At 39.6% G+C, this 72,089-nt stretch overlaps 2 protein-coding genes across 7 annotated transcripts; one reads left to right on the top strand and one right to left on the bottom strand.

The window, feature by feature from the left end:
- Positions 1 to 19,584: 19,584 nt before the first annotated feature.
- On the top strand, positions 19,585 to 32,978 carry LOC135674050 (pentatricopeptide repeat-containing protein At4g20740-like). Of its 6 annotated transcripts, none has more exons than XR_010513488.1 (3): positions 19,585 to 21,829; positions 29,304 to 29,595; positions 32,471 to 32,978. XR_010513488.1 is itself a non-coding variant. In XM_065183476.1 (2 exons), the coding sequence occupies exon 1, from the start codon at positions 19,608 to 19,610 to the stop codon at positions 21,798 to 21,800; it is 2,193 nt and encodes a 730-aa protein (XP_065039548.1). In that variant the 5' UTR covers positions 19,585 to 19,607; the 3' UTR covers positions 21,801 to 21,829; positions 32,347 to 32,978. The 6 variants fall into 6 exon arrangements, 2 of the variants coding, with proteins under 2 accessions (XP_065039548.1, XP_065039547.1); XR_010513487.1 differs by having other exon boundaries at positions 32,459 to 32,978; XR_010513486.1 differs by having other exon boundaries at positions 32,381 to 32,978.
- A 1,553-nt stretch (positions 32,979 to 34,531) lies between these two features.
- On the bottom strand, positions 34,532 to 65,244 carry LOC135674049 (monodehydroascorbate reductase 5, chlorplastic-like). The gene is made up of 17 exons (XM_065183474.1): positions 64,976 to 65,244; positions 64,731 to 64,887; positions 64,542 to 64,641; positions 63,441 to 63,518; positions 63,016 to 63,087; positions 61,248 to 61,366; positions 56,743 to 56,827; positions 53,467 to 53,556; positions 52,804 to 52,905; positions 52,449 to 52,538; positions 52,013 to 52,093; positions 48,087 to 48,158; positions 47,923 to 48,017; positions 47,740 to 47,828; positions 47,591 to 47,653; positions 47,410 to 47,453; positions 34,532 to 35,065 (listed from the first exon to the last, which is right to left on the bottom strand). Exons 1-17 carry the CDS (start codon positions 64,983 to 64,985, stop codon positions 34,952 to 34,954), a joined length of 1,461 nt encoding a protein of 486 aa, XP_065039546.1. The 5' UTR covers positions 64,986 to 65,244; the 3' UTR covers positions 34,532 to 34,951.
- Positions 65,245 to 72,089: the final 6,845 nt, after the last annotated feature.

Below are 72,089 nucleotides of genomic sequence, written 5' to 3'. Positions count from 1 at the left end.
CACCTCGCCTTTGTTGATTTTCTCCTCGTCTTCGAAGGAGCTCGATTCATCCTAATTTGTGTTCTTCTTCTTGTGTTCAAAGCAAGTAGTTCCGTTCTTTAATTTTTATTTCATGAACTTTTTAAATTTCATGAGGAGTTTAAGTTCACCATCACTTGAGCTTATGCTCGAGTGGTCTTCAATTGTTCTATGTCTCAAATCCTTCCTGTTCTTTAGAAGGTAGTTCTCAAGTTCTTCACGTGCGTTGCACGTCATTTCATACGTGATCAATGAACCAATTAGTTCTTCAATCGAAAAATTGTTCAAGTTCTTTGATTCTTGTATTGCTATTATTTTTGAATCCCAATTTTTAGAAAGTGATCGTAAAATCTTGTTAATGAGTTTAAAGTCCGAAGAACTTCTACCAAGTGTTTTTAAACTATTGACGATATCCGTAAAACGGGTGTACATGTCTCCAATGGTTTAGTTTGGTTTTATATGAAATAGTTCAAAATCATGCATTAAAAGATTGATCTTAGAATCTTTAACTCTATTCGTACCTTCGTGTGTGATTTTGAGAATATGCCAAATATCGAAGGTCGTTTCGCACATAGAAACCTGATTAAACTCGTTTTTGTCTAAGCCGTAAAATAAGGCATTCATAAACTTTACATTTAGAGAAAAAGTCTTCTTCTCCAAATCATTTCAATGGTTCATTGGAAGAGAAAACCTTTTAAAATAGGATTCGACTATGTGTCATAAATCGAGATTCAATAAAAGCAAGAAAACTATCATTCGAGTTTTTCAATAAGCGTAGTCCGTCCCATTGAAAAAGGGAGGACGAATGAGAGAGTGACCCTCTTGAAAGCTAAAAAGAGCCATTTCAATTTAGGTGTTAAACCAAATATGAAAAACAAGACTATGATACCAATTGTTAGGATCAAGAGGTCGGCACTAAGAGGGGTGGTGAATTAGTACAACGGTAAAATGATATCTTCAAAAACTTTCATATGATTAAAATTGTTTCCAACGTAATACCATTTCGTAAAGGTATTGTTAGGATCAAGAGCACTAAGAGGGGGGTGAATTAGTGCAGTGAAAATCTTTCTACGATTTAAAACTGCGTTCGTACGATAAAAGCGATTTCGGTGTGAAAGCCGATTCTAAGATTACTTTAACTTAAGATCAAGCGAGATGACGTTAAAGTAAATCTATGAAGGCAGTTTGCAGTTATGATGGAAATCTGAATATAAGCGCAAACTGAAATACAACGTTCGTACGATAAAAGCGATTTCGGTATGAAAGCCGATTCGTAAACCACTTTAACTTGAGATGAAGCGAGAAGCAGTTAAAGCAAAGATATAAAGGCAGTTTGCAGTTATGATGGAAATCAGAACGTAAGCGCAAACTGAAATATGATGTTAGTACGATAAAACTGATTTGCGTCTAAACGCCGATTCGGAAAGCACTGAACTTTGAAACACGTTCGTAAAAGCACAGAAGGCAGTAAGCTATTGAGGAGGTTTGCAGTAAAGATAAGATGCTCAAAGTAAATGCAAACTGAGATTTAGAGTGGTTCGGTCAATCTTGACCTACTCCACTTTTGGCTTCCTCCACCGACGAGGTCACCGATGTCAATTAGAGGCCTTCCTTCAATAGGCGAAGGCCAACCACCCTTTTATAATTTCACTCCTTTTGACGGGCTTAGGAGACAACCCTTACAGAATTTCCTTTCCTCTCTTAACAGATTAGAACTTGGAAGAAAAGAGGAAGAAGAACTTTCAACTCATACAACACTTTTGAGCTCTAAAAATCACAAAGTAAAATCAGAATTTCGGTGGTTTCTGGGTGCCCTTTCAGTGCTGAAAGGGTGAGGTATTTATAGGCCCCAACCTAGTTTGAATTTGGAGCTCAAAACTGTCAATTCCCGGAATTTCGGGATCTGGCGGTTGCACCGCCTGATTGGGGCGGTTGCACTGCTTGGCAGAGCTCGAAGACTGAGCCTCTGGGCGGTGCCACCTCCTGTTAGGGGAGGTTGCACCTCCTGCCAGAGCTCGAAGACCGAGCTCAGGCGGTTGCACCGCTCAGCCAGAGCTCAGAGACCGAGCCCAGGCGATGCCACCTTTGTCAGGGGCGGTTGCACCTCCTGCCAGAGCTCGAAGACTGAGCTCAGGCAGTGCCACCGCCTGACTGAGGCAATTGAACCACCTGGCAGAAATCATGGTCCGAATGGGTTGATCCATTCGGTCCAATTTGGGTTTTTCAAGGGCCCAATTGCCCCGAGATTAAGTTAATGGGATCACCTCCCATTTCCAACTTAATCATTGTGCTAACTACGATATTTCCTAAGATATTTACTGCAACTTGCTCCGGTGCGTCAATCGCTTCTTCCGGCGAGCTTCCGACGAACTTCCGTCGATCATCCGATGAACCCTCGGTGATGCTCCTGCGGACTTCCGGTAAACTCCTGGACTTGCGACGATCCACTTGGCGAGTTCCAACGAGTTTCTTTGGCAAACTCATAGACTTCTCGGATTTGTTCCCGTAGAACCTCCGACGACTGTCCGAACTTCCGTCGAACTCTCGAACTCCCAACGTGATCATTGTCTTGACTCCGGTGCAACTCCTACTGCATATCTTACTTTCATCGTAGTTAATCCTGCACACTTAAAACAAAACTTCGATTGAGACAATTAATCCTAAGCAATTAACCAAGTTGTCCGGCATGTCATTGGTCCCTCAACGCTTCGTCCGATTCTTCGGCGCATCATCCTTTCCTGCAGCCTATTGCCCAATCAGCCAGTTGACTCCGCAACTCCGATATCCTTGGCATAATACCCGCTCTTCTTGGCCCGATGCCCGAGTCCATGGCCCGAAGCCTTCTGTCGATACGTCGACCGATCCACCGGCCCGACATCCAATCTTCTGACATGTTCCTCCGGCACAACATGATTTTCCTGCTTTAATTGTCTCATCCTGATCAAAGCATCCTGCGTCACTCAAAACACAGATTAAATCATAAACATATATCAAGTAGTTTCATCATCAAAATACGAGATTCAACAATACTCCCGGAGTTTAAACAAACTCCCCCTATCAATATGCCATATTGATAGAATCTTGAATTCAAACTAAATTCAAGTCATTGCAATATTCATCATGAATACTTGCGACACGTCATCATGAACTTATGCATAACATCATACTTCTCCCCCTTTGTCATCAACAAAAAGGAGAAGTCTAACTATTCTTGTGTTTGGAATATTAGTTTAACTTATTGTATGAAAAACATAATATCAAGTTTTATCATCATGCATTTTTGAAGCCAGAAAATTTAGCAAATGTTACATCATGCTTAGAACATTCAAGCTATCAAGTTTTAGATATGCAAGTTTTACAGCATACAAGATAGCACTTTTAGAACATGCAAGCTAGCAATTGTACAACATTTTAGAACTTGCAAGCTAGCAATTTAGAGATATTCAAGAAGGCAACTCTTGCTTCTTTAAATATGCAAATTGCAAGCTTGCAAATTTTTGCTTCCTTTGCAATGTTTGAGCTCGCAATTTTGCTTCCATTGCAAGGTGTAAGTTTAGCATGTTTAATTTTCTTGAGATAGCAACTATTTGCTTCTCTTTATACTACAAGCTATCAATTTTTACGATATACTAGTTTTACTACATACAAGCTAGCAAAAATTTCGAAAGCAAATGCAAGATAGCTTTCTTGTGTAAGCTTATGATTCTTGCTTCTTATTGCAATGTGCAAGTTGCAAGTTTTGCTTCTTGAGATAGGCAAGATAGCACTTTTGCAATTTTTGTTTGGCAAGCTTGTGATGTTCAAGATAACAAACTCTTTCTTCTCTTTGAGAAGTGTCATTTTTGCTTTTTTTTGCAAAGTGTAAGCTAGCAAAATGCCAAACTAGCAAGAGATAATGTTTTACATGAGGTAAGCAAACAATTTGGCAAGTGTTACATTTGTATCTTCTCTTTAGAGGAGTGTAATTTTTGCTTTCATCTTGAATTGTATAAGCTAGCTAGTTTGCCTATTTTCATGATGTCCACGCTAGAAATTCTTGCTCCCCTTTTGCCATTGTCAAAAAGAAGGGAAGACCTTTTTTTTTCAATTTTCAGATTATGACAAAGGTAAGTATCAATTTTATTTGTGCATCATTATATATTCAAATTAAAACATACACAATTTCAAAAACCTTATTTTTCATGCACGATACCGAAAAATAAATCAATCATCATTAATGGGTATATCATACATGATACTCAAACATTAAAATTTTTAAGCATTTATCAACATGTTGATCATGATACCAAACATTCATCATTTAAAGTATTCATGATACATATCATATGCAATACATTATGTACAACATTGTTATAAGTATTGCATACATCATTTCAAATTCATGAATATTTCATCATTGCATGCATCATGCCAAATCATAAAATATACAATCATCATTAATGCATGATTCCCAATCATCATTTATTTTGTAACATGATGGTACCAAATTTGTCAAATTACATTCTACCATACATGATCGAAACTTCTTATTTGTCTACATCAAAACAAATTAATGAGTATTTCATGTATTCTTATCATCACATAAGGAATATCAAGAAGAATTATTAGGTGATGAGATAAACATTTCATGAATACAAGGAATTGCATAAAAATCATATCATGAAAGATTAGAACATGTGAATACAAAAAGACATGATTTCTTTTTGAAAAACCTACTCCATAATTAATCAAAAGAAAATCTTAGGAGAACGATTAATGAAAAAATCTTGATTCATAATAAATCTTAATTTGTAAATATCATTGAACCAAGATCATGATTTTGGATAAAACTCATTCAAATTCAAATAACCAAAAATCATTTTTATGGTTCACAAAATTCGTAACATAGGTAGATTCATGATTTTATTGATAATATATTTTCCTCTTTTTTAAGTATTTCATTTTAAGTGGTTGATTTCATGTTAACATGCTTTTTCATTTATGTTAAACATGCATCAACGTTTAGGATCGAAACATGAATTTCATCATAAAACCATCAAGATCAATAGATTCTCAAAAATGAACTATTATGATCAAGAAAATCTGAAAATGAAATTTAATACTTTCATGCATTCGGACAAGGTTTTGCTATAGATTTTCAAGTTCAATCATGAAGATAAAACATGCTCATGATCATAAAAATTTTTGTATCCAAAACACATAATTTCCAACATATTATTAAGGCATGTAATAGTGTAAAATCATCATGGCAATTAAGTGATTTGAACATTGAATCAAGAAAGTCCGAAAAATAATCTTAACAAGTTCATGCATTCGAGCACATTTTTGCCATAGTTTTTCAAATACACTCATGAAAATAACACATGCTTATCATCATGTATAGCTTAAAATCTCAAGCATAAAATTGTTAATCAAAATATTTAATATTACATCATTATGCATTTCTTCAAATCAAACATGATTTTTTTAATTAAAATGGAAATCAACGTAATACACATTATTACTTCTTAACCATGATTTCATATTTTCAATCAAAATCATTTTATTTGTTTATCATAAAATATGTAATATTATCATTTTTGAAATTACTTAGCATGATCATAATTTTTTTTTTAAACATGTAATTTTTAAGAAAATTAATTCTAAACTAAAAAAGAAAATACATCATGAGAGCATCAAGTAATTTCAAAATAAATTAGGGGGATTTCGATTACCTCATCAGTGAAAGCGGTTAAGGCGTAGTTTGCCACCTCGCCTTTCTTGATTTTCTCGTTGTCTTCGGAGGAGCTCGATTCATCCCACTTTGTGTTCTTCTTCTTTGGCCTCTTCCTTCGTTCAAGTTTATTATTTATTTTAGATTTTTGTTTAATAAACTTATTAGGATTTAGTGTTCAAAGTTCAAGTTCATCATTGTCCTCATCACTTGAGTCATCGCTCAAGTGGTATTCATTTTTCCGGAGTTCCAAATCCTTCCTGTTCTTTGGAAGGTGATTTTGTTCATCATGTGCATTGTGCACCATTTCATATGTCATCAACGAACCAATTAGTTCTTCAAGTGGTAAGTTGTTTAGGTTTTTAGCTTCTTGTATTGTCGTTACTTTTGAATCCCACTTCTTAGAAAGAGAACGCAAAATCTTGTTTACGAGTTCAAAATCTGAAAAACATTTTCCAAGAGCTCTTAAACTATTGACGACATCGGTGAAACGGGTGTACATGTTGCCTATAGTCTCGCTTGGTTGCATTCGAAAAAGCTCAAAATCATGCAATAAAATGTTAACTTTCGAGTCTTTGACTATACTAGTTCCCTCGTGCGTGATTTCAAGTGTTCGCCAAATGTCAAAAGTCGTTTCGCACGTAGAAATCCGATTGAACTCATTTTTGTCCAAAGCACAAAATAAGGCATTCATAGCCTTTGCGTTTAAGAAAAATACTTCTTCTCCAAATCCGACCATTCGTTCATCGGTTTGGAGGGAAGTTGAAAACCGTTCTCAACGATATTCCATAAATCCAAATTCATAGAAATCAAGAAAACTCTCATTCGAGTTTTCCAATAAGTGTAGTCCAATCCGTTAAACAACGGTGGACGAACAACCGATAAGCCCTCTTGAAAGCCATGAAGAGCCATTTCTCTCGGGTGTAAATCCGAAATGAGAAATACCGGGCTCTGATACCAATTGTTAGGATCAAGAGCACTAAGAGGGGAGTGAATTAGTGCAGCGAAAATCTTTCTACGATTTAAAACTGCGTTCGTACGATAAAAGCGATTTCGGTGTGAAAGCCGATTCTAAGATTACTTTAACTTAAGATCAAGCGAGATGACGTTAAAGTAAATCTATGAAGGCAGTTTGTAGTTATGATGGAAATCTGAATATAAGCGCAAACTGAAATACGACATTCGTACGATAAAAGCAATTTCGGTATGAAAGCCGATTCGTAAACCACTTTAACTTGAGATGAAGCGAGATGCAGTTAAATTAAAGATATAAAGGCAGTTTGCAGTTATGATGGAAATCAGAATGTAAGCGCAAACTGAAATATGATGTTAGTACGATAAAACTGATTTACGTCTAAACGCCGATTCGGAAAGCACTGAACTTTGAAACACGTTCGTAAAAGCACAGAAGGCAGTAAGCTATTGAGGAGGTTTGCAGTAAAGATAAGATGCTCAAAGTAAATGCAAACCGAGATTTAGAGTGGTTCGGTCAATCTTGACCTACTCCACTTTTGGCTTCCTCCACCGACGAGGTCACCGACGTCAACTAGAGGCCTTCCTACAATAAGCGAAGGCCAACCACCCTTTTATAATTTCACTCCTTTTGACAGGCTTAGGAGACAACCCTTACAGAATTTCCTTTCCTCTCTTAACAGATTAGAACTTGGAAGAAAAGAGGAAGAAGAACTTTCAACTCATACAACACTTTTGAGCTCTAAAAATCACAAAGTAAAATCAGAATTTCGGTGGTTTCTGGGTGCCCTTTCAGTGCTGAAAGGGTGAGGTATTTATAGGCCCCAACCTAGTTTGAATTTGGAGCTCAAAACTGTCAATTCCCAGAATTTCGGGATCTAGCGGTTGCACCGCCTGATTGGGGCGGTTGCACTGCTTGGCAGAGCTCGAAGACTGAGCCTCTGGGCGGTGCCACCTCCTGTCAGGGGAGGTTGCACCTCCTGCTAGAGCTCGAAGACCGAGCTCAAGCGGTGCCACCTCCTAACTAAGGCGGTTGCACCGCTCAGCCAGAGCTCAAAGACCGAGCCCAAGCGGTGCCACCTTTGTCAGGGGCGGTTGCACCTCCTGCCAGAGCTCGAAGACTGAGCTCAGGCAGTGCCACCGCCTGACTGAGGCGATTGAACCACCTAGCAGAAATCAGGGTCCGAATGGGTGGATCCATTCGGTCCAATTTGGGTTTTTCAGGGGCCCAATTGCCCCGAGATTAAGTTAATGGGATCACCTCCCATTTCCAACTTAATCATTGTGCTAACTACGATATTTCCTAAGATATTTACTACAACTTGCTCCGGTGCGTCAATCGCTTCTTCCGGCGAGCTTCCGACGAACTTCCGTCGATCATCCGATGAACCCTCGGTGATGCTCCTGCGGACTTCCGGCAAACTCCTGGACTTGCGACGATCCACTTGGCGAGTTCCGACGAGCTTCTTTGGCAAGCTCATAGACTTCTCGGACTTGTTCCCACAGAACCTCCGACGACTGTCCGAACTTCCGTCGAACTCTCGAACTCCCAACGTGATCATTGTCTTGACTCCAGCGCAACTCCTACTGCATATCTTACTTTCAACATAGTTAATCCTGCACACTTAAAATAAAATTTCGATTTAGACAATTAATCCTAAGCAATTAACCAAGTTGTCCGACATGTCATTGGTCCCTCGACGCTTCGTTTGATTCTTCGGCGCATCGTCCTTTCCTGCAGCCTATTGCCCAATCGGTCAGTTGACTCCGCAACTCCGATATTCGTGGCACAATACCCGCTCTTCTTGGCCCGATGCCCAAGTCCACGGCCCGAAGCCTTCTGTCGATACGTCGACCGATCCACCGGCCTGACGTCCAATCTTCTGACATGTTCATCCGGCACAACATGATTTTCCTGCTTTAATTGTCTCATCCTGATCGAAGCATCCTGCGTCACTCAAAACGTAGATTAAATCATAAACATATATCAAGTAGTTTCATCATCAAAATACAAGATTCAACGAGTAATACTTTGAAAGCATACGTAAGAGAGTAGTGGATGTAAAGAGCAAGTAAGGAGGTTTGCAATTAAAGTAAATTGCTTAAAGAAATACAAATCAGATTTTAGAATGGTTCGGCCATCGTGACCTACATCCACTTTGCCAATTCCTCTTATGTCAAGGCTGTTGGGAAATCATAGGGGGGCGACATCATATGCGCAGCGGAAGAACAAGAAAACAAAAATCCCCGATTCCCAAAAAAGATGTTCATCGTCGTGCGAAGATTGGTGCGCAAAATCCGCAAATACACAAAACTGCGTATAGAGATTGTGTTACCTAGGGAGATCGTATATCCCTGTTTCCTTGCAGATCCTTAGGAGAGGGTGAAGGAGGTCAAGCGTCCTCCTCTCTAGCGGTGATCCACACAGTAGGGTTGCGACGACGCTCCTCAAAACTCCAGGCCTACTCTGAGGGGGAGAGGGAGAGGAGAATAGGAAGGGCAAGCAAAGACTCTAGCCTATGAGGCTGTGAATCCCTCCTATTTATAGAGATCCCGTGTCAAAACCCTAATGGGTCCTTTCCCTAGTGGGTATTGGATCTGCATCCAATAAGACAAGGGCTCCGTCGGATATCTCATATCCGAACCTCTACTCATCGCAATGCCTACCATATGTGTGTGACCCTCTAGGCCCAATATCGAGCTGGCCGTGAGTCATACCTGTCAGAACTCCTTCTAACTCAGTGAATTATTATCTCTGTAATAATTCACTCGACTCATCGACTACGGAAGTACTAGGCCACTACGCCGTAGTCCCCAGACGATACAGGGGAATCCAATCCATTGGACCTGTCTGTCCTCAGTTACCATGTACCTATAGTCCCTCATCCATCTAATATCCCAGAGACCGTATATCGAGCATGGTGCTGTCAGACCCATACGGTTTCTACTCGAGTCTCGCTCTAATCGGATTCTCCCAGAGAACTCTTTCTCTCTCAACCCGAATGACCCTGGCCAGGGATTTGTCTGAGCAAGAACACATGGGATATTCCTCTCATGATACCGAGAGTGGATGATCCTCTATCGACACTCAATAGCCCTCGTAAGGTCGACTACCACTCCCAATGACCAGCTGTACTAGATCTGGGAACAGCCAAACCTATAAGTCTGGTATCAAAGAGTGGAGCACTCATACAGGACATCCTTGGTGTCTCAAGTCTAAGAACCAGATACACCACTAGGACTACGGAATCGTTGTCTGACAATAAGGCATCATCAACCATCCAGCATTCCGTAAGCGGATCAATCAGTGAACTCATTCTCCAATGAGCACCTGTACTGTATCCCTAGTGTCCCTACACGAGCAGCTATGAGACCAGCTGCATCCATCATATGGACGGGTATACAGCACACCAGTCTATCCGGTTATCACGATGTCCCTCTCGAGTAACCTATGACCGGGATTATTTAGGATATGTGTTTAAAGGTGAATCGATCTCATTATCGTGATCTCATCACGATCCGATTCCCATTGCACAAATCCAAGGACATCACAATATATATGCATTTATGCAATAGTTATAAAGTGATATACGCCAAAATATAATAAGCAAAAAGATTCTGTATCAAGTCACACGTGCCATCACTCACGTGATTGGCTTGCTGGGCACCTATGACTAGCAATCTCCCACTTGACCTAAAGCCAATCACCTATGTGTCTGATCCCCATCAGACTCCTGTGACGCTCAAAGACAATCTGAGACAACGGCTTTATCAGTGGATCTGCAATGTTATCTTCGGATGGAACAATTCCACTACTACATCTCCTCGGGTTACGATTTCTCTTATAAGCTGGAACCTCCTCAGAACACTTCTGATAAGACCCGGGTTCCCTTATTTGAGTAATCACCCCATAGTTGTCGCAATATAAGGAAGTCGACTTGTCGCTATCTGTATCGACTCCCAAATCTGTGATGAACTTCTTCACCCAGACTCCCTCCTTTGCTGCATCTGATGCAGCAATGTACTCCGCCTCTGTGGTCGAGTCAGCAGTGGTATCTTGCTTGGAACTCTTCCTGCACACTGCTCCTCCATTCAAGATGTACACATACCCTGAATTCGACTTGCTATCATCGACATCAGACTGAAAACTTGAGTCAGTGTAGCCTTCAACCTTAAGGCTATTACCTCCATATACTAGTAAAAGATCCTTAGTCCTTCTTAAGTACTTAAGGATACACTTTACTGCTTTCCAGTGCTCCAAGCCTGGATTCGCCTGATACCTGCTCGTGACACTCAGAGCATGCGCTATATCAGGCCTAGTACATAGCATGACATACATGATAGACCCTATTGCTGAGGCATAAGGTATCATATTCATGTTTGCCCTTTGGAATTTTCATTGCCAAACCTTTTGACAATGGTTTTTATGTACCTGGACTGGGACAAGCCAAGCATCCTCTTGGATCTATCTCTATAGATTCTAATCCCCAAGATATAGGATGCTTCCCCTAAGTCCTTAATGGAGAAGTGTCTAGATAACCAAGTCTTTACTGTGGATAGCATTCCTATGTCATTCCCAATGATGAGGATGTCATCCACATATAACACCAAAAAGCTAATAGCGCTCCCACTTACCTTTCTGTATACACAAGGCTCATCTTCGTTCTTAACGAAGTCATAAGATCTGATTGCCTCATCCAATCTTATGTTCCAACTTCGGGAAGCTTGCTTTAGTCCATAAATGGATCTAAGCAACCTACACACCTTATCTGGGCAGTTCTTGGACACGAATCCCTCAGGTTGCATCATATACACCTCCTCCTCCAGGTTCCCGTTGAGGAATGCGGTTTTCACATCCATCTGCCAGATCTCATAATCATAGTGTGCTGCAATAGCCAATAGAATTCTGATGGATTTTAGCATTGCTACGGGTGAGAAAGTTTCGTCGTAGTCAACACCTTGCCTTTGACGATACCCCTTAGCCACTAGCCTTGCTTTATAGGTCTCTACCTTTCCATCTACTCCGATCTTTTTCTTAAAGATCCACTTGCAACCGATGGGTACAATACCTTCGGGTGCATCAACTAGGTTCCAAACCTTATTGGAGTACATAGAATCCATCTCAGAATTCATGGCTTCTTTCCACTTCCCGGAGTCTATACTCATAATAGCCTCCTCGTAGGTCTGAGGATCAATATCCTCTACATCCTCTGCTCTAATATGTCCCACATATCTCTCAGGAGGATGGGATACTCTATCAGACCTGCGTAAAGTTGAAACTTGTGTATTAGATACCTGAACAGACTCGGGCTGTAGAGTGGTGCTTGAGCTTGGTTCTCCAACCTCGCTCAATTCTATCATTCTCCCACTGTCTCCGTCAAGAATGTGTTCCTTCTCAAGGAACACTGCTCTCTTAGCTACAAAGACCTTTTGGTCCTCGAGATGATAGAAGTAATACCCACAAGTTTCCTTGGGGTATCCCACAAATTTACATCGCCCTGTCCTTGATTCTAACTTATCGGGGTTGTGTCTTTTAACATGGGCAGAGCAGCCCCAAATCTTAACTACTTTAAGATCAGGCTTCTTCCCTTTCCATATCTCATATGGTGTAGACACCACCGACTTAGTTGGAACTCTGTTCAGAAGGTAAGCTGCGGTTTCTAGGGCATATCCCCAGAATGAGATGGGTAGGTCAGCGAAACTCATCATGGACCGTACCATATCTAATAATGTACGATTTCTCCTTTCAGAGACACCATTGAGCTGAGGTGTATAAGGAGGTGTCCATTGGGATAATATCCCATGGTCCTTGAGGAAGTGAGTAAACTCTGTACTTAAGTACTCACCTCCTCGATCTGATCGAAGAGTTTTGATACTCTTTCCAGTCTGGTTCTCCACCTCATTCTTATACTCTCTGAATTTCTCAAAGGCCTCAGACTTGTACTTCATTAAGTACACATATCCATACCTTGAGAAATCATCAGTAAATGTAATGAAGTAGGAGTAACCTCCAATGGCATGAGTTGACATGGGTCCACATACATCACTATGTATGAGTTCCAACAACTCAGTGGCTCTCTCTCCAATTCCACTAAATGGAGAGTTGATCAGTTTTCCACGAATACAAGGCTCACAAGTTACATATGACACATAGTCGAATGGATCTAGATATCCATTATTTAGTAACTTTTGAATCATTCTTTCATGGATGTGACCTAGCCTACAATGCCATAGGTATGCATTGTTCACCTCATCTCGTTTCCTCTTAGACACTTACATTCATGATATGTGGAGTAGTGTCTTGCATAAACAAACCTTTATGCAATATTCCTCTCGTCAATCTCCCCTCGGCTTTGCTAGAATTTATAATAAATTGTAGATGTAATAAGCAATACTGGTATCCAATACCAATGCACTATCACAAAAATCTGCCAATTGGAGATTGATCATGAATGTACCTGAAGCTTCACCAAGCTTCTATTTCGCCCTTTCTGCAAGGTACTCTTTGCAGTTTCTCTTCCAATGCCCATCTTTACCATAGTGGAAGCACTGGCCTTTGTCCTTTGCTGGGTCTTTCTTAGCAACCTTTGCTTTACCTTGTTTGCCCTTGCCCTTTCCCTTCTTAATGGACCTTTCTGCTTTCCTTTTCTTTCTGGTCTCACCAGTGTAGAGAACTGGCTTCTCTTTCTTAATAGTACTCTCTGCCTCCCTCAACATATTGAGGAGCTCTGGGAGAGTCACCTCAAGCTTGTTCATATTAAAATTCATTATGAACTGTGAAAAGGAATCTGGTAGGGACTGAAGCACAATGTCCACACACAAGTTATCCTCTAGGACCATTCCTAGACCTGTGAGTTTCTCTATCCACTCAATCATCTTTAGGACATGGTTCTGAACCGGTGTCCCCTCAGTCATCCTAGCGCGGAAAAGGCTCTTGGATATCTCATATCGTTGAGTCCTTCCCTGTTCCTCAAACAATTTACGGACATGTAGGAGAATGGATCTGGCATCCATCTTTTCATGTTGTCTCTGTAACTCTGGAGTCATAGAGCCCAACATATAGCACTGAGCAAGAGTGGAGTCATCAATGTACTTCACGTAGCGAGCGATCTCATCCTCGCTTGCCCCTTCTTCGGGCGTAGGCATCACTGTATCAAGGACGTACACGATTTTCTCCGCTGTGAGAACAATTCTCAAGTTACGGAGCCAATCCGTATAATTTGGACCAGTGAGGCGGTTGACATCAAGTATGCCACGTAAGGGATTTGAAAGCGACATTTTCTGAAAATAAAGATGTAGCAAAAATGAATAACATGCAGATTTTACAAGAAATAAACTATCAAGATATGGACTTCTATCTTAATATGCTCCCACTATTTTACTAACGAGTCACGCGACACCCTCAGCACGTGAAACGGAAGTCTCCGGCAGACTTCTAGTGGGGATCAGGATCCAATCAGCGTCTTAGTGTAACCTCGAGGGACTCGACCAATCACACTAAGCCTAAAAGGTAGACAACTCTTGCCGATCACAACTCCTTGTGATTCCCGTCCTGTTCGGCCTCCGAATCACCATGGCCTCGAGGGACTCGACCAACCATGATGCTCGGTTAAGTCAACACCTTCGTTACAAGATGAGTCTGATTTGATGATATACCCTCGAGGGACTCGACCAAGCATATCATGCCCTCAGGTCACCGGTGACATCTCTATGTCGTAAGCAAGATAGCGAATCGCGATATAGGTGAGTCTCGAGGGACTCGACCAACTCAACCTACACCGGGATTCGGTTCCTACTCATAACGATGGAAGGCCACGTGGGTCAATCTAATTGCCTCACGTTTACCGACTTAATTTTATCGAGAGATGTTTCTATGATTTGGTCTCCTAATATGACATGTCACACATATACATATTTAATATATATCTACATCGCATGCAAATATATATACATATCTAGTATGTGTATAAGCAATCACACCAGATGATCATGGACCACAACCTAATATGATTAGGCCCGAGCCAGTAGGCCTAATCACTCACATCAAGATCTATGTGTGCAACGTTGCATCTCCATGCCTTGTGATCGTCCATCTCGTCCTCGTCCTCGTCGGTTCCGTCGACATCTTGATGCATCTCCATGCATCACGATCGTCCGTCTCGTGGGTCCCGCTATGGCTTCCACGCTCCCGCTGCGCCTCCTCATGTGATTACAACTTAATCATAGGCACGCAGGCCAGACAATAAACGAGAAATATAATGGAGGTTCGCAGACCTCAATAATAATAATCACAAGTACACACATCACACGGTCCATGATCATCCGTCCACTCATCATACATCACATGTATAAATAATCATCATCATGTAGGACTACTAGATAATAATAAAAATAATAATCAACTAAACCTTTTAATTAATTAATATTTTCTGAAATCAGGGATATATAGGGAATTTCTTAATTCCTAAGGGTATTTTCGTAATTTGGACAAAAGACAGAAACTGGAATTTCTCAAATTCCGAGGGGGCAAAACTGTCTTTTTGCCCAGAAAACCCTAATGCCCTTTCCCCATTTCGCAGCTGCCGCCGCCGCCACCCTGCCGGCGGCGGCCTGTGCGGCGGGGCGAGGGCACTGCCCTCGCCTGCAGGCGGCACGCCCGCTGGCGGCGATGCCGCTGCGGGTGGGCTCCCCCGCGGGCGCCGCCGCCTCCGCGGGCGGTTCTGCCCGCGAGTCAGCGCCCGCAGGTGGTGCTGTCTCGCTGGCGGCCGCCCCTGCGGGGTTTTTGCCCGTGGGAGCAGCGGCCACAGGCGCCGCTGCCCTGCGGTGCCTCAGCCCGCGCTGCTGCCCCGCGGCGCCTCTACCCGCGGGCTCAGCGGCCGCAGGCGCCTCTACCCGCGGGCTGCCAGCCCCGCCGGCAGCAAGCCTGCTGCAAGCAGGCCGCCGGCCGGCTGCTGCAGACACAGCGCTTGCGCATGCGCCGGCGCTGTGCTGCCTGGCTGCGACTGCGGCTGCCGCTGCAGGTGGCTGCAGGCATGCAGATCGAGGGCAGCAACTGTTGCTGCCCTTCCTCGTTTTTGCGTCAACGATTTTGACGTCAAAATTCTTCCTAAACACAATACACGCAGTTCAAAACCAATCATTCGCACGAACAACCTGGCTCTGATACCACTGTTGGGAAATCATAGGGGGGCGACATCATATGCGCAGCGGAAGAACAAGAAAACAAAAATCCCCGATTCCCAAAAAAGATGTTCATCGTCGTGCGAAGATTGGTGCGCAAAATCCGCAAATACACAAAACTGCGTATAGAGATTGTGTTACCTAGGGAGATCGTATATCCCTGTTTCCTTGCAGATCCTTAGGAGAGGGTGAAGGAGGTCAAGCGTCCTCCTCTCTAGCGGTGATCCACACAGTAGGGTTGCGACGACGCTCCTCAAAACTCCAGGCCTACTCTGAGGGGGAGAGGGAGAGGAGAATAGGAAGGGCAAGCAAAGACTCTAGCCTATGAGGCTGTGAATCCCTCCTATTTATAGAGATCCCGTGTCAAAACCCTAATGGGTCCTTTCCCTAGTGGGTATTGGATCTGCATCCAATAAGACAAGGGCTCCGTCGGATATCTCATATCCGAACCTCTACTCATCGCAATGCCTACCATATGTGTGTGACCCTCTAGGCCCAATATCGAGCTGGCCGTGAGTCATACCTGTCAGAACTCCTTCTAACTCAGTGAATTATTATCTCTGTAATAATTCACTCGACTCATCGACTACGGAAGTACTAGGCCACTACGCCGTAGTCCCCAGACGATACAGGGGAATCCAATCCATTGGACCTGTCTGTCCTCAGTTACCATGTACCTATAGTCCCTCATCCATCTAATATCCCAGAGACCGTATATCGAGCATGGTGCTGTCAGACCCATACGGTTTCTACTCGAGTCTCGCTCTAATCGGATTCTCCCGGAGAACTCTTTCTCTCTCAACCCGAATGACCCTGGCCAGGGATTTGTCTGAGCAAGAACACATGGGATATTCCTCTCATGATACCGAGAGTGGATGATCCTCTATCGACACTCAATAGCCCTCGTAAGGTCGACTACCACTCCCAATGACCAGCTGTACTAGATCTGGGAACAGCCAAACCTATAAGTCTGGTATCAAAGAGTGGAGCACTCATACAGGACATCCTTGGTGTCTCAAGTCTAAGAACCAGATACACCACTAGGACTACGGAATCGTTGTCTGACAATAAGGCATCATCAACCATCCAGCATTCCGTAAGCGGATCAATCAGTGAACTCATTCTCCAATGAGCACCTGTACTGTATCCCTAGTGTCCCTACACGAGCAGCTATGAGACCAGCTGCATCCATCATATGGACGGGTATACAGCACACCAGTCTATCCGGTTATCACGATGTCCCTCTCGAGTAACCTATGACCGGGATTATTTAGGATATGTGTTTAAAGGTGAATCGATCTCATTATCGTGATCTCATCACGATCCGATTCCCATTGCACAAATCCAAGGACATCACAATATATATGCATTTATGCAATAGTTATAAAGTGATATACGCCAAAATATAATAAGCAAAAAGATTCTGTATCAAGTCACACGTGCCATCACTCACGTGATTGGCTTGCTGGGCACCTATGACTAGCAAAGGCCACCGGCATCCACTATCGATCTTCCTTCAATAGTCGAAGATAAATCACCTTTTACGCCCCTCTTCTCCTTTTCATAGGTTTAGAAGATAACCCTTACAAGCACTCACACTCCTCTTACAGAATTCTAAACTTAGAGTGGAGGAGGGAATTTCTAAAGAGATTGCAGCAACGTTTTCTCACTTTTGAATACTCTATGCTTGTATACTTTTAACTAGGGACGAGAGGGGTATTTATAAGCTTCAAGTTGATTTAAACTTGAAGCATAAAAATATTTCATCCTAGGTTTCTCGGGCATGGGCAGTACCATCGCCTGCGTTGGGTGGTACCACCGCTAGTGACAGTCTGACATTGACACTGCACTAGGCGGTACCACTACCTGGGGTGCTGTGCTGGGTGGTACCACCGCTTGGCACCCTGCCAAGGGTGGTACAACCGCCTAAATTGGCGGTACAACTGCCTAAACTGGTGGTACCATCGCCTGACACAGTCTTGAAGATTATACCATGACAGAGAGACTTATTGGGGCACTATTTGCGCCTCTTATTGGGCCCATCACAGTCCTTATATGGGCCTAACTGACCCCTAATTAGGTTGGCCCAAATCCAAACCCAATTACATGCTAACTACGATTCCAAAAACATTTGCTAAGATAAACAAGTCTCTATGTCTTGGTTTCGTCCGGCGATCTTCCGATAAACTTCCGACGAACTCTCGGCAATGTTCCAACGGACTCCCGATAAGCTCCTAGACTTCACAACGATCTTCTTGGCGAGTTCCGATGAGCTTCTCTAGCAAGCTCTGAGACTTCTCGGTTAGTTCTAGCAGAACTTCCGACGAACTCTCGAACTCCCAACGAAATCGCATCCTTAACTCTAGGACTTCATTTTGCTTCATGCCTTGCTATCGTAGTTAATCCTACACATATAAAAATATACTTCGATCTAGATAATTAATACTAAGCATTAATCATATTGTCCGGCATGTCATTGGTCCCTCGACGCTTCGTCCGATTCTTCGATGCATTGTCCTCTCTTGCGGCCTATTGCCCAATCAGCCAATTGACTCCGCAACTCCGATATCCTTGGCGCAATATTTGTTCTTCTTGACCCGATGCCCAAATCCATGGTCTGAAGCCTCAACCAATCTTTCGGTCCGACATCCAATCTTCTGACATATTTTTCTCTGGTAAAACATGATTCTTCCTACTTTAATCGTCTCATCCTGATTGAAGCATCCCGCATCACTCAAAACGTAAATTAAATTATAAATAATTATTAATTAATTTTATCATTAAAATATAATATTAGTATCGTCCGTACAAGAGAGCTTGCTAATTCTTTTAATCTATATCTTATTATTGGTGATGGATCTTAAACCTTTTTATGGTTAGACCCTTGGAATCCAAGAGGAGTACCACATCATGTGCTTGGTGATAGTATTTCTTACGAGTAACGATCAAATTATTTGGCTTATGTTTTTGATACCATATATGATGGCCCTTAGTATATCTTTCACCCAATTCTCATTCCCCCATAGTGCATTTAGTTCGAAAAGATTTAAAGAATATTGAGTATCTCTCAAATTATCAAGATGACCACATAATGTGGACTCTCTCTACCTCTAGAAAATTCAGGCTCAAATCAGCCTACAACTTGATTCATCAGCAACCCTCCTCTTTAGAGTGGCACATGTTGATGTTCAATGTATACTTACTGCTAACATCAACACCCTTGAGGATAATACTGGAAATCGTGAGGCAGCTCTTTCATAGCAACTATAAGTTCCATTTAAGTTACCTACACACACATATATATATATATATATATACATATGTATATATATATATACATATGTATATGTACTTAATATGATAATTTTTATTATATTTCATAATATGATAAATTTTTTTTCTTACCCTATCGAAAAGCTAATCGTCCTATTAATTATGTCATACCAAAAATAATAATACAATGGTGGCTATCACTGACGACGCGATCGACGACGATGTAATCATCGTCATTGGGGTCGAAAGACCTTCCAAGTTTACAAGGCGTCCAAAACAACCTTAACTCGATTAATTACAATGTATCACACAGATTAACCGGTTGTTCTATTACAGTGTTCACTTCACCTTTCGTAAATTACCAAAACAAAAGAAATGGCGGACTAATTAATATGGCAAAATCACAAACACGTTGCCCGCACCAAAAATAATTCCTCTCGAGCCGTAACGAATGGGCTCCGTGGCAAAACCCGATACAGCCACCACGTCCACACCACCGTCCGCCGGCCGCGGCAGCCGGAAGTTTTACTTCTTCTACGGCCACCGCAAACCCTCTCAGAACCGCCCGGTCGTCCGCGGTGGCCTCTTCTCCAACCGCAAAACCCTCCCTTCCTCCGCCGCCTCCGCTGCCGTCGCTGTCCTCCCTGCCGTGGACTTCCGCGACTGGGATCCCGAACACGATATCAAGCCCGCGCCGCTCCCGCCCTCAGTTCCTGCTGCCGATCGCCGCCTCTCCCCGCTCGCCCGCTACATCCTCGACTCCCTCCGCCGCCACCGCCGCTGGTGCCCCGCCGTCCTCTCCGACCTCCGCAAGCTCCGCCGCGTCCCCCCAGACCTCGTCGCTGAGGTCCTCCGTTCCCGCCCCCTCCTCGACCCGTCCCTCTCCACCCGCTTCTTTCACTGGGCCGGAAAGCAGAAGGGCTTCTGCCACTCCTTCGCCTCCTACAACGCCTTTGCCTACGCCCTTAACGATGCTGCCCGCCCCGCCGCCGCTGACCAGCTCCCGGACCTCATGCTGGCCCAGGGGAAACCCCCCTCCGAGAAGCAGCTCGAGATCCTCGTCCGGATGCACGCCGATGCCGGACGCGGCCTCCGGCTCTTTCACATCTACCGGAAGATGCGGGGAAAATTTGGCGTCAAGCCTCGCATTTTCCTTTACAATCGAATATTGGATGCCTTGGTTCGGACTGGGCATCTCGATCTCGCCCTTTCCGTGTATGATGACCTCAGGGCCGACGGGCTCAAGGAGGAGGCCATCACCTTCACGATCCTTGCCAAGGGGCTCTGCCGTGCAGGGAGGACAGATGATCTCCTACAAGTTTTGGAACGAATGCGGCAAGAATTGTGCCGGCCAGATGTTTTTGCGTACACTGCGATCATAAAGGTTCTGGCTTCGGAGGGGAACGTGGATGGGTGCTTGAGAGTGTCGGAGGAGATGGCGAAAGATAGAGTAGAAGCCGATGTTATGGCATACTCGACGATGGTTTCATGCTTGTCTAAGGCAGGGAGGGTAGAGAAAGGTTGTCAACTGTTTCACAAAATGAAAAGAAAGGGGCTTGTGATCGACCGTGCAGTATACGGATCGTTGGTGGAGGGGTTTGTGGCTGAAGGGAGGGTTGGTGATGGTTGCCGGCTGCTGGAGGAGATGGTGGATGATGGATACCGGGGCGATCTGGGTATTTACAATTCCTTGATAGGAGGCTTGTGTGCTGCTGGTAGAGTTGATAAGGCTCATAAGCTCTTTCTTATTGTCATTCAGGAGGGACTCATCCCAAGCTTTGAGACTGTAACTCCGTTAATGTCTGCCTATGCTGATACAAGTGATATGAGTAAGTTTTTTTACTTGGTTAATCAATTAGTGGAGTTGGAATTGCCAGTTTTGGATCATATATCCAACTTCTTTACATTCTTCATCGCTAAAGGAGGTAGAGAATCAAAGGCATTGGAGGTGTTTGAAACATTGAAAACAAAAGGGTATTTCAGCATTAGCATTTACAATATTCTTATTGAACGCCTTCACAGTATTGAGGATGGGAAGCATGCACATGCCCTGTTTGAGGAAATAAAATGCTCCAAAGATATTCAACCAGATTCTTTTACATATAGTTTAATAATCCCTTGTTTTGTAGAAAAAGGTGATATTAGATATGCATGCTCCTGTTACAACTTGATGATGGAGAATTCTTGGACACCCAGTACTGAGGCTTACTGCTCTCTTGTGAAAGGGCTATGTAAGATTGGGGAGATCAATGCAGCTATTACACTTGTTAAGGATTGTTTGGGAAATGTAACAAGTGGGCCTATGGAGTTCAAGTATGCATTGACTGTTCTAAACACTTGCAGATTGAAGAAACCAGAAAAGGTAATAGAAGTTTTGGATGAGATGATTGATGAAGGTTATCCACTGGAAGATATCATATATTGTGCTATCATGTTTGGTTTCTGTAAATATGCAAGTTCAGGAGAAGCAAGAAAAGTATTCGCAGTTATGAAAGATCGCAATCTTCTTACAGAGGCCAATTTTATAGTTTATGAGGAATTACTTAATGAGCATCTGAAGAAGACAACTGCAGGCTTGGTTATATCTGGTATGAAGTTTTTTGGTCTTGAGTCTAAATTAAGATGGACAAGCAACTTGGATTGACCATGTCGATCAGTTGAAGGAAATGCAAGGTATGTCCTATGTTTTCATCTTGAAGACTATTGGTTTTATTTGTTTGTATCTCTATTTGGTTTTCCACATGGCCTTAAATGTGTAAACACAATTTGTGCTGGGTATCTGTGACTAGATTTATACTGTTTCTTGAGATGTGTTTAGATGTATTTTGGTTCAATTATTCAGGCTTGCATCTTGTAAAACCAATGCTTGTGCATAATATTAGGATAAGAATTGCATGATATATAGGCTTTCTTTTTCATTTTAGTTTAGTTAGGCTGAAAATTTTGTTGCTGTCTTTTATGTTGGATGAATTCAAATCTCATCTTAAAATTGTGTTGTGTTCTCAAGTAAAATGATCGGATTGAAATATAACAATGTGATGCTTATTCTAAAAGCTCCAATAGGCAATGTAGCTGAATTTGTGGTAGCTTTCAAATTTACAATCTTTGAAGGCTAGTACCAGCATAAATTGCATCAGCATCTACTATCATTTTTTTTTCTCTATTATGTGGTGTAAACTGTATTCTCTACTTGATGCTTATATCATTTATTTAAAAAGAGAAAATTTCTTATTAGATAAACCAAGGATCACCATACCGTGCCGACTAGTGGTATCAATCCATGGGTGGACCGGTATATACCAGTCTGTCACGGACTTAGCTGGTTTTGCATAAGTCGTGCGGAACCCTTGCGTGTCCGTCCGCAAAGGTCAACCTCCCCGAAACTTCCCATGGTCCCTTAGGACCTACAAAAGAGAAAACGGGTTAAAGAAAGTGCCTCACTCGGGATCCACAAGCAAACATTACAAGAAACACTTTATAGATAATGCAAATTACAAACAGACTTTACAAGCTCTGAATAGTTGCACAAAAAAGGGTCAAAATGGTCAACTACAGACTGAATATCTCTCACAAGTGTCTACATGACACGACCTTTATTTATAAGCCTAAGAAGACCACCAAACCCAACTAAAATGGGGTTGTTAAGCCTTCGACCGTTCCTCTACATACTGTGGAAAGCATGAACAAACAGAAAGACACAGATATACATAAGTATTACATCAAACATCCTGTTTAGAACTTTGTCTGTGACATTCTCCTCTACTTATTCCTTCGACGTCCTTGTCGAAGCCTTTGCCGACACTGCAACTCTTCGCCTTTGCTGAGTCTTCAATCTTCTGCTCCAGCTGCAATGCGCCTCTTGGCTCCCAACTGCTCTCCACTACTATTTTTGAGTAGTCGAACCTTTGATCCGCCATGCTGCTTCAACTCGCCAATGACTCTGAATCTAGTGTGGGGTTGGCTGAGTTTTGTTGATCCCTATTGGTTCCTGCGGATCCTCTAGATGAAGGAAATGACCATTCGTACTATGCGCCAATCTCTCAAATGCCTTATGCTGCTTGAACTGGATGGATGCTTATTGGAGCTTTAACGAGCATCGCCTCGCATACTTCTGAAGTTTTGGGTCATTCCTTCACAAAATTTACCCATCGACTCTTCTTTCACTTAGTTATCACTTCCAAGTAAATTCGCATCACTTCTGCTTTCGATTGTCATTTTGTTGGGAAATGAAGCGAATAATCTACTCTCAATAGCACTGATCACCATTGGTGACGATTTGACAACTATTGTCTTCTAATATCTTCGAAGGGTCTTTAAACCTGTGTAGAGCTCCTCTACTGGATAGATAAGAGAATTTGGGTACTCGGTTTCGCCCATTCTCTTAAGGGTTGAGAAGACAATGGTTACTTAACTTCGCTCGCCTCCTCAAGGGTTGTACTCCATGCATCGAGCTGGTTACTGACCTTCGCCTGCTTTTTACTCACACTGCTGAAGCACTCGAAGTGTTTGCACTCCTTGCATTGAGTTAGCTATTGTGATTCACCTTCTCAATGCCATTGAACTTCTGGAATACCGGAAGTTTTCACCCCAACTTGGAGTAATTCTCTAATAGATTTGGTCGCCTCTGGGATTGTACCGTCTTCTCCATCAACCCTGTCGCCTAATCCACTGAGTAGCAAAGGTACAGCACTGCGTACTGCCTGCTTCGTTCCTTGGTCGTGCACTCTTGCATGACCCGAAGTCCTTCACTTTTGGCTATCTTGATGAGAAGCTCGTTGACACCGGTCTTACGAAGTTCCTTGGCCTCTGCCCTTTAGCTTTGTCTCGGTACTTTAAGTTTGCCTCTGCATGCTCCACCTCCTCGGCCCGTTTCACGACCAAGCGCTCTCCCTCCATCAGAGCAAGGGATCAATGACTTTCACGGAAGTCCCGCCTTTGCGGTACCATGGCGCTGTCATGCCCATGGTCCTACTATCCGTTGCCTCACATCTGTTTCCCTTTTCTTCATGATCAGTAGATATGTCTCTGTGGCACTCCTCCGAGTCCACCTCCATTCTAACTGATGCTTGATTTTGGGTAGCTAAATCCCTTTGGACTTGTCGTCGCTTCCTCGCCCCTTTCGACCCCCTACTTCAACACTTCTGTGTTCTCCAAGTAGCTCCCTTTGGTCGATGGAAAGACAGATTGCAACTCCCATGCATGGCCTCTGCCATCACGTTGTAGGGTTTGCGCCGATTCTGTTCTCCTTAGCTTCCTTGGTAGCAACATTCGCTAACTCGATCTTGTCCTCTGACTTGTCGGGCTCCCTTAAGCGAATTTGGGCTCTGGAGCAGTCCAACTCTCCAGCTGTTTCGATCAGACCTCTACATGATCAAGTCCCACCCATGGGACTCACTGGTACTTGCATTCGAACTTTTCCCTCGGTGGAACACAGCCTCCATATGTTGATAACCAAGGTTTTCATCTAATGCAAGATTCGATGTATGCACGGAAGACCCTCCTCTGCGATGCCATGGTCTTCACTCCTTGAATCCATAGCCCTTCTTGTCGTCGTGTTGCTCACCGAAGTGAAGCTTCTAGTAGCTCCTGATCATACCTTCGTATGATATAGTCCCTCACGGAACGATGTCGTGTGTATCGCATTGCCACGAACTGTTCCACTACGATCCGCTGCCCCATATCGCCTCCCGGTGACATCTCTATTGCATTCTGATCCTTGTGGGATGAACTCGAATTGTGATCCCTCTATGTATGGCCTTTGCCAATACATCGCAGGGTCTCTTCCACCTTCAATTTTGTTCGCTCCTTTGGCAATCGACCTTCATCCACCTACTCTTGGGTCACACCTAGATGAATCATCACTCTAGGATAGTCCGTCACCTAGTAGCTCCCGAAGTCCATCGACTTCGCTGCAATTAGTGCACCATTGTCTGGATCCTGGGCCTCTGCCCCTACCAGCACAATCTCCGCTGCGCACCACTTCCTTCATGGCAACTTGAATGGCAACACTATGGCATATTCTTTAAGAGTACCCGCCTCCGCGTCCTCTTGTCCCGTGCCAATGTCTTCTGAATCCAACTTCGCCTCCGCAAGTTGAGTCGCCTTAGTTCCTCCATCAAATGCTTCTCCGAGATAAGGTGCATATGCCCATAAGCTCCGAGATAAGTTGAGTTGTCTTTGGCACCATGCAAGATGAGTTCGCTCCGTCAGAATGAAGGACCCATGGAACAACATGATCCTGCTCTTGCCTCTGCAAGAGTTCATGTCATTGACCTTTGTCCAAGGAAAGCAATGTGCCTCCACTCCATGTTTCATCTTCTATGCTGGCTCCCTTCATGCGGCTTGGGTACTTCGTCAAGTTACACCCAAGTTGCTCAACTCCTCGTTTTTGCATTGAGTTGATGGTGGCCCTCGCGCCCCATTCCACGGGTCGGCCCTCCCTTGAGTCTGATTTCCATATCGACTCCAAGTGTACCTTCATTTGTGTTGCTTTGGGTCGCTCCCCCACTTGATCTCGCAATGCATTTACCAATACATTCTCTCGAGCGAGATCATGCGACGACTCCTCATCGCTTGCTCGGTCCATTGAGCTTCATGGAGTTGTTGTTTGTTGAGGTACTCCTCCTCAACATATGCGGTCTATTGCACATGATTCTCCCTCTGGAGAAACCGGGATCTATCTCTCCTGGATAACTATCCCGTTGGAGCAACATCTCTCTTCGCTTCTTTCTCTCTGAAAGTTTCGGAGACCACCATCCCCTCCGGATTACTCCGATTTGCTGAACAAACTGTGCATTGTTCTGCCTCCTGCAAATGCACTTTGCTAGATTACGACTCCACGTCAATATAACCCCACTCTGATACCATCTGTCACGGACTTAGCTGGTTTTGCCTAAGTCGTACGGCACCTTTGCATGCCCCGTCCGCAAATGTCAGCCTCCCCGAAACCTCCCATGGTCCCTTAGCACCTACAAAAGAGAAAACAGGTTAGAAAAAGCGTCTCACTCGGGATCCACAAGCAAACATTTCAGGAAACACTTCATAGACAATGCAAATTACAAACAGACTTTACAAGCTCTGAACAGTTGCACAACAAAGGGTCAAAATGGTCCACTACAGATCGAATATCTCTCACAAGTGTCTACATGACACGACCTTTATTTACAAGCCTAAGAAGGCCACCAAACCTAACTAAAATGGGGCTATTAAGTCTTTGATCGTTCCTCTACATGCTGTGCAAAGCATGAACAAACAGAAAGACACGGACATACATAAGTATTACATCAAACATCCTGTTTAGAATTTTATTCGTGACAAGTCGTACCAGTATATTGTATGTCAGTACGTCCATACATATTGGTTTTGGATAAAAGACTTAAAAATGATCGAAAATTCATAAACAGATTTTTTAATGTTTTTCCTCTCAATTTTATTATATACTTGTTATTGCATTTAATTAAGAATGAAGTGTATATGAGGTATAAATAAATGCATAAGATTGTGATTAACCTTAAATCCCCCAATTTGGACCTAAATATAAGGCTAATGTAAGAGAACAATCTTAATCATGTTTAATCTTTGTAAATATGCATTATACGCCTCTAATTATATGAAATGATAAATAACACGGAAAGAAACTAAATACCTTCAAATTGGAGAGCAATTTCATTAGATCCTGAGTTTTAATCTCTTTTAAACAAATCAATAGCTTAATTACCCCTAATCGTCCATAAGGAACTTTAATCACAAGTGAGTGTGAGAATGAGAAAGTGAATGAATGAGTGAAAGAGGAGGTTTAAACGACCAAAAGAGGCTCCGATGGTTAATTTGACTATTGGGTCAAACTTTCCTCAATTTGGGTCGGTATTGGTAAAATTCCGATCGGAACCAACCGGTAGCAACCCATACCATATGAGTTTCGACTGTATCAGCCAATACCTAGCCCTTTTCCTATGTACTGCCCAAAATAAGCTAGATCGAGTGCTGATCAGTTGGTGGACCGGACTGGTATGTACCACCCGTGTCATATGATTTCAGGCGATACATTAAACATTGAGATAAACAATATTGTAACAAGTAATAATTAAGAGTTAAAAGATTATTTTTGAAGGGTTCAACTCTCTACTAGCATATTTTATAATGAAAACATGTGATAAAAAATAAAAATGTGCTTATAGTCTGAATTTTTTTTAAAATTATTTGTAGAACTTCATATAAGTTATTTATGTTGTGAAAAAGCAAGTATTTAGTATAAATTAGTAGCAAAGGTTAACATTATATAATAATGTAATCGCTATAAAAGTGAGTTAATTATCATAATTCATTTTCCTAAATTGTTTACAAATACATTGTATATGAAATTTTGATAGACAAATAAGAACAAAATAATTTTATAAAATTTAACTCTTTTTTAGATATATCACAATTAAAATTTGTATTAAAATTTTAAATGTGTGTATAATTTTAAAATTTTTTGAAAATTATGTGTTGACAAAATAAGCATTTGATGTAAATTAGTGAAGAAGACAAACTAGTTACAGTTTCTGCAACAGTGTTACATTTGATTTAACACTGTTAAGATTAATGTAATTATTGTGTCTCCTTTTATAGTGAGCACTAAATGCTTATATAAGCAATATTATACAACTCATACCAAGACATGATTAATTTGTTCAATAAGTTTAAGAAACTATTTTACTAACTTTTTGGCTTTTATTTTTAATAATATATGCTAAATGAGAATCAAAATATTTAATTGTTTGATAAATATGGTTATTTTTATCCAAAAAGCTTTCATTATTATTTCATCACTTTTTAAAAAACATTTTTTTCTATTTTAAATTTATTATTAATAAATTTTAAATTGTAAATACGTTTTTAATTATTTTTGTTGGTATGTTCTCATTTATTACTTTAGATATAGAAAATATATGTTTATTTTTTATTTATAATTTTTACATCATGTTCTCATAATTATCTTTTAGCTTTATAAGTTTAGTTTTATTTTTAATGGCAGTAATTACTATAAATTTTTTGTTATATTTTGTTTTTTTGAACTTTCAAGAACAACTGCTCCAAGAAACAAAAGTAAAAATATGAACTGGTCTAATATCCACCAGTCTAAGAGGCAAACAGGAAAAAAAAGGAAAAAGTGGGAATCACTTTTGAGGGTTATTTGGGCAATTGGGAAAAGATGAGCGCTTTGAGGTGAAAATCGTAAAAAGGGATGCTGAATGGTAAAAGACCAAACCTAGAGGCGTTGTCAAGTAATAATCCTATCTCTTATATTGTTTCTATGTTTTACCTTTCAAATGCAAATCTTACTAATAAAGTTATATATTCTATGGAATGCGGAGATCAAAGATCTTTTAGTATATTTCTTTGAATTGTTCAATTATTTTTCTCGTATAATACTCGTTTTTATCTTTTTATTTTTATTTTCTTTAAAGTTGATCTCATTCACTAGCATCCAATCTAACCAACCCTATCCATCCCAATTGCTTATCCCAAGTTGATGCCAATAGAAAAACCATTCTTGCAAACTATGTCAATATGTCTAATCCTACTCAAGGTTATGTGACAGCTGCCGACATTGACGTATGCTTCTTAATGTTGGTTTATTTTTAGAATCTTGTTCAAGTTGTTTGGACCATGACTTTAACAAGAATAGTTCTCTCGGTAAACTTTATGGTTAGAACTCCAAATCCTGACTTGGAATACCCTTTTCAACTTCCAAATTATGCCATATCTTTGCACTCTAACATAGTTTGAATATATATGGCCCACGTTATATTTCTCTAGCACAGCATCTTGAAGGCCAGATAGTCTTATCATAGAAGTCTTACAGATCAAAGTTCCAGGTTGTCATGGCACAGCAAATACAGTCATCAGTCTTTTGACTAAGAAATATTTCTCAAAATTAAAAAAAAAAAGTACAGCTTGATCTTCGTAAGCAAGGACATTGATAAATTTTTGGTGGTATGAGGGTCTTTCACTAGTCACCATGACTGTCTTGATTAGCCATGTAGTACTTTTGGTTTTCCACCTGCTGCTTTGTGCTAAATATTACCTATATTGATTTTCAAACTGCACTCTAGCATAACTCATAACTGAACCTTTTTTTTTTCTTTTATCTGTGCATCACCAGGTTTAAGACATTTCTTCCAAGCATTTATGTTTCAGCCAAGACTTCCTGTTCTAACAATGAAATGAATTGCTAACATCGAGTTCAACTGAACTGAGCTTTCCTGGTTATTTGCTTCTATTTTACGGCCAAAACCAGTTTTTCTTCTTCAAAATGGTCTGCCAGCCCACTTCGTTATATTAGAATAGGGTTGCTGGTTGGAAGCGGAATGGTGACAGTAGAATGGCCCAAAGCAAGATTATGCACACTTGCGATCAGATTTGAAGTCACAGGAAGGGTTTCTGATAGCTCATTGGTACACTCTTCCTTTAATCCTGCCATTCAGATTGAGTTTCAATTTCTTTTGTCCAATTTTGTCTTAGCATGTCTAGTGGCAAGGGCAGAGCACACACCACCACCACATATAATTGCTGCTGTACTGATATCCTTGATCTCCTCCTGCTGAAAAGCAAATTTCTGGACATGTTATTTAGGATTTAAATTTGGTTTTTGTCCTTGCTTATCACATTTAACTTATGGTCATTTTTGCTGTAACTTCAAATCTAGTCTTGTTTTCTAGTTGTATGAAATTTGGATTTATTGCTATGTTGATGTTAGAAAAGATATTTTTATGTCTGTAAGATGTGAGTATATGATATCCTGACTATTTGGGTTTGTTTATATTGGATCTTTTTATGCCATGGAACTATATACAAGACAATATCTCTAATTAAATCAAGAGCATTTGAATCACTTTTACTATTCCTTTTAAAGGTTTTTTTTTTCCGATCTTGCTATATCTCTTTTTCCACCACTAATACTAATTGATTTTCTTCCTCTAAATATAACATCTATAGGTTAGATGATTTTTCTTGGATCTTGCTATATCACTTTTACTATTCCTTTTAAAGTTTTTTTTTTTTCCGATCTTGCTATATCTCTTCTTCCTCCACTAATACTAATTGATTTTCTATCCTTTCTAGTAATTCTACTGATCCACCTCAACATCGTTAGTGCAGATAGACTTATCTTGTATAACCACGACATCTGTGGATTTCTTTTGAACATCTCCATATCATCTTAAAGGATTCTTTCTTTTAGATCATCTATTAGGGTCATACCTAATTGTTTGTGAATGAAAATAATTCATTTTCTAGTTAATACATAGAGCATCAAATGATCATATAAATATTTGACACCTATTTTCACTTAAAAAACTTAACTTTTAGTATATGACTAATTTTTCGAATTTTTCTATGATTAGCATATCAACATACATAGAAACTTTTACTTAAAGGATCTTATTGTTTATTCATCCACTACATCCTCTTATTAATAAGATTAAAACTCTATCTCATCGTATACCCAGTTGTAATCATACTTAATGTAAAACTTTTAGTTCTTAAGGATTACCTCCATAATTTAATTTAACTATCGTAAATCATAACAATAGCATCAACAAATAACATCCATCGTACGGTTTGACTTAAATATGATTGATAAGTTCATCTGTTATCATTGTGAAAGAATAGAAAACTCAAAATTGACCTTTAATGTAAATTTATAGTTATGCACTCTTTACAATTTTAACACTAGTAATTATATCATGATACATATCTTTTATAAAGCAATTAATTAGTAGATCACATTTCTTTTCTAAAATCTACCAAAATAAATATTAATTGTATGCTTTCCCTATTATTGAGGGAAGGTTGGTACAATGGTAAGGTTGTTCTTTTGCGACCTAAAAGATCAGGATTCGAGTTACGTAAATAGTTTCTTTAAATATTTAATTAAAGAGAAGGCTTCGTATATTGGCCCTCCCCATACCCCGTATTGGCGGGAGCCTCATGAACTGGGTTAGCCCTTTTTTATGCTTTCCCTATCATTATTTTAATTCACTTATAACTAGGCGGCTTTGGATGTCTCTCTTATTTTTATAAATTGGTATCAAGAAGCTCCTTATTCATAAGTATCCTTTTAATTTTCAAATTTTGTTAGACAAACTAGCAAGCCAAACGTCTTATTGATAACCTCAACTGTTCCAAGCCTCAGTAAAAATACCATCAAATCCAACACTTTTACCTTTATTCATACTTTTTAAAACTTCTTCTATCACAGTTTCTTTAATTTTATAAGCAACTCTATGATTTTTAAACAAGTCAACCAAAGTTCATATTGATCTCCTAAACTGTTCCAAGCCTCCTAGGACCCCTTTCACAATTTGAGGCAACTGCATGGTGAAGATGCTTCATGCCACTTCTAGGCAACGATTTAGTCTAATAACAAAAATAGTTGGCTCATGAATTGTGACTCAACGTTATGCTTAAATAGCCTAACATCACGTTCCATTTGTTTCATCCAGACTTGGGAATGACATTGGCAGTATTATTCTATATTTGATCTACTTTGTCACTTCTCATATCATCTCCATCGAACAATATTATTTATTATCTTGGATATGGTTTGATGCTGAAATTTTAGATGTATTAATTTGACAATTTTATTATTGACTTGGAAGACATACTGTTTTTCATTTTATTTTGTTATTTTAATAAGTTTTTTGTAAAAGCAATAATGATTGTAGCTCACATAACATCAAGATGGATTCTTAGCATTTGGTATGAAGTAATTAGCAGTGGTATCATACTGGCATAAAGCTTGATTTTTCTCATTTTGGTGCTTGCTTTAATGACCAAAACTAGAGGTATAATGTTGTTATTCTAAGGATAGGGAGTAAAAAGTCTTTCTTCATTTCTGGGTTCTTAGCCCATCTGGCCGAACTATCTTTGAATATGCATGATAACAACATTAAGGAAATTAAAAGATTGGCATCTATCGAAAATCTTTAAATATTTGTCACACTAGATTTAGAGGGACATCTCTGTTTAGCGTGATAAAGAAGCATATCAATTTCTTTCTCATGCTTGTGTATTGGCTAGTTAGAAAAATCTTTTAGTGTAAAGTTGCACTCTAATTTTGGCAATATATGAAAACTGTGTGGCATTTTTCCAATAATTTGAATATGAGCGGGAGAAAGGGAAGAAGTAATTTCACATCATTCCAGGATGAAACAAAATCATGTTTTAGTGGAAATGCAGCACACGAAGTCACAAATGCCCTGCTCTACTATTCAAGAATTCATTTGATTGAATTGGATCTTTGATGGTCTAATTAAGCTTGCCACCTAGAGGGACTGATGAAGCATAAGCTGCTGAGAAGTTTGATGCCCTGACCATAAGAACATATGTTCCAGTGTGGGAGTCCTAAAGCAATAAATGGTTGCTGAAAAAAGACGCAAGCTTGTGCGCTCACTGTTATCGTTGATTGAAATTGTGGCTCCAGCAATTGTGACCGAGCGAACACAGTTTGAAGTCGTCTTGTGCTGTTAAGCAGGACAGGATTTCATGGAAAAATCTTAAGAAAATGAAACAAGAAAACTGCTGCGATTGTTGATTTCTTTTTTTTTTTTTGTCCAACTGCAGATGTGAGTCTGTTGATGCCCCGTTTCTGGTTTCAAATTGCAAATCCTTGTGTCCATTATTATTTTGCCGAATACCTGACTTGTAGACCGTAGTCATCTTTCTGAGTTCAAATGTGGTGGATATGTCAAGTAACTGCTCCCTCATGTCATGGCTTATCATAGAAGTCTATTTTTTTATGTGCTTCAGAAAAATAAAAGAAGGTACAATTATTTAATGACCGATGATTCCTGTGCAAGTGAATGCGAAGTTTGTTTTTTATTTTCTTTCCTCTAACATGAACAGTGTTCTTTGTCTCTGTATTGCGGAAATTTAGTTCTATGTGTTGATGCCAACCCAAATAGTTGGGATATTACAATTTGCTGCAGGTTGAACACTGTTTGTGATTGATTCCATGACTGGTGTATAGTTAGTTAGCTGGAACTACCAAAAGGATACCATGATTAGGACACAATTGTTTGGTGATCATGTTGTGTAGTAGGTGAAATCTCTTTATAGACTTTTCATCTGAAGGAAGCAACTTGAAACTTCAACTGACACATGCATTTTGTTTGCATCATGGTTTTAGAGCACAATTAGTCACAGTTCTGAAGAAGGCTACCCACAGTTTTGCGACTGATTCATCAAGAGAAGCAAAATCTCAAGTTACAAGGCCCAAAATATTTTGCTAGCCACAAGCCAAGAAATCTTTTTCTTTTTCCAAGAAAAACTAAATATAATATATTACGATGATACTCTTCGAGTATAACCAGTGAGATACCATTCGTCCTCTTATCCCGAGTCTGACACCGAATACCCTCAGCTTATGAAACCTCCACGGTAGCATCGGTAAGAGAAGGTGCCCCCCCACTCCTTGGAGGATCACCGAAGCCACCAAGAGTGAGTGGTTCGGGTGTGCCCACCAGGAAAAGAAAAATTGCAGAGCAATCAACACGAACCCCAACAAAACTAGAAGCATAGTCGTCTAATATTATTATTACACGGACAACGTTTAGAGTTAGATTCCAGCTGAAACATAAAACCACGTTTAGAGTTCAGAGTTAGCATACTTTGCTAAAAACATAACATAATGGCTTAAAATGTTAATAAAAACTAAGATTATTCAAAAAAACCTCAATACGAAGGAAGTTACATGTCAGTTTCGTATGCAATTTTTTAGTGCTTATCGGAAAGGGGACACATTTGCAGCATTTATTTTATTTTCGAATAGTAAGTATCACACTGTATCTAAAATCAACGTGACACCATTCCAAAAGAGTATGATTTGAAGTTACTTCGTTTGCCCTTAACAAGTTTTGGAGGCAAGATTATACTTCAATAAATTAAAAACACCAACACACACACACAAACTATTTTCTTTAAAATTCATATATTCAAAATCTTCTTGATTTTTCAACCATATAAACGTCAGAAGAATTGAAGTCTCTGTTCACCATGAGATTTATACAGGCAATCAACCTCCAAATGAACCGACTGCATCTGATTTTAGTTCCAAAATATATCATATATCCCAGTTAAGCAAGCTCCAAACAAACTTCTATCTGACCATACAAAGATTGTGTTATGAAGGTTTGGATCGGCTCTCTAATACATAAGCACAAGCACGCATATCGACGGTTCCTTCCATGTAACTGCCATAATGTTAAAATTCGGCAACTGTTGCCAGTCCGTTCATTTCTAAAAACTTGGCTTTGAATTTGCCAACAAAAATGAAGTAAAAATTTGCAGCCAGATTTAACATATCTACAAAAAATTTGGGTTTACCGGGGCTTTCACATGGTCTCTGCAATTCATTCACATAATAATAATCATCATCAAGATAAAATACAAAACATTCATCTTTTCCTTTCTTTGATCGTTGCTGGCAGCCAACAATGTCTACCATGAGAAGATGCATCAGTTAGGATAATCTTATCCTTCATCTCCTGTTCCATAACAACAGGAATGTATTTCTGAAAATTTTATTCTACAAATTTACTCTACAAACTCGAAATAGTGGGATAAAACCCATCCATCTCAGATCCTGAATTGGATTGTTGACCAGAAAACCGGTACTAGTCTAAGTGGCAATAGCATTAAAAGGATCAACAAAGAATAGAATATTATATTACTCATAATCCACTGCTATTGAAGCATGAATTATTGAAGCGAAAATGATAAGAGCCATCCAAGCTAGATTGCAGCACCAGTTCATAGAGAACTACTTGCAATTTCCAAAGCTTCCTCCACTGATGATGCACTTTGAAGTTTAGCTCTATCAACAACCGGCTGGGATTTTGCAAGCTTAGGAAGCAACGAAAACTCCTGAAAAGGATGAGATATTGTATCTTAACAACTTGGGCACACGCTAACGATGCAACCTATGCTTCTCGATTATTAAAAGCGTTTGCTGCCGCAGCCATAAAGTACATTCAGACAATTTTCTGAAAAGTTAGAAACCCAAACAGAAACACAGTGACTACCGATAATTTCTATGCTGGAGAGAGAACATTTTGTTGTTGATGAGAGATCTGAAGGGAATCACATTTGGTAAAAGAACAGGAATAATGTTAAGATCATATTTTTTTCACATATTTCTACCAAATATTTTATATATTCCTCTTCACATTAAAATAAATTGCTCTTCATGCAGCTGGTTTCGATGGCTAAAAAAAGTAAAGCATCTATCACAGCCGCGATTAATTCAAAAACAGGCTTCAGAAGTTGTTTCCATGCGCTCCTCTCTTCGGCTTGTGGCCTAAGATAGCATACTGATTATTCTTAGGAGAAAATTCTGCTTCAAGTGAAAAGCATCTCTATTAGGTTTTGGTAAGACATTTATCAGTAAGCTACTAAACAATTTGGAGTCACATGAGCAACCCTGTGATAGACTCCATCTGAAAGAAATCAGCTGTTGTTATCAGTTATTGCTTCGAGGGTTAATCATCGATTAGAAGTAAACATTGATTTAGGAGAGGATGTAAGCGTATCATATTAAACTTTAGTTTAAGATGAGAAGTTAACTTGAAGAGTCATAACTGAATGAGCTAGTTTAAGAGTCATAATCGAATTGAAGTCCTAGTGGAATTAGGTCAGGGCTACCATAAATGGGATTGAAACCAATACAATTTAAAAACTTATGATCGTTAAGGTGTTGACCAAAGTCAACACATATCACACGACTTTCAACTTTTAGTAATGTGAATCCACTCTTTAACTCACCTCTATTTTCATCTCTTGTACATGAATATTTTTTCACATCTTCCCTTCTCGTGACCCTTACTTTTGAGGGCTCAAATTCATTCCCATATACAGATACTGAGATAGGTCACTCATTCGTGTCTACCTTGTATGGTATGATCATCTTCATTGAGTCGGTTCAGTCATCCATATCCCATATCTTTCATTGTAATGTGACTCATCTTCGTTTGGTCAAACCTAGTTTTGAGTCGCAATAGCCCATCTGGCTCACTTGGATATCCTAACTTGCTCGGGTCTAGCTCAATCATTTTTCTTCAATTTGCTCATTCAAATACCATGTTCGAAAAATAACTTTTTATCTCAAGGTGCTCGAAACAAAGTGCTATCAAGTACATAAGATTGCACAGTCACATGATTTTAATAATTTTTTTGTAGGTAACAATCAGTCAAATTTATACCATCCATGGTTGTCTGATTATAATAGCTTTATAACTAAATGTGGCGTCAACTTGGAGAATTAACACCTTACTTGAGGAAAATTCCAATGCGAGTTTTATTATTACAAGCTACATCATCCAATAGTTGTTAGCATAAGTTATTTATGTTCTTGAGACACAAAAAAGCTGCCCTCCCTAGGTTGTTGGATCGAGAAAGGGAGGAGACTTTATCAGATCCATTTGACATTGATGCTTCTCAAGATGATTCAATTCCTGATAAACTGGATAGGTATCGTAATAACTCAGGGCACTCAACTTACTCAATGGAAATCATCAGAGAGAAAAAATTCAACAGGATGAGACTTTTTCTCCATCTAATTTTGATTCACAAGATCCACAACGACAACAGTGAGGTCGATAATAGAGCATTTACTGATAATGGTGGCTCAAGCCAAAAGGACTTGCATATCCGATATACAAACACAAAGAAGTGACTATGAAATAATGAGTAGCAGTGATTTAAAAAGCACTAGACGCCAAGGTCCAAAAACGCCCGAGGCGCTCACCTGAGCGAAACAAGGCACTAAAATATAAAAATATATAATATAATTAATACATATAATTATTTAAATAAAAATATGATATTAAATTTAAAAAAATCTTACAAAATCACAATATCACATTAACAAAAAAATCTCAAATTTCAAAACAATAACAATAATTTTAAATAAATAAAAATTAGCAGTATTAAAATTAAAATAATATATTAATAATCTAATAAATAAAAAAGTATTGTTACTAGTATACAGTTAATATACTGTTAACAGTATATTATTGAGTCGATGTGAGAAGAGGTAGTAACGAGCAGTGGGAGTGGGAGAGGCGAGCGACGATAGTGGCAGCGAGAGCGGTAGCAACGAGAAGCGACAGCGGTAGCAACGAGAAGCGGCAGCGAGGTCGGGAGCGGCGAGCAACGACAGCGACAGCGGCAGCGGTAGCAGCGAGCAGCGGGAGCGGGAGCAACGAGCGGTGATAGTGGCAATGGCAGCGATAGCGGCGAGCAGCGACAACGACAACAATAGTGGGAGCGGCGAGCGACAATAGTGGGAGCGGCGAGCGACGATAGTGGCAGCGGTAGCAGCGAGCAACTGCAGCAGTAGCAGTAGCAACGAGCAGCGGCAGCGGCGAGCTATCACGATCGATCGTCGCGCACTCGCAACTTCGTTCAACGAACTGTTCGTCGCTTTTGCATGCTTGAACAAAGACATGATAGCTTGTTTTGCCTTGGTTTTGTGTGTGTTTGCTTGTAAAAATACATATTCGAATAGGTTGCAGCGCACAGTGTCACCGCTCACTGCGCCGAGCCAAAAAGCCCCAAAATGGCTCCGTTTTCATGTGCCGCAAGCTGTTTTCTACAGCCCGCTGCAGCGCGCGAAATGTCAGCCATCTCAGCACCTTGGAACCCCCCGGGTGGCACATGGCTGGATGGGGCTTCGGTATATAGTCGGGGGTTGAAAAATCTTCACAAGTTCACATGTTGACTTCAAGGAAACTTGCCTTCGCGCCCGGCACCCGGTGAGTAGTTGTTTATGGACTTGCAACTATTCGTTCTACCTTCTAAAGTCCTTGTTTTCCTCCTTTCTCTCTTTTCTACTATGCACACAACCTTGCTGAATTGCTTATAAAGCTTCCCTCTTTGCGAGACGTCGGGACTTGTCTGTCGCTCATTTTCAATTTAATCAACTTTCTGTTTAACAGGTCCTTCGGGACCTGTACGAGGTTGCAACTAGGCTGAACCTTTGCGGACGTATATGTCGCAAGAGCGCCTCAAGACTTAGGCAATCCCAACTAAGTCCGAGAAGTTAGCGTAAGGGTGCGTCGGGACTTAAGCAACTCAAGCTAAGTTCGCGTCTTTGCCACAAGGGTGCCTCATGCCCTAGGCAATTCTAGCTAAGGTCGTGCCATTGTGGTATCAGAGCGGGCAAGCAATTCAAGCAAGCAGCAAAGGAACTTCGCAATTTCACCATGGCAAAGCATCGTGGAGAATCAAGCAAGGCGGGGCAAGCCGGACCTTTGCCCTAAGCAGCCGCAGGTGGGCTGCAATTGTAAACTCGCTCTCATGTCGTTGGAGCCACTTTGGAGGATCGTGGCACGAACATGATGAGCGAGAAATTGGCTACTCTCCGCGAGCGGAGGAGGTGCAATCTGGAGCGCCAACCGAGAAGAAGAGCCATGAGAGACTCAAAGCGGCGGAAACCCACTTGGATATCCTTGAAGCGAGTTTGGAGGAACTCTACCAAGGCCAACGAATGCTTCTTGGGGTAGAGAGCTCGCAAGAAGAAGCTGAATCCCGAATCGACAAGGTCGAGGCCCTAGTCGATCGATTGTCGGACGACACCAAAGACTCCGTGCAACATCTGCAGGAAGTGGCAGAACTCACTTCCAGGGTGACCATGCTCACAAGGGCACTAAATGCGGGAGGAAGCAACACCCGGGTTGCGCCGTCACAAAACTTGAGGGCACCCGAGCCGCATTGTTATGGAGGTGCCAGAGATGCTAAAGAGCTCGAGAATTTCCTGTTCGACATGGAACAATACTTTCGAGCTACGAAGCCTGATTCTGAAGAAACCAAAGTTTCCATAGCAACAATGTATTTGAATAGGGATGCAAAACTTTGGTGGCGAACCCATTGGGAGGAGATCCAACAAGGTCGGTGTCGGGTGGACACATGGGAGGACTTAAAGCGAGAGTTGAAAACTCAATTTCTACCCGAGAACACAGAGTTCATTGCAAGGAGGAAGTTGAGACAACTCCGCCAAAGTACTTACATCCGAGACTACGTGAAGCAATTTTCTGCGCTAATGCTGGACATACAGGACATGTCCGAGAAAGATAAGCTATTCAACTTTCTCGATGGTTTGAAGTCATGGGCTCAACAAGAACTACATTGAAGGAATGTCACCGATGTGATCGAGGCAATTACTATCGCAAAAAGGCTCACCGACTTTGTTTCCTCTAAGGACCCAAGAAAAAGAAAACTATCTTCAGGAAATCGCCCTCCAAAATATTCCCGACGGAAGGAGCCTGGAGGTGAACAAAGGAAGAAGAGTTCCCACAAAGGGCCAAGCTCAAAAGGCAAGGCCCCGAAACCTGGCGGATGCTTCTTGTGCGGAGGGCCGCACATGGTGAGGGAGTGCCCACAAAAACAGGCACTCAACGCTTTAACAGCTTCCATCCATCCCCCCAAATTAAACAAGGACAAAGCCATCGCCCTTAGTTCAAGCAGTTCAGAATCTAGCAGCGACGACGAGGAGTCGCTGGTGTTGGGAAATCTTGGGGGTGACATCACATGCACAGCGGAAGAACAAAAAACAAAATCCCATATTCCCAAAGAGATATTCGTCGTCGTGCGAAGATTGGTGCGCAAAAATCCGCAAAACTTAAAACTGCGTATAGAGTAGATTGTGTTACCTAGAGAGATCATACATCCCTGAATCCTTGCAGATCTCTAGGAGAGGGTGAACGAGGTCAAGCGTCCTCTCTAGCGGTGATCCACACAGCAGGACTACGACGACGCTCCTCAAAACTCCAGGCCTGCTCCGAGGTGAAGAGGGGGAGGAGAATAGAAGAGACAAGCAAAGGCTCTAGCCTATGAACCAATGAATCCCTCCTATTTATAGAGGTCCACTATCAAACCCTAATGGATCCTCCCTTATTGGGTATTAGATCTGCATCCAATTACCTAAGCCTCTTAGATTAATGGATCTCTATCAAATAATCTCTCATGGGCTTTTATTGGATCTCGTCCATGGGATCTAATAATTCAAAAGCTTATTGGATATCCAATAAGATAGGGGCTCCGACGGATATCTCATATCTGAACCTCTACTCATCGCAATGCCTACCATATGTGTGTGACCCTCTAGGCCCAATATCGAGCCGGTCGTAAGTCATACCTATTAGTACTCCTTCTGGCTCAGTGAATTATTATTTCCATAATAATTCACTCGACTCATCGACTACGGATGTACTAGGCCACTACGCCGCAATCCCTAGACGATACAAGGGAATCCAATTTGGACTTGTCTATCCTCAGTTACTGTGTATCTATAGTCTCTCATCCATCTAATATCCCAGAGACCGTATATCGGGTATGGTGCTGTCAGACTCATACGGTTTCTACTCGAATCTCGCTCTAATCGGATTCTCCCGGAGAACTCTTTCTCTCTCAATCCGAATGACCTTGGCCAGGGATTTCTTTGAGCAAGAACACATGGAATATTCCTCTCATGACGCCGAGAGTGGATGGTCCTCTATCGACACTCAATAGCCCTCGTAAGGTCGACTATCACTCCCAATGACCGACTGTACTAGATTTGAGACATCCAAACATATAAGTCTGGTATCAAAGAATGGAGCACTCATACAGGACATCCTTGGTGTCTCAAGTCTAAGAACCAGATACACCATTGGGACTACAAAATCACTATCTGACAATAAGGCATCATCAACCATCCAGCATTCCGTAAGCGGATCAATCAGTGAACTCATTCTCCAATGAGCACTTGTACTGTATCCCTAGTGTCCCCACACGAGCAGCTATGAGACCAGCTGCATCCATCATATAGACGGGTATACTGCACACCAGTTTGTCCGATTATCTCGATGTCCCTCTCGAGTAACCTATGACTGCGATTATTTAGGATCTGTGTTTAAAGGTGAATCGGTCTCATTATCGTGATCTCATCACGATCCGATTCTCATTACACAGATCCAAGGACATCACAATATATACATGCATATATGCAATAGTCAATATAAAATGATAAATGCCAAAATATAATAAGCAAAAAGATTCTTTGTCAAGTCACACGTGCCATCACTCACGTGATTGGCTTGCTGGGCACCTATGACTAGTAGCAGGGTCCCCGAATGGGAGCAATGCATTTGTTAAATACATTACGGGGTCAAGTGGGAGAGAACATGAAGGCAAAGACATTGAAAGTAAGGAGTAGCGAGCTGATGTACGTGGACATTAAGCTCAATGGCCAAACAACCGGTGCAATGGTGGACACGGGAGCTACCGACAACTTTATTGTCGATCGAGAAGCAAAGCAACTTGGGCTGATCTTAGAGAAGAACCCAAGTCGAATGAAGGCGGTGAACTCGGAGGCTAAAAGAATCTCCGGGTTGGCAAAAGGAGTTCCCATCAAGATCGGAACATGGAGCGGGAGCACAAACATGATGGCGGTGCCACTGGACGACTTCCAAGTGATTCTTGGAATGAAATTCATGCACGTAGCGAAGTTGGTGCCAATGTCGTTCCTAAACTCCCTATGAATGATGGGGGGTGACGACCCTTGTGTGGTTCCTTTCTCTCGGAGGGGAACCAAGGAACCTCAACAAATATTGGCATTACAACTAAAGAAAGGAGTACGAAAAGGCGAATTAACATTCATGGCTGCTATGAAGCTAGAGCCACTCGACGAAAAGGTCATTCATGAACCTATTGTGGTGGCTAACGTGCTGAAGGAGTTCACAGATGTTATGTCACCCGAGTTGCCGAAGACTACCGCCACGCAGAGGCGTGGATCATCATATCGAGCTAGAGCTAGGAGTGAAGCCTCCAGCGAGACCACCATACCGTATGCACCCTCCTGAGTTGGCAGAACTCAAAAAGCAGTTAGATGAACTACTAAGCGGTGATCTCATCCGCAGTTCTAAAGCACCATTCGAAGCTCCAGTTCTCTTCCAAAAGAAACAAGATGGGAGCCTCCGACTATACGTCGATTATCGAGCCCTCAACAAAGTGACGATGAAGAACAAGTACCCAATCCCACTCATCACAAACTTGTTCGACCAATTGGGCAAGGCCAAGTATTTCTCCAAACTCGACCTCCGGTCGGGGTACTGGCAGGTGCGCATTGCTTAAGACGGCGAAGCGAAGACTACCTGCGTGTCCAGGTATAGAGCGTTTGAGTTCTTGGTGATGCCTTTTGGCTTAACCAACGCTCCGGCTACGTTCTGCACTCTTTTGAACCAATTATTCAAAGAGTATTTGGATAAGTTTGTGGTCGTCTACTTGGACGATATCGTCATCTACAGCCAAACGCTCGAGGAGCATATCGAGTACCTTAAAACAATTTTCAAGGTTCTCAGGGAGAACACTTTGTTCGTGAAGAGGGAGAAGTGCTACTTTGCTCCAACGAAGATCTTGTTTTTGGGGCATCGAATCGATAATGGTTCCATTGGGGATGGACCAATTAAAGGTGCAAGCTGTTGCGAAATGACGAACTCCAATGAAGGTGTCAGATTTAAGATCCTTCCTTGGTTTCATCAACTACTATCGACGCTTCATAGCGGGGTATTCGAAGCGTGCAACTCCACTGACGAAGTTACTAAAGGAGCAACCTTGGAGGTGGTCTGACAAATGTGAAGCTGCATTCCTAGATCTAAAGGCTGTTGTGTTGGAAGAACCGGTGCTCAAATTGCCAGACTATGGGAAGCCCTTCGAAGTCCATACAGATGCTTCAGACTTCGCTATTGGGGGAGTACTCATGCCGGAGGGTCATCCGGTGGCCTACAAGAGCCATAAGCTCAACGAGACCGAGCGACGGTATCCGGTGCATGAGAAGGAGATGACAGCGGTGGTCCACTGTCTACGAGTTTGGCGGCACTACCTTCTTAGATCGCGATTTGCGTTGAGGACAGACAACATCGCTTTGAGCTATTTCCAAACTCAAAAGAAACTCTCCCCAAAGCAAGCACGATGGTAAGACTTTCTGGCTGAGTTTGATATGGCAATGGAGTACAAGTTCGGAAAAGTAAATGTCGTGGCCGATGCATTGAGCCGGAAGGTGGAGCGAGTGAACACCATACAGTTGGAGGGCAGAGGCCAAGCAAGTCAGTTGCACTCCAATTCCTTTCTAGGATTAGGGATGGACTATATAGTGATCCCCAGGCAGTAACCCTAATACAGCTCATTAAAGAAGGCAAGACACGATGATTTTGAGTCTAGGAGAGACTCGTTTACACAAAAGGGAATAGGGTTTATGTTCCTCGAGTGGTAATTTGAGGCATGAACTCTTAATAGAGTGTCACAATTCCCTTTGGGCTGGACATCCGGGCATTCATAGAACCTTGGCTCTCGTGGAGAGGGCCTTCTACTGGCCGAAGATGAGGATTGATGTGGAGGAATATGTTCGAACGTGCCTCACTTGCCAACAAGACAAGGTGGAGCAGCGGAAGCTGATGGGGCTTTTGGAGACGTTGCCCGTACCAGAAAGGTCGTGGGAGAGCATTTCTTTAGACTTCATATCAAGCTTGCCGACAGCAGGGGGACTGAGATCGATACTCATAGTGGTCGATCGATTTTCAAAGTTTGCAACTTTCATTGCTTCGCCCCTACACTGTTCAGCAGAGGAGGTGGCCAAGCTAATGATGAAGAATGTGGTGAAGTATTGGAGAGTCCCGCACAATATCATCAATGATCGAGACGCTTGGTTCCTAGGACGATTCTGGACCCCGAGCTATTCAAATTGTTGGGGTCTAAGTTATACTTCTCCACAAACCTCCACCCCCAGACGGACGGCCAAATCGAAAGGATAAACTCGCTCTTGGAGCAATATCTTCGGCACTACGTGAGTGCCAACCAACGAGATTGGGTGAAGCTATTGAACATAGCTCAATTCTCCTACAATTTGCAACCGAGCTCTGCGTCCAACAAGAGCTCCGTCGAGATCATCACAGGATAACAACTATCAACCCGTCACACCTTGGCTAATGGATATACTAGGAGTAGTCCGTTAGCATATCACTTTGCAAAAGAATGGCATCGAAATGCAGATATTGCGCGGGCTTACTTGGAGAAGGCGGCCAAAGAGATGAAGAAGTGGGCAGACTCGGGAAGGCGACCGCAGGAGTTCAAAGTCGACGATTTGGCATTGGTAAAGCTCCAACCAGCATCACTCCAATTCTTTAGGAACAAAATACACAAAGGATTAGTGCGCAAGTATGAAAGGCCTTTCCCAATTATCAGTAGGGTGAGCAACATCTCCTACAGGTTGCAACTACCGGCGTGGCTCAAAATTCATAATGTTTTTCATGCTAGCAACTTGAAAACCTACCACTCAGATCCGTAAGATGCTTCCCGAAGTGTTCCAACTCGGCTACCCCTACTAAATCCTCCTACGAGAAGCGAGTTGAAACCATTATGGCGGATCGCAAGATAAAGCTACCCAATGGAGCTGAGCAGACCGAGTACTTGGAGAAGTGGCGAAAGCTTCCCCGAACTGAAGCCAGTTGGGAGCCCGAAGATGCACTACGACATGAAGAAGCAATCATCAACAACTACCAACAAGCGTCGACGAGGGCGTCGACAGTTTACGTAGGGGAGAATGTCACGAACGATCGTCGCGCACTCGTAATAACTTCGTTCAACGAACTGTTCGTCGCTTTTGCATGCTTGAACAGAGACATGGCAGCCTGTTTTGCCTTGGTTTTGTGTGTTTTTGCTTGTAAAAATACATGTTCGAACAGGTTGCAATGCACAGTGCAACCGCTCACCGCGCCAGGCCAAAAAGCCCCAAAATGGCTCCGTTTTCGTGTGCCGCAGGCTGTTTTCTACAGCCCACTGCAGTGTGCGAAATGTCAGCCATCTCAGCACCTTGGAACCCCCTGAGTGGCACAAGGCTGGATGGGGCTTCGATATATAGTCGGGCGTTGAAAAATCTTCACAAGTTCGCACGTTGACTTGACGGGAACTTGCCTTCGCGCCCGGCACCCGGTGAGCAGTTGTTTGTGGACTTGCAACTGTTCGTTCTACCTTCTAAAGTCCTTGTTTTCCTCCTTCATATCTTTTCTACTGTGCACACAAGGTGCTTGCTGAATTGCTCGTAAAGTTTCCCTCTTCGCGAGATGCCGGGACTTGTCCGTCGCTCGTTTTCAATCTAATCAACTTTCTGTTTAACAGGTCCTTTGGGACCTATACGAGGTTACAACTAGGCTGAACCTTTGCAGACGCATATGTCGCAAGAGCACCTCAAGACTTAGGCAATCCTAGCTAAGTCCGAGAAGTTGGCGTAAGGGTGCATCGCGACTTAGGCAACTCAAGCTAAGTTCGCGTCTTTGCCGCAAGGGTGCCTCACGCCTTAGGCAATTCTAGCTAAGGCCGTGACAGAGCGGTGGCGAGCGGTGGCAGCGACAGCGACGAGCAAGGTTAGGGTTAGGAAGTTGCGAGAGGAAGGCTGATATCGGTGCTTTAGTCGGTTCGATTGAACCAACTAAAGCACCGGAGACCGAACCAAGAGGCGCCTCTTTGAAGCGCACCGCCTGGAAATGAAGCGAGGCGCTCGGGCCTCACCTCGCCTCGCCTAAGCACCTAGGCGAGCGCCCGAGCACCTACTGAAATCATTGATGAGTAGTATTTTATATGGAAGCAGAATCGAAAAAGGATCTCAGAATGTCTTGCATTGGACAAGGAGTTTCCTCTCTCCCATATGATTTAGTTCACAAAGACCTCATCATAAGAGAGAAGGGTGAACAAACACACTTGAGATCCACAATGCAGAGTTGTATGATCATTTAAAAAGGATGAATAGCTAATAAAAAGCAAATTATTAATTTTCATTCCAATAGTTAAATATTAGGTTTATAAATTTAGCACTTGTGCAAGTCTAGGAACAAAAGCATCTAACCCTCTTATGCATACTACGGGTGTCTAGCTCACTTTGTGGTGCTCCACTTAATATCCTAGGTTTTCCTTATTTAATATCAATTGGGAAGAAATCACAGTCAGCATTGAAATTAATATCAACGATAGTCAGAGTCAGCAACTCTCCTAGGTTTTCCTTATTTAATAACAATTGGGAAGAAAATCAAGTTGGCCTTGAAATTAGCATGAAACATAATCTAAACATAATGTAACAAAATAAAAGCAATCCACGAAACAAACCATCAGCTTCCACTAGGAATCCAAGTTGCCTCCAGCATCCAGAGGTCATGGACCAACCATAGACCCTATTTCATAAGTATTTAAGTGGAAACATTTTTGTCCACTCTCCAGTATGTCAAGAAGGGCAATCCCTCAATCCTAGAACCTGACCAAAGTTTCAGATGGAAAAATGGAGAGAACTCTCTTTCCCAGTTCTCTTGTATTCGTATCATCCAAGGTTTGCAATTACAGGTTCTGGGCCAATGTCGATCCATGCCAGACCAGTACAAGTCAGGTCCATTTGTGAAGGAAGAGGAAGAAGAAGGTGAGGAGGAAGAAGAAGAGGAGAAACTGGAGGAGAGGAGTACTGGAGTGAGCAGTGGACATGGAAGCAGAGAGGGGCAACAGGCTCACAGCCAGCAGCAAGCGATGTGCCTGCAAGCGATGGCAGGTGGACAGGCAGGTGGCAGCAGGTAGCGGAGAGAAGATGATGTGGGCAAAGGCAATTCTTCACGAGCCTTAGATGCGTCTTTTAACACTTCCTTCAACTTAAAAGAAAACAAACTGCTTTCTTCTTCAAACCGTACTGGATTGCTGGGTTTTAAGCTGTCCACATCCAGCTAGGCGGTCAGACCAATAAATAACTGTTGAAATGTATCGAACTGTGCAAAACTGTGTTCCTTTGTATTCTCTAGAACCCCAATCCTGGTTGTCCCATATTTGTACTCTTCAAAACCACAAAAATCATTCGAATGTGATCCCAAGTCAACCCCTTCCGATGGTACTATAGACACATTCAAAAGGAGCCATAGATAGTCTGGTTGGATGAGGTGAGTCGATTATGATTAACAGTGTAAGGAAAGATAGAATAGACCTAAGAAAACCTTAATCAGTAAAGAACTGATTACCTAATTCATATTAGTACCTCTCTTCCCAAGTTGTAAAAACTTAGCAGTAACACTTAAAGATTCTGGTTTTAACTTGCTAACTTACAGTTAAACAACTTAACATTTGGAAACAAAATCAGATTGTGTTCAAGAGAACAAAACATGAGGTTAATTTTAGACAGCAACTAATGTTGTTCAACAAGTAAAATTTACCTCTGGGCTCCCACTCTCAAGAAAAATTCCCTTTACTCTACTTTCTGCAGGATTTAAACACTAACATGTAAATAAAAATATTAAACTATTAAATTGAAGAAATGGAAAAAGAATTTTTGTAGAAGCAAAAAGGAAACAAGAAACTTCCAACAATTGGATCCCAATTTCAGCTTGAAAGTACCAGAATCGAGCCAGAATGTAGCAACTTTTAAGTCAAAATCTCCAACTTCAATTGTATCACCAACTGTTTAAAATAATTTAAAGAGTGAAAACAAAGAAATAACTCATTCTTTGAATGAAGTTTGCAAACCTTATGTCTAAAAATTTTACCATTATCTCCATAAAATTGCCACCAAATTTTCCTTGAACTTCCTTCATATTCAAAAATCCTCGAGTAGAAGAATGGCAGGTAGTCATATCTGAATCAAATCAAGGCATTAAAAGTTAGTGAGAAAATGAATGATTATCAAAAGGCAAATATGTCATATGCGACAGCAATTGAATTCAGCTTACGGTTGAGTATGAGCAGTAAGAAGTGTCCTGACACAATGCTGTGCTGACTTTCGAGCATGATCAACATGTTCCACTCGTGCCATTCGATCATAGATCTAACAGGAATCACTAAAATATAGTACCAGCTTTATATAAGAGGTAAAAGAAAAAACAAGAACACATACCTTTAATGGAAATGCTGCTACATCTCCTATAGCAAAAATACCAGGTATGCTTGTTCGGAAAAGGCTATCAACCTGATACAAAGGTGAGATTCTTAGTTTGATAATCTTCTACATGTGAAAGACAATTATTAACATTCAATACTGAGTGGATTATTTCTGGACTTCCCAAATTGTCTGAAAATAAAATTTTGCACTTTGTCCCAAAGTTTGACATATCAAGCAGTACATACCAGTCTGCCAACTGACTGGTACACAGACCAGCCCGTTTTGAGTGATACACAGAAAAGGGCCAGATATCGGCCAGTACAGGTGATGTACCAGACGATACGGTTGAAACTCATGTTACATCAGTCAAAACAAGTCGATTCTGGTAAGAATTTGACTGATACCAACTCAAATGGGTCAGTTTTGACCCCAACAGTCAAATTGACCATTGGGGCCCCTTTTGGGGCTTTAAATTCCCTCCTCCCTCCCTCTTTCACTCACTCTCATTCTCATTCTCGCTCTCTTTTTCACACTCTTGCTTGTGATTAAAGTTCCTAATTGGCAATTAGTGATAATCAAACTATTGATTTGGATAAAAGAGGGGTTGGAACTCGAGATCTAGTGGAATTTCTCTTCAATTTTAAGGTATTTAGCGTCTTTCCATATTTTATTTATCATTTCATATAATTAGACGTGTATAAATGTATGTCTACAAAGATCAAACATGTTTGAGATCATTATCTCGTGTTAGTTCCAATTAAGTCTACTGTGTCACATTTAGGCCCAAATTGGGGACATTTAAGGCTAATCACAGCCTTATGCATTTATTTATGCTTCATACGCACAATATTCTTAATTAAATACAAAAAGATTACCATTAAATTAGGACAAAAAATTTTAAAATTTTGAATTTTTTATCATTTTTCAGCTTTTTTCTGAAAACCAGTATGTACCAGCATACCGAGATATGGTATGCTGGTACTGACTAGTAAGTACTGGTCTGACCATGAACTAATACCACCTGTCAGCATGGCATGGTGGTACTTGCTTTGTTCAATCTAACTATTTGTGTTGATTTTCTAATGGACTTCAAATGAATGTTTCACTTGTCACACCAAGATCTGAGTCATGGATTGGCATTCCATTAGATAAGGGCATATTGATAATTTTCAGCATAACACACCCTTCTCCCACAGCACAGGCCAAATTTTGATCTGGTCAAACCAGGCCACCTCCTGCAGAGATTGGCATGGCACAGACTGGTATCATTCTATCAGCAAATGTCATCTATATGGCAATCCATGTCTAAATCATACCAATTTAACATTCTAACTAGTCAATATAGTACATTATGAATTGAACATTTTTCATACTAAATGTCTACCACTGTGTTTGAGGATACAGATAGGATTTTGATGCTTCATATTTCAAGAGGACTATCTTCGAAAGAGAAAAGAGAGAGAAGAGAGAGGAAATCTTAAGGAGGAAGAAAGAAGAAGAGAGAAAGATTGAGAAGAGAAAGGGCATACCCAGTGCATGAGGCTCCCACTAATGCGGGGTCTAGGGAGGGTCAATATACGCAGCCTTACCTTTAAATATTTAATGAGAAGAGAAGAGACAAATAAAAATTATAGAGAGAATCACTAACATTGGTCAAGTTCCAACTCCTACAAGAGCTTATAGGATGTTTAAGTATAACCTCTCTCCCTCTCTAGGAATGTGACACTAAATAGAAGCTCATATGCTCATATAATTGTAGAAGTTGATGTTCTCGTATCCCTTCAAAATCCCTTCACAACATTACACTAAGACTCTCAAATTATGAGACAACTTGAAGAGTAACTATCCTAACTTATAATAAACCCACATTAGACAATTTGAAAAAATAATTTTTCTAATTAAGGTTTATTATTCAGAAGAAACCTAACTAAGAGCAAATTAGAGGTACTTAACGGCTCATTCTAGCATGTTTAATGTTGCTAGATTAAGAAATGAAGGACTAATTTTAAGAAAGTCAGTAAGCAATTGATGGAGCATATGCAATATTTATTTTGGAAACCATGTGCAGGCACACAATATAGAGATATTGGTGATCTGTGGACAATCCAGAGGACAGTGGCAAAGGCACAAAGCATTACAAAGTACATTTACAAATTACAACCACCAGTGAATGCTTTGATGCAGAAGTTCACAGTTGGTGAATGCTTTGCCACAAAAACCTTATCACCTTGAAGCCTATTCAACGATGAAAGATTGGACTAAAGGCAATGTTCACATCTGCCGACTAGAGCAACTCTATATTCTAATTTGTTGAAGGCAAAAAAAGTGGAGAAGTATATCCTTTCTGGATTCTGCGATATAGTGGTTGATATCATCAATTCTACTGTATCTATAGTTCTTCGAAATTTAATAAGAAAAAGAGACCGCAGTTAGGTTATCTAATTCATCTTATTGGGTCAACTAGGGATGAGATCAGTAGGGTCCTAAAGGATTATTTTGATTGTAGGACAGCCAGACCTCCAAAGATATTTACAACGCAGGGAAGAAAATTAACATTCACAACGCATATTATTTCAACCCGGCATACCAATAACAGCATAACTTGGCCATTAAACTCACATTGTCAGAGTATATACAAAATGTGATATACCGACTTCAACCAAAAAGCGATATGACTGGTGATGCAATAATGAGGGTATAGCATATTAACTTAATTGCTAGTTCATAATCTGGTACTAAATTAAAGTTTGGACCTATCATTTATGTCTCTTGTTATTGGACCAATTGTTTCAGGAAGCTTCCGGCCCTTGGATCCTGGTAAAATAATCCCCAATTATGTTCCACTTATATAAATTGATCGATATTTATGTCTAATACCATGCTGGTCTCTTAATGCAGCAGAGTGATGATTACAATTTGGATGACCAACACCAACATGGGTCCACCACATTATCCAGTGTCACAAACATAATGGTAGACATTCCACTTGATTCACACAAAGGTTCACAATCAGCTATTATGCATGGTCTTAGAGAAATTAGTGTGCGTGCACTATATAATGTGCCTGAGGCTATACAGCATGCTGAAATTGATAAGCAAATGGAAGAGCTACAGATAGACTTTGAGCCGACAATGGAAGAGCCATTCGACTTTCAGTTCTACAATGATGATTTTGAACCGATGATAGATTGATTCCATGCAGCAAAGAACTTAAGATCCTCTACTACATAAGATAAGAACCCCCCTCCATCATTTTTCATCACCGAGACGATACAAGAAGAAGGGGAACATGAGTCAAAAGAGGAGCAACACCCCAAGTGTCAGGATGTAGCCAGACTTCGAGCACGCAATCCCCTGGCAGTCATGGCATATCATAGCATCCTTGATGGCACCAATCATGTGAAGGAATTACATTTGTATATCTAGGCAAACAAAACAAAGTGGATGAAAATTGACATAGTAAAATTAGGCAATTTACTATGTAAATTGACATAGTAAAATGTGGTCAACAGCATTTGTTGTTACCTCTTACCAGTAATTTTAGTTGTGAAGGCTTGCCAAAATTGCCATTGTGCATCTATTTGTTGCTACCTCTTACCAGTAATTTTAAATGTGAAAACTTGCCAAAATTCCCATTATGCATCCTATGTTTACAATGACATCACACTTCTACCTAAATGTACTTCCAATTAGGGCAGCTAAACAATCCCAAAATGAATGTACAGACAATAGCAACCTTCCTAATGGTTGATGAAAATATCACTTACAAATATATATACCATGAATGCCCTTTATTCACAGGCTTACTCTATTAAAATGGATATCAAAGTACATAACGAAGAAATAACTAGGCCAACTACAATAACATATGTACCTGCATAAGATGAGATTGATGCATAACATAGAAATGAAAGAAAAAACAATCTTGGATGAACAACAACCTGTATTCCACCAACATTGTTGTTTAAGCCAACAGCCTCAAATGGGCTGACAACTGGCTTTGCTCCAATTCCAACAATGACCTGCAATTAAAATGCATATGATCATCTCAGTAATCTTAATGAAGATCGACACAATACTTCACTAGTTTGTTTGTTCTTTAAAAAAGTTCTCTTTTTTGTTGTGTAAATTTAGAAACTCATTGCATTAACCAGATTCAAATTATTGATCACTATCATTTAACATTTGTGATTGTTGGCCAAGCACTCAAATATAAGATTTCCATCAAGTTAACAGTATTTTGCTTCCCAAGTCTACATAAATATCATTTCAAATTACTTCAACATTCAGATCTGCACTAGAGCTTCAGGAAGGAAAATTAGAATATCTAAACATTTCTTAGGATGGACCCAAGAATTACAATGAAGATGTATGTACCGTATCTGCTTCTATAATAGATCCATTTCTAAGTAAAACAGTAGCCACTCTTCCGTCAGTACCACCTTCCAATTTGTCAATGAGAACTCCCTGAAAAGAGGAAATAAAGCAAGACTTATAAACAGTCAAAGCTTTAGAATATATATGTGTATATATATATGTATGTATATCTATGTATGTATATATATATGTATGTATATGTATATATATACATATACATATATACATGTATATGTATATCTATATATGTATATATATATATACATATGCATAAAATATATCTATATATATGTATATACGACACACACACACACACACACACACATATATCACCAAGACCAATAAGCAAAGTTACCTTGATGAACTTGATACCATTTTTCTGATAAAGCTCTTCGTATCTCCGAGCAAGAGATGGTGTAAATAATCTTGGCATTATACGATCCTCAGGAAATATGATCTATTAAAACAAGTTAGAGATATATATATATATATATGCACAGTGAGAATAAAGAGAAAACCAAAATATGAGTACACGATTAACCATTATCATTGAAATCATAGTCTGGAGGTGTCACAAAAGCAAAAGTTGATACAAGACAAACATAACCTAGTATCAATTGGATAGTGTCTTGATAATCAAGAATAAATATTATCAGGAAATAAACTCCAATAGATAAAATACGGCATTCATATAATGATCATATATTTTTGAGGCAAGTCATGCGGATGTGTCTGCAAGTGTCAAACTTGCTTCCTGCTTTATAAATATGGGGAAGCTAAATCATTCTTAATAGTTAATACTATGCCAAATTTTACAAAAAAATTCAGACAAGTTTTCAACAATTTAAACTGTGAAGTTGCGGTCAATTATTAGTGAAGGTTCCCAAAGCTTGGTGGATAGTCAATATTCCACGATGGACAATGCATGATGCTACATGTTATTTGGCATGTTAAGGTAAGAGGCCCACTAATATGCATCAGTTATGAACCCATGAAGAAAACTAAATGCACAACTTACAGTAGTATCAAGGTTCCAACCAGCAGCTGCGGCAGCTACTTCCATGCCAATATAACCACCACCGATAACAACCACCTTCTTTGCTTTTTCCTGAATGTAAAAGATCATTTATAGGTACAAATTCAAAATTTTCTAAAAATAAAAAAAAGGTTGATGGAAACAGAAAACATGAATGGAACCAAAACCTTCATCGTAGAATAAGAAGAGAAGAAGAATAGGCCATAGTAAGATGAAAGTGATGATTTCAAAGATGCACAAAGTTAGCTACACACATCTGAGATGGAAAAGTGAATATCAATCTAGCAAGCAGTTCAGTACATTACAATCAAAGACATTTGTTTTGTGAAAAAACAAAGACTTGTTATTTGAGTTTAACTGGTTTTGACTGTTAAGCCACTGTGACTTCTCACAAAAATATTTTTAGGACAAAAATACAAAGCCAATGACGCCTTGGTAAAGAAACCATTCTCATGGAAGATTGAATATGTTTCTGCAAATAATTTTCTCATCTAGTTCAAAATAAAGTTATCAGCTTCCTTGTACATATTTAATCAAAAATAAAAGATACATTTCCAAGAATTATATAGATACTGCTGCACCAAAAAAATGCAGATTCAGAACAATTATAAGGCACAGAATTATGCCTCCAATCTGTTCAATTAATTTGTTATTAAGTCATTACCGAAATTCTTGTTTGAAATCCTATCTCAGCTGGAGTCCTGGACAAGTACCTAAGTGAGCGCCAAGGTGCCGCAATGAACGTTAGGTGTGGTGCCTTAAATTGGGTGTCACCTAGGTGAGTGCCACAATGCAGATGATGTTAAGTATCCCAGGCACTCGCCTGGACTGATCCTTGTCATCCAAACCCCACAACCTGGTCCAAATCCAATTCATTTTCCCTCCCTCTGAACCAATTGAAGTCCAATTTTCCCTTCACTGTTTCCTCCAGACCCAATGTTGACCTGGCCCAAATTATACAAGCCTCCCAAAAAAGCCAACCAAGTTTAAACCTAATCCCTGAGCAGCCAAGTTAGCTCCGAATGCTCCCAATTGCCCAACACTTGCACTTTGCCCCATCATTTTTTTATCTCCAAACTTCCACCACTAACTTTCGACGCCAGCTGCATCTCCTCTCTTCATCCAATACACCTCTTCCCTCTTATCTCCCTCATTTTTCTGTCCTCTCTCCATGGATGCTCTACTGCTATCGCCCTCTCTTCCCTCTTTCCTCTTCCATCCCACTTTTTCTCTCATCTTCTCTACCTGACCGGCACTCATTGTCGCTGCCCTCTCTTCTTCTCTCCCCTTCCTCTTGTTTGCTACCCCTCTCGTCTTCTCACCTCTCTTTGTAGCTAACAACCATTGGCTGCCTTCTTCTCACTTCTCTCTCGTGCCTTCTCCCTCTTTCTCCTCTCTCCGATGCTCTCCACTATTGTCAAACTTGCTCGTACCTAGGACATACTGAGGATCACAAACTAGGATTGTAGTATCTGATAGTAGATTCCAAAGATCTTAAAAATTCATATAAAATTAAATTTAAAATATATACAAGTACTCTTAAATTTTTTGTAAATAATATTGTTTATTAAGATTTAGTAACTCTCATATATTCTTAAATCTTAAGTTAATATTGTGTTTTTATTAAAATGAGTGCACAGCTTAATCATAATATCTCTTACTTGAATGAAGATTTTTTTTTTTTTTTGAGGTTTACAACAGTTAAGACATCTCAACTCAAGAATGATACTCATTTACTAAAGTGTAATTGTATTAGTGATGATATCTTTATTGTAATAATTAAGAACTTTGTATATCACTAATAGTAATTGACATAAAAATTCTGAGTTATCAATGTAATATTTTGGTTTTCTTTGAACTTGCAAACTGTAACATTTGTTATATTAGTTATCATAATTGAAGTAAAAACATTTGCCATTTCTTCTGTTTTCACATTAATGCATTTGTGCACGAAGATGCCTTATGGAGATTTTCACTTGAAATGCTACACTAGTTGCCGTGGCATGCTTGTAACAGCCACCATTGGTAAATAATCAAACATTATTACAATAATGATTCATATGTTCTTAAGATAATAATTGAAGGTGAATACATAATTTAATAATAACATCTCTTATCTGAATGATTAATAATTTATTGTTTTGTGTTTTATTTGTTTTTCAGGTTTACAACAGTTTGATTGGTCTCTCTTTAATACTAGAGCATCTCAATTCCTCGATATATTCATCTAAACTAAAGCAACATACAGAGTGATTGTATTTGTGATGATATTTTTATTGTAGTATTTATAGAACTTTGTATATTTAGCAATAATAATTGAAGTAGAAACTTTAAATTTGATATGTCATATTTTGGTTTCTTTGAACACCTGAAACATAACATTAGCATCTTTTCTTGAACATGGAATTTAAAGCTCAAAAACATGTTGTCCTGAATTAATCCTAGCATACAACAACAACAAGTCTTAATGTCCTGGCTATTCGGGGTAGATTACATGGATCTTTGCCTAAATCCTAACATCACAAATAATATTTTTAACCAACCATACATATAAGCTCGCACTAATGACAAATTATGTTAAGCATGCCAATGAGGCCAATGAGTATAAAAAACATCACATACTAATTTCATATTGTCTGATAACATTACATGAATCTCCCTTTAAAATTATGTTCAAAAGAAAAACAAATAAGTTTAAAATGCAATATGCACACCAAGCTGCTAATTTGCTAAGAAAAAATCTCTTTGAATTGGCTGTGAATATACTTCTCATTAGGCAAATAGGCACACCAATTTGTCTCATTAGTCACTATCATCTCATGTTAAAGGAGCCACATGCATGAAAATGAGACACCATGTTCTGCATCTCATATGCAACCCTAACCAAACATGGTTATCAACATGATCTATCTTAAAAAAACTTGCCATATACTGGAATAACAAAGTGTTACATCTAAAACAGCATATTTGCTATTGCAGCAAGCATTTCTTAAATTTCCCAAGGAACAATTTATATCCTACTTTGCAGATCATGTAAACAAAAAAGAATTCCTCCACCGTTTAAGATGAAAGCACAATGAGCGGGATTCAAGTAGTCTAAAGATATTAAAAGGAAAAACATCTGCCAATATTATGTAATATGAGACACAATTTAAGAGATTAACTATGCTTCTCTAATACACTGATGAACCACTACCCTGGAACATGGGAATGATCACACTAAATAAGACAAAGTATTTGCAGAAACAACAAGAGTACCAATGAGGACACTAAAGAATCAGCATCAGCAACATCACGAATGTAATGAACACCTGGTAGGTTTCCTCCAATGTTTTCTGGAAATCTGGAAAGTAAAAGAATCCAGTTAAAACACAGTACAAGTTAACCATCAATATACACATAAACACAAAGAACAATGTTGGAATGGAGATCATCCCGAAAACCATTATTGTTATGCTATGCACAGGACGAAATCTCCTGAATGTGAATGTTGCTTATTTCATACATATAAGTTGGTGAGGTGATGATGATGATGTTGAGTCTGCAGCAAACTTTGTGTATCATAAAATCTCTGAACTTCATATAATTACTTTTCTCAGTATAGCAGATCTGCATTTCATTATTTTCTTTGTAAAAGCACCAAAGATGCAATTAATCAATAAAGTCTTACATATTTTTCCATAAATGCAATGACTTCTGTATGATAGGAACTCAACTAAAATATGGAATCTAATATGTAATACCCACTCATGAAGGTCAGTTTTTATAAGAAATGGCATTTTATCACTTTCCTGGGAATATCTTAGTCCAAGTGGGGCAGGCTTTGATGTCCTACAAAGTGTTGAACATCATGTATGCATGCACACACATACATGGTGTGTGTGTGTGTGTGTGTGTGAGCGAGTGAGAGAGAGAGGATGGGAAGTAAAAAATCCACTCGTAATTAGATGTGATAATCCTTCTTCCAGTTCCAAAGCATGTAAGTATTGGTGCAAGTAAGGGGAGTTGAGATGATGAATATCTATTCTCCTCCCTACTTGGAGAGCTCTGTTTGGTTCGGAAGGGAAAATTGGACATAGCTATATTTTAAGTTTAAAAATTTTAGGAAATCTACTCTTGAATGCTTTTCTTCATATAGATTGAGACAGACTGGCTGGAAGCAAATTCATCCGATTGGAATGCAGGTAATGCAGGTTCAAGTTGACCATTGAATCTATAGTAATTTCTGTATTAAAGCAGTTATATGTAAAAAAGTTAATTGATGGAAATTTGACTTCCAAGGAAAAATTTGAGCAAACCCAACAGATTGTTAATCAATGAGCCTCAATTGGGAAAAAGATAATTGTTGTAGCATGAAGTTCGAGAAGATTGATGCAAATTTAATTTGATTTAAGCACATTTTAGCTACAACCAGTAAATGATGAGAAAAATAGTGGAAACATCATATCAAGATCTAGAACTTTAGAAAGAAAGAGCAGGCACCATGCTTTTTCTTTTTAATTCAACCTCATGGATCAGGGAAAAGCAAAAAAAATAGACGAGAACATTTTTATTATTTTGATAAGAATACATAATTTGGTGTGCAATGTTCTTCAACCCATAAATTGCCATTTCATGTACCAGACCGATACTGGTTTTTCAGTGGACAAATACATATTAGTCAGTACAGTATTGGACCAACCAAATGCCAACTAATATGAGTCAGTCATGCTATCAAGGTGTGATCGCACACCCTTGGTACAACCATGGGACTCATACTTGGTAATAGAGCAGAAAAAGACATTATGATTGATATGCCTACGTACATAAATCCATGCATGTTCAAACAATTACTTTCATAAGGACTAATACACTTACCCTAATTTTCTTTGCATTTTCCTCTTCTATTGAAGTTCTTATATATTAGCTCTAAAACTGTGCCCTATATGAAACTTTTATAATTATAAAAATTTTAAAATTTATTAATTAATCAAATAGATTCCAAGTATAGACTATAGAATATATGTATAGATCTAGCTTGTTTTTATCTGTTATATAAATTATTTAGAGATTTCTACTATTTGTTAGACATCACTGGAACTCCAAAGGTCCATAACAGAATACTCATCAAAACTAAAGTTTTCCAACATATTTAAACAAAATAAAGTTCTGAATCTAAATAACTTACTAGGCGTAGTTTATAATATCTATCCCATATAACCAATCAGACTAGTACATAATGGTCAACATGGTATTGGTAGTAATCACCATGCCCCTGAAAATATTGAAATATTAAACTAGTTTCAAATTTACGGCTGTACCATCATATAATGGCATATGGTCCCTGATTGAACCAGTAGGAAGTAAGCAGTCACTTGGCATACCATGATATTCAATAATCTTGTTGGTAAGAATGTGAACATTGTTACTGAACACGAATGCAGGTCCTCCCACATTTCATACAACTTCCATGACCTGTGCCCCCAAACTAGTTCCTGAGAGCGCTTACCAGTAGGAAGCAAGCAGTCACTTGACATACCATGATATTCAATAATCTTGTTGGTAAGAATGTGAACATTGTTACCGAGCATGTTTGCAAGTCCAACATTTTGTACGACTCCCATGACCTGTGCCCCCAAACTAGTCCTAAGAGCCCCTACCAACAGACCTACTTGCCCCGATCAAGAAAAAAAATGACTGTTCCTCATGAATGGGAACCCTCTTGGTTGATTGCATGAGTTCCAAGGGATTCAGTGACTAAGGAAGGTAACAAGTTAGTTTGGGTGCTGGTTGAAATGGAATGCAGCTAACTATTAAGGGTATTTCAGTCAAATCATATAGGGTTTAGCTATTAAATATAACAAAATAACCTGTTAGCTTTAGAAAAATGTCAAGACTGATCTTTATGTTTATATATTTTCCAGTAATTTTCACAAAATATTAATTAAATTTACCTTTAAATTAGTCAATTGAAGACCTTTCTCTTCCTCAAATTAAAAAAAAAAACTTAGGATGGATTATAATAGCAGTTTAGTATCCAAGTGAGGTCTGCTCAACATTCTTGCTCAACATTACTTAGGATGGATTATAATAGCTCTTACTGTTGTGAAATATGTGAGAGAAGACTCTCCAAGATCCTTTTTGGGGTTTCAAACAATTCAAAGCTTAAAAGTGTCTCACATTCAAAATTGTCTAGCGTGCTGCTAAAGTTTAAACACTTGAAAACCAAACAAATTTAATCATATCGCCCAATGGGATATTGAATTCTAAAGATAGCAGTGTGAGGGTTCCATGTCAATATCTGAGGGGCGCACACCAGTTAAACATGGTAAAGCACTATCATCAACAGAACTAGAGTGGCGGAGACAAGGAAATATTAAGTGCACCTTAGATAGCACATCACTGCAAGGTACAACGACATTAGTGCTTGAGCAAGCAATAGCCAGCCATGCAATCTGATGCCCTCACAGACTAGTCCATCAAACCCAACTGTGATGGTCGTGCCCATAGGTGGAACTACTGATGAAAGTCATCATGTACCACTATACCAGCAATAGCCACATCCTGCATCGGTCTTTGTAATTACAAGTACAATGCTATCAACCGCATAGCAAGGAAAGACAAAGACAACACTACCAAAACCCTAGTATGTACACAACTCTAGACCATGCAAATTAGGTAGCATCATCAAGGGAGGCCAAAAACCCAGTGAATCCTGCATGTTGCTTGTTTCGGCAATACCAATGCCTCTAGATGTTGATTATGCAGTCCCACCACCTCCATTGCCTCCAAACACCAAATTAACAAAGCAAAATTAGGCCCCTATGAAGAAAAAGCGCAGCAACATAATCCTTCCATTATCTTGGGGGAAGCACCACATAATAAGAGAAGTGCTGCACCACTTTCTACGCTGATCTACACCAAAATCTACAAATTTTTCCTCACACAGAGCTTGCATCACAAAATATAGAGCATCTACAAGAGCATTTTTAGCATAGAAAAATAAGGTTCTCCTAAATTTAGCAAAGGCAATCCCATTATTGCACTGACTATAAATTCTTCCTTAAATTGTTTGCACTTGGACACCACTATCTACACCTACCTTACAAATAAAGTATGACAACGAGTTATTATGGAGAATGTTTGTATGTCCTCACATACCCACAATGCCAAATACCCGGCCACATTTTTCAAGCATTTCAAACCAGGACACCTCCAATTTAAGCCAAGGACTCATCCAAGGTTTTGATAATCCAATTTCCCATGAGTAAGGGGGGGGGGGGGGGGGGGGGTGGGTGGGGTGTTGCGGGGCGCGGAAATAAGCAAACCCCTAAAGACTCGTTAAGGGCAAATACCTGCAACAAGTTAATTTAGTTGGGAATTTAAGCCAGATGGACAACAGTTTATTATCAAGGGTATTTAGTCGTAGCCAAATATCATAAAGTGTGGCTATAGTAATGTCAAGTAAAAGCCTAGAAGCCCTAGAAACAGGCCAAAACTGCTCTTTACATAATTCTTTCAGTAATTTACAGCATAATAGTATTTCAGTCTCATCATAGATTAATAACTTGGAAGCCTTTATCTTGTTGAATAAGAAAAACTGGAGGTAATTGTCCTACAAACATATCAAACCATATACAAGTCTTCTTACTGATGACATAAGAATTTAAACTAGTTAAAATTTCAATGCTCAATGACTGACAAAAAATATCGCAAAACCATGAAATAGAAAAGATAAGTGGCAACCAATATCTCAGGCTCTCTAACTTAAAGTCATAGATTACCTTACAGCCGCGCAACCAGTGGAAATTATAAGAGAGCCATACTTAAGATGGTTGCCTGATGATGTCGTTAATATCTGATTCTGGATATCAATGGCAGCCACTGGATCTTCGTATAGGACCTTTTACAACAGAAGATTGTATTAAAGAACATAACATGTCGATAATCCAAAGAGAACCAAGAAGAAAGAACATAATAGAAGAAATAATTGTAATTCAACTAACTCAAATGCAATGTGTTTTCCACTTGAAAATGAGAAATACAAATCCAACAATTTAATGTTCTTAAAAAAATTTCGAGGGAAGAACATAGTGTTTAATTAGAATAATCCTTGGGTGATCCAGGGAATCCTAAATTACTTTTTGCTCATAAGAAATGAATGACTTCTTAAATTGAAAGAAAGGCTTTTATGGCAGGTACAGGCCTAACTTAGATTAGCAGTCAGCACATCAACCAGCAAATCAAACAAATATGGTCCAGATGTGTCAGATTCTTGAAAACCATTTATTTCTTGCACATTCTAGGGATTTATGCATTGTCAAATAGAGATCTTCAAGATATAAAAATTATATTTTATGACTCGGTATTATCTTTCCTACCCCCGTACTCTGATTTTACCCCTCTCTTCCTCTTCTCATTACTTTTTCTACTACTCTCTTGCTTTTTAACTATATCAGACCAGAAGCAGATTCCATAGTGGAATTGAACTGAATCAGTTTCAAAAGTTTGGATAAGCCTATTGCAACAAGTCCCAATTTATTTGATAATTATTTCAAGAAATCAGCATTTCTCATATTGGAAGCGATAACTAGAGGAAAGTTGCTCTTGTGATCAGCCTATTATGGAAAGCTGCTTTAAATTCTGCTTAACAGTCTCATTCAACAATAGCAAAAGCAAAATAAGTGGAAGATTATAGGACATTGAATAGATTCTTTCAGCCTTAGAAGAGTTTAGGTCGAGTATCATTTGAATTGCGTCCAGTATATTTTCCATTTTAAACTGTATTGGAATTGTATCTAGGTCACATTGTTGCTTACTTGACATGCTTTAGACATAAACTATGTTGTAAAAATCATTGTCACCATTGTAATTTTTCAATAACAAGCTATTATGATAACTAGAGAGCCACGATACCCGCCTTTTGTGGCTTTCCTAGGACCACAACAATCCACTTGGCAATTATCATTTGCTTAAATGTTTGGGCAGTTGGCAGCACCTAGGTGGACTATTAATCTCACCATCTGGTCAGAAACATCCTTAGCATAGCATATTCCTTGAGTGATGAGAACGAAGCCACATCAAATGAGTGATGAGAATGAAGCCACATCAAAAGAGTGACCTTTATATATCAAGCTTCACCATTTCATCTTCTTTCCTAAATTGTTCCCTAATCCTCCCCTCTTATTTAAAAAATTCACCTTATTGTTGACTAATATGAAGGAAGTATTGTGCAACTAAAAGGCTAGTTGGGTTAAATTGGATGACATGATGTCATGAACTTTGATTGTTTATTCAAAAATAAAAGGAAAAGTTGCATTTTACTATATTAGACATACGCTCTAAGTCCTACAACAAAAATAGCACAAGTTTCTTTAAAATCAAATCAAAGAGAACTTAGCTTGAAGGATGTGTTTCTCTACAGACCAAATATTGATGATAGCCACTTAATGCTCATGTTAAGACTTTTTATTCATGACAACAATAAACAATTTCTGAAGTCAATTTGAATAAAAATGAACAACCATAAAGCAAAAATTACTTTACACATACCTCAATTCCATGCTCCTTGTACCATTCCGAGGTTTGCCTCTCACCACCAGCTCCAACACAAGTATGAAATCCCTAATACAAAAAGAATTCTGCATGTTTCAAATCTTGTGTAAAATATAGGTCAATGCATCTCTGCAAAATAATGCTTGAGCAAAAAATTTCTTGTGATATTTACTTCTCCGAGTTAACCTTTCAAAACTCACAAGTATCTGTTACAGACTAGCAGCTTCAATTCACTTTGTATAAAGAATTGATTATTATATAGTTCTTTAGAAGTGCTAGCATGAAAACTACAATGCAGATAGTATATTCTAACTCCACTCTGAAGCCATCCATATCACGTTATCATTCTCCATTAACTTTGAATTATTCATAAGCAAAAAGGACACTAATGTAAAATATTGACAAGGTTGGAAAGTTCTTACAGGTAGGCGTGCCGGCTTCTTATCTAGCGGAAACAAATAACCTTTAGTCAAAGCTGGTCGCTCGTATGGTGCAACAGCCTGAATGATTAAGAAAATTTATCACGCAAGTTGACAATCTTAGGTATGAAAAGAGATACCTAAATTTGGACCGGCAAAATACATGAGTTGCCTAATAAAAGGAAATCGTAAGTAGCATGTGCTTGTTGTTAGATGTGCAGCAGGACATTAAATTTACAACTGAATATTCAAGATGAGAATTCTTCCATCAAGAACAAAAATGAAATACAAGAAAAAAATATATCCTCCTCCATTGGCTTGGAAGTAATGACTCGGAAGCAAAACTACCAAAATACAAATCGATGGCCCATTCATATGCACAGATAATAGCACAAATGACTTTATATTAGGTACAAATAACTTACAGTTGTCGCTTTGGCAATACATGGCACACAATTTACATCCTCTGACTTAGAATTGTGGCCATAAATGTCCTTTTTTACCAAATCCATGCTACAAGCTGTCCCACTTCTAGCAGGTGCTCATGTATCTGTTACCAACCATTATCACCGGATAACAGTCCAAGAGTCCAAGCCAATGCAACTTCAGTTTCAGAAAATTATTACTATTTTCAGAAAATTATTGCTATTATTATTGCTATTTTCATCATCATCATCATCTATATATGGCAGACAAATATATGAGAAGAGAAAAATGATTTCATGAATGCTGGAAATACAGAAGGCAAACTTTACCGATCAGAGATGCAAGAAAATCATGTATGAAGAACGATTTGAAAATGCACTAGAGCAAAAATGATGGACATGATGGAATTTGCAGGCTTCTGTTCACTTAACACAATTTCTTCCAACATCATCAGATTTTAAAGATCATAATTAAAAGTACTTCCTTATCTCTTAGTAAAAGCTTCTACATATTCCTCATCTCAAATGCAGAATCAAAGCAGTTAAAACTGAGACAAGCTTAAAAAGGATGCGATCACAAGAAAGCAAGCAGTCTTTGCACGATTTATTAACAATGACCGGTACAAGAAGCTCGATTCCTTCACAAAAACTAAAAAACGTCAACTTGATCATCAGCTACCTCTTTGGAAACGATACAGAGCCGGCCGTCTGCCATCCCATGCTCGACAAAAGTCCGAGCAGCATATCCCGCAGCATTGCCCCCGCCGACTATAACATATCTGGTAAAAAGAAGCAAAAATTCCAGAGCCACCGTATAGGCTCGCTGAACATGCGAAGGCAGAGGAATATAGCGGAAAAAGTAGCGCACTCGCGGTTCTCATTGGCGAAATTGGAGGCAGCAGCGGCGACAACGAGCGATCTGCGTGAGGTAGGAGTGGATGGAGGGCGACGGGAGGGCCACCACGAAGAGGTCCTCTGCTGGAAAGCACAGGAGGAGAAGGGAGAAGTCGACATTCGTCGGAGAGCTGCTCTTTGTTACGTGCCAAAGAGAAGTAAAATAAGGGGAAGGAGGAAGCAATTACAGATGGTAAACAAAGGGTATAGAAGAAAGACCTGAAGACATAGGAGGGGAAGGAGAGAGAGAGCGCTGTGATTTATGTTCTTTCGCCCTTGGTTTCCTCTCTTGTTTAGTGCTTGGATTTGCTTTCAGGGTTTCGGGGGGCCGCTGGCTCCTGCGGAGGGCCAAAGGTCGGGAGAGGAGAGAAAGGTGGGAGCCCCGATGGATTGCCAGCGGAACAGAAATATGTTGGTGAGTCGATCTGATCTGACCGCAGGAATTTGTCGTGGAACGCAACGATGAAAAGACTGCGTTGGGCAAATCGTCGGTAAAACCCAACAAATATTTATTAGCAGGGCAGCTGAATCAATTTTAAATATTTATTAGATTTTCTGAGCCCTCCCCACATTTTCAAAATGTATGCATAGTGCTGCCCTTTACAGGATAGGATCCAAATGGGGTCCCAATTGAAATCTAAGACTGGTTTATCAGCCGGATAATTTCAATATTGACCTGACCCCAAACAAAAAAAGTTACAATGTCTTAGTTCATTATCCAGAAACAGTGAGCGTAATAAAAAAAAAACATTGTAATTAGCAATTGTCTCATATTTAATTGTTATCATTCTTCTGTAAACATAAAGCTTTCTAAGGAAAATAAAAGAGTCATATGTTTCAGCGTACCATCATATCATATCTAGAATAGAGGAGTTTGTTAGTTACTTGTATTTATTGTTTGGTCAGTGATTCAGCCACGGGCAGATGCAAGATTGACATACAACACAATGTATACATAAACAACTAGTAAAGAAACAAACTGTTTTTGATGAATATACATACATATTTATCGACGCTCAGACTTGTTGATGCTTTCCAGAATGCTCCTCGTAAAAAGCAAACTACCTATCCTCCTGAGCTATCATGGATATCTATAATGGAAACACGTTTATGATGTTTGGCTTTTGGCTGACTTTGGGAGATTGTAGGATATGTTGTGAGAGCCAGAAAGAGTCACATTAGCTATTGTTGGCATTTCTACTAATTATTTTAGGAAATGATCCTCCAAGTGACTTTCGTAGTTGGCTATAGGTGCTTAATGTCTCATACGAAGAAGATACCTTGTACATGCAAAAATGAAGTTTTGTAGGCTTTCATTTGTCTTTCTTGTATTTCAGGGAGTCTTTTGCAGTCATGTAAACATTTCAATCTATTCCAATTTGTTCTCTTTTCTTCACCGTCTCTTTGGTCCTATTTATTCATCTCTCACCCTCGAGAATTTAATGCTCGAAAGGTCCTAAAGTAGTCTTTATCGGTTATTAGTTTAAATGGTGCCATTGTCCTCTGCATGGCTCAGTTGCAGCGAGAGACCTTATTATTGCTAATCCCAAATAGTAGAGACTTTTTGGCTTGTCGTTGTATATTAATTCGTGATCTTTTGCTGGTGCATTGAATATAATTTGCGCATCTAATTGCTGCTAAAGTTCCAGTTATACTTGAAACTGTGTCCGGTGATATGCAGCAGATGATTCGATGGTAAACGTCATGGACATTTTAGCTGCCAAAGGGCAGTGCTCATGTGCTTCCAGTTATTCTTTACCTTCCTGGAAGCTGCTCATCATCCTTTAAGCACAGAGTAGTGAGCAGTCATGTTCTTCTTCAGTTGGCAAATCTGGTTAAATTCCTAGAGGTACCCTTTCAGGTACAGGTCACTTCTGAGGTCTCTAATTCTCAGTTATCTAACCATATGCAATGCTTGAATTTTTTTTTTTTTATATAATAATACTTGTTTGTTTGTGTTTTTCAAAACACAGTTTTCCTATTGCTAAAAACTATATATATATATATATATATATATATATATATATATATATATATATATATATATATATATATATTCATCCGGGAACAAGTTTGTTGTTTTTAATAATTTCTACCAGAAGTAACCAAAAACAAAGATACAGAGAGCGATTTAGAGTTTATTAGTCGGAATTGTGTTGTCCATATATTGTGTAAGCATATATCAGATGTAATATATAATGTTTGCAGTCTAATGTTATAAATGTACAAAGCATTCACAGATAGCATATAATATGACGATTTAATGATAAAGAGCATTTTGATAATATATTATTCTATGGTAACATATACGTTGTAGCTTATCATATAATATGTGACGTAAAAGGCATGAAAATATATTACATATCATTTCATATAATAGATTATATTGTGCTATATAGCATTATGTTATAATAAATGTTCCTATTTTGTTCCTCACATACTGTTCTCCGATTTGACAATAATTATCTGAAATATAAGCTTAAAGCTTTGATTCTTGTAAAATAAGAAAGAAAGTATTCTCAAAAAATATATTTGATAGTGGTCCTCGACGACCCTTTGCGGAGAACATGTTCGGAGTGGTTTTCCAAGGTTCTTGTTGAGAAGAAATGATTAACTGAGTTTTTATTAATAGTAATTATGAATATATATATATATATATATATAAATAGATATTATAAAACATAGTAGTTACGTAATTTTCTTAATAATAATAAATATAAAATATTTATTAAATTATTTCATAATTTAGGAGATCACATTGAGATCATGATCTTCATTGTCGATAGAATTATGATAATATGTTATCATAATTTCTATGATTTAGAATCATTATAACGTAGTATCAAAATAATATATTATCATAATTTATGGTTCTTAATAATATCTTTTTTAATATGCCCCCGTAAAATGATGCTCCCATTAGAGACACCGATCTTAAATCAAAGTAGAAGGAATTACTAGTGAGGTAGAAACTTGGTAAGAGCATATACAAGTTGATTAGAAGACGGGATACGAAAGATGTTAGGATCATAAAGGCAAGGGGACGAATTTGTTCTTTTCGAATAAAATTTTGATTTAAAAAATTTCAATCGAAAAATACATATGTTTACCTTAGAATGTGAGTAAGAGTACTGAGTGACTAAATTAGTTAGTAATACTCAGGAAAAGTATAAAGTTAAATGCAAACTAGATTTATAGTGGTTTGGTCGTCCCGACCTACGTCCACTCCTGATTTCTCTTCCCTCGAGGTCATTAGATTTTGTTGAATCTCAGATTTTGATGATGAAATCAATTGATGAAGTTATAATTTAATATGCATTTGAGTGATGCAATTAGAAAAGGTAAATCGATTAAAGTAGGAAGACTCGGATGTTAGGCCGGAGTGAACATGCCAAAAGATTGGATGTCGGGCCGGAGGATCGATCGACGTGCCAATAGAAGGACTTCATGCCATGAGTTCGAGCATCGAGCCGAAGAATCGAACATTGTGCCAAGGAGATCGAATGTTGCGGAAGGTCAACAAGTCGATTGAGCAATACGCCGAAGGAGATGATGATGCGCCAAAGGATCGAACGAAGCGCCAAATGAACTAATAATATGCCGGACAACATATGATTCATATTTGTAATCATTTGTCTAGATGAAAATAGTTTAGGGGGCTAATTGAGTTAGCTTTTGGTATAATCATACTAACTCAATTATGGGTCAATTGGCCCTAAATTGGGACTATTTTGGGCCAAAAGGAATGCCCATTCAATAACCCAAAAGTTGGGTCAAGCGGTGGAACTGCCAAACTGGCAGTGGAACCACCTATGAGTTGGAAAAGTCAAAAGCTCAGTCTCCGAACCTATCAGGCGGTGGTATCGCCAGATTGGGCAATGGTACCACTAAGTGTCAGTGTGTTAGGTGGTAGAACCGCTAGACTGGGCGGTGATACTATTAGGATCGAGTCGGCACTAAAAGGGGAGTGAATTAGTTCTTATGATAAAAATTACATCAAATCAAAATTTTCGTTTCAATTTAAACCTGTATTGCAAATGCGTTAATCGTAAAGAAGGTATGAAGGGGAGTAAGCAGCTAAGTCAATAAGAAATATGAAGAAAATGCAGAATAGGAATGACAAAGTAGAGATCACACCAGATTTATAGTGGTTCGGTCGTCGTGACCTACATCCACTCCTGATTTCTCATCCGTTGAGACCACCGACGTCCACTAATGGTCTTCCTTTAATGGGCGAAGACCAACCATCCTCTTATAACATTTTCTTCTTTTCACGGGTTTAGGAGACAACCCTTACAAGCCTCACACCTCTCTTGAATGATCATAAAACTAGAAGGCAAGGAGGAGGACACTTAGCAATTTTACAATCCAAGATTTCAAGAGTTTTGTTCACACTTTCGTTGCTATTTTATGCAGGAAAGAGTAAGGTATTTACAGACCCCAATGGTTTTAGAAATGGACTAAAAAGTATCTTATCTTGGGTTTCCCGGGTACTGTCAATACTATCTCGCATGCAGACTGACACTAAGTGGTACCACTGCTTAGTTTGGGCGGTACTACCACCTGACATAGCCTCAAAGACTGGGCTCTGGCAGTACTACCGCTTGACAAGTGGTACCACCGCCTAGCTTGACAGCAATAAATGCCACCGCCCAAACCACTTGGGAGGCAAAGCCTTAAGCGGTTCCATTGCCTAGTTTGGATGGTGCCAATGCCTGATGTGGTTCTAAGTGGCTGAATGGGCCATCTAGCTGGTCCAATTCAATCCAGTTATAGGCTTAATTGGTCCCTAATTGAGTTAGTATGATTTCTCTCAAAACTAACTCAAGTCAAAGTCATAATTACGATAGTTAAGGCTAAAACAATTATTCTACTTACAATTTAAGTTGTCATGCATGTCAATGGTTTAACCAAACTCTTGGTGAACTTCCGGCGAACTCCCAACAATCTTCCGACGAACTCCCGATGAACCTCCAATGAGCTTTCGGCGAACTCCCAATGAACCTCTGGTGAACTTTCGGTGAACTCCCAACGAACCTCTGGCGAGCTTTCACTACATCGTCTGATTCTTTGATGTATCCCCCGATTCATTCCACCCGATGCCCGATCATTAACTCCGACCCAACTCCGATTCTTTTTTAATCATTTTACCTTTCTCACGATCATAGTTATCATACATCATTTATCTCAATACATGGATTAGATCATTAATTCACCAATTGATATCATCATCAAAATTCAAGATTCAACAATCTCCCCCTTTTTGATGATAACGACGGAATTAACCCTAACTCCCCCTATCTATATGTCATATTGAGATAAAGCAAACTTGAATAAAAAAAAAATCATAATCTTTGAATTCAAGTAAAACAATTTCGATTGATCAAAATCAAACTTTCATACATTGTGCATCATCATGTTTCTAGTCATCAAAGCATAGCATGCACAATTTTATCCCTTCATGATAATAAATCAACATCACTTTAGGCATGACCTATATGATACTGAAGCATTCAACACTTTGATAGCAAAATTAATATTATTTTGACATGATATTCATGCTACTAAAATTTTTATATTTTCAATCATTTTGGGCATAACATATATGATACTAAAGCACCATTTATCACTTCATGCATAATACTAAATTTAACATAACATACATAATACTAAAGTATTTTTTAACCATTTATCACTTCATGCATGATACCACATTCAATATCATTTTGGCATGATTCCAAAAACATTCATCATTTCTCCTCCTTTGTCATCAACAAAAAGAAGAATCATTCAACAATTTATGTAAGTATTTTAAACTATTTAAGTAAGTTTTATACTAATTTATCCAAGTTAGCAAATTTATGAAATGAGAAGTTAAGAAAAAACTTTGCACGATAACTATTGCTTCTTGAAATAGGCAAGCTGGCATTTTTGCTTTAGATATGTAATCACTTTTTGGTACTTCTTGAGATATACAAGTTTCTTTCTTCTTTTTATCTTAAAAATAAGAAGAAGAGGAAGAAGAATAAGGGAGGAATTCATTTATCACAAGAAAAATCAAAAACCAAATCCATGAAAGGATTTGAACCAAATCAAATCCAGCTTATACTTTTGCAAAGAGAAAAGATTCATCATAAAAGATCAAAATGTGTATACAAAAAAATTATGAATCAAATCCCCTTTCTTGTAAATTGAAGGAAGAAGGATTCATGAGAAATGATTATTGCATAAAAGATCAAGTATAGCAAAAAACCATAAAACTTCAAGAAGGTGATAGGAAATTATTTTGATAAAGAGAAAACTCCATTTTCAAAAGTCAAGAAATTCGTAAAACAAATATAAAGGAATTCATGCATTCGAAAGATTTAATATACCTAATTCTCTTATAATAAAATCAAATTATTCCTCATTCAAATGGTTTTATAAAAAAATATGTTTAACTTAAAAACGTTCATAAGAATGTAATGAGCAAGTAAAATAATTTGCAATAAAGGTAAATAACAAAATAAAAATACAAACCAAATTTTATAATGGTTTGGTCGTCGTGACTTACGTCCACTCCTGATTCATCTTCCATCGAGACCACCAGCGTTCACTAATAATATTCTTTCTAACGACCGAAGATCAACTTGTTGGGAAATCTTGGGGGCGACATCACATGCGCAATGGAAAAACTGTTAGGATCGAGAGCACTAAGAGGGGGGGGGTGAATTAGTGCAGCGGAAATCTTACAGCGATTAAAAACCAAAAGCTGCGTTCGTTCAAAAACTATTATGATGCAAAAGCTAATTCTCAGTTTGTATCTAAGTGCAGTTTGCGTCTAAGCGCAGATTGCGTCTAAGCGCAGTTTTGCGTCTAAGCGCAGTTTACGTCTAAACTCAGATTTACGTCTAAACGCAGTTTTACGTCTAAACGCAGATTTACGTGTAAACGCAGATTTACGTTTAAACGCAGATTTACGTCTAAACGCAGATTCACGTCTAAACTCAGATTTACGTCTAAACTCAGATTTACGTCTAAACGCAGATTTACGTCTAAACGCAGTTTTACGTCTAGACGCAGATTTACGTCTAAACTTTGAAACTCGTTTGTATACTCGCAGAAGGCAATATGCAGTTGAAATTAAGACGTAAACGTGAACTGAGATCTGATGATTGTGCGAGGAAAGCCGATTTACGTCTGAATGCAGTTTTACGTCTAAATGTTGAAACTCGTTCGTAAAATTGTAGAGGACAGTTTGCAGTTATCAATAGGATCAAAATGTAAGTGTAAACTGCAAAGAAGCTCGTTCGTAAAAGCACGGAAGACAGTTCTGCAGAATCAAACGTAAACG

The sequence above is a fragment of the Musa acuminata genome, chromosome BXJ1-5, assembly GCF_036884655.1.
Source record: "Musa acuminata AAA Group cultivar baxijiao chromosome BXJ1-5, Cavendish_Baxijiao_AAA, whole genome shotgun sequence".
NCBI classification, from domain to species: domain Eukaryota; kingdom Viridiplantae; phylum Streptophyta; class Magnoliopsida; order Zingiberales; family Musaceae; genus Musa; species Musa acuminata.
Note: the sequence above shows the minus strand (reverse complement) of the source record. Positions and strands in the feature narration are given on the sequence as shown.

Bases quoted from the DNA above. Each gene is read 5' to 3' on its own strand.
- LOC135674050 (XM_065183476.1), top strand. From the start codon at position 19,608: ATGGGCTCCGTGGCAAAACCCGATACAGCCACCACGTCCACACCACCG.
- LOC135674049 (XM_065183474.1), bottom strand. The intron at 64,642-64,730 runs GTGCGCTACTTT...TCTTTTTACCAG, and splicing joins TTCGCCAATGAGAACCGCGA to ATATGTTATAGTCGGCGGGG. The intron at 52,094-52,448 runs GTACATACATCT...TTTTAATTGCAG, and splicing joins CTATTATAGAAGCAGATACG to GTCATTGTTGGAATTGGAGC.